Source organism: Haliotis asinina, chromosome 4, assembly GCF_037392515.1.
Source record: "Haliotis asinina isolate JCU_RB_2024 chromosome 4, JCU_Hal_asi_v2, whole genome shotgun sequence".
Lineage (NCBI taxonomy): Eukaryota > Metazoa > Mollusca > Gastropoda > Lepetellida > Haliotidae > Haliotis > Haliotis asinina.
Window position 1 is genome coordinate 40639168 of NC_090283.1, and position 72089 is coordinate 40711256.

At 40.9% G+C, this 72089-nt stretch overlaps 3 protein-coding genes and 2 pseudogenes across 3 annotated transcripts in view; 2 read left to right on the forward strand and 3 right to left on the reverse strand.

The window, feature by feature from the left end:
• LOC137281551 (CAP-Gly domain-containing linker protein 1-like) overlaps positions 1-3354 on the reverse strand; it is a 24733-nt gene extending 21379 nt beyond the window's left edge. The window contains exon 1 of the mRNA XM_067812855.1: positions 3313-3354. The gene's annotated coding sequence lies outside the window, so the exon portion shown is untranslated. The remainder of the gene's footprint in view (positions 1-3312) is intronic.
• Positions 3355-14734: 11380 nt separating this feature from the next.
• Positions 14735-51584, forward strand: LOC137281567 (uncharacterized). The gene is made up of 17 exons (XM_067812878.1): positions 14735-14762; positions 19353-19505; positions 20222-20321; positions 20998-22246; positions 22324-22401; positions 22860-23428; positions 23850-24012; positions 27408-27447; positions 29278-30314; positions 30861-30919; positions 31630-31713; positions 32326-32386; positions 33279-33337; positions 34047-34130; positions 34744-34804; positions 42925-42993; positions 49263-51584. Exons 4-17 carry the CDS (start codon positions 22087-22089, stop codon positions 49922-49924), a joined length of 3186 nt encoding a protein of 1061 aa, XP_067668979.1. The 5' UTR covers positions 14735-14762; positions 19353-19505; positions 20222-20321; positions 20998-22086; the 3' UTR covers positions 49925-51584.
• On the reverse strand, positions 50326-52580 carry LOC137280935 (putative nuclease HARBI1; annotated as a pseudogene).
• Positions 52581-54673: 2093 nt separating this feature from the next.
• On the reverse strand, positions 54674-57191 carry LOC137280936 (uncharacterized). The gene is made up of 5 exons (XM_067812119.1): positions 57025-57191; positions 55917-56238; positions 55416-55602; positions 54923-55180; positions 54674-54748 (listed from the first exon to the last, which is right to left on the reverse strand). The coding sequence occupies exons 1-4, from the start codon at positions 57189-57191 to the stop codon at positions 54945-54947; spliced, it is 912 nt and encodes a 303-aa protein (XP_067668220.1). The 3' UTR covers positions 54674-54748; positions 54923-54944.
• A 2674-nt stretch (positions 57192-59865) lies between these two features.
• Positions 59866-60382, forward strand: LOC137280937 (uncharacterized; annotated as a pseudogene).
• The last annotated feature ends 11707 nt before the right edge of the window (positions 60383-72089 follow it).

Consider the following 72089-nt stretch of genomic DNA (forward strand, 5'->3'; position numbering starts at 1 on the left):
AAAGGTATGGCAGCTGACAAAAGACAAAATGGTTTCTAAAAATTTATGCAGTAACATTTACGTGTACAGGGCTTAGCATGACCAGCCGATTGGTTGAACCGGGCCCATTCAACCTCCCGTCTAGGTGAAGTAAGGGTCGAAGGGGTGTGTTGAGCAAAGGGAACGCGGTCACAGGCCCCCAGTGCCCTCAACCCCCAGACTCCCGTCCTCCACCGACACAGGGCCGCAACCCACGGCAAACGGGTTGGTGGACCAAATATCCCCCGGGTCCACAACGGGGGTGCCGGCAAGCTCTTCGCGTTACCCTGCACCCACCACGAGGAGGTGGCTCGCCACGGGTGCCTGATACTCATAGACACCAACCATGTGGTAATATAGGCTACTGATACACACAGACACCCAACATGCCATAACCCGGGCCACTGATACACTTGGATACCTAACATATGTAATTTGTGACTATGAATAGTGATACTGTACAAGAATGGGAAAATGAATCCTGTTTACTGCGAAATGAAAGTTATTTACAGGGACATGTCTGGAAAAGTAGCGGATGTATTGATGATACTTAGTCACATGCCCAACACAATGGGAAGGATATATTTATCATAATGAATTACGTGAATATGTTGGTATAATCTAGTTCATTAAGCCATCGCCTTACTAGCGGACGTTAGTCAAGTAATCTCTGTCAAACACTTCCTTTGTGTGTGTGCGAGTGTGTGTGTGTGTGTGTGTGTGTTGGGGGGGGGGGGGTGTCTGTGTATCTTTGAGCGGAGCGGGGTTGGGGGTGGGGGATGGGGGAGGTTGGGGAGGAGGTGTGGGGGAGGGTGTGTGCAGTGGGGAGATGTTGACTCCCACGGTTTGATGCACCATTACAGATATCGTCAACCATGTAATGTATAAACAGATTTGTTTAACTGGAAACTTTATACATGTGTGTGTGTGCAGTATTCTACTTTCTACTTTTTTCACTTCACCATCCTTCCCTTGATATATCTGGTAAGTCAATCTCCCTCTCCTTGCATCAGTGCATCATCCACCCCTTGATATATCAGGTTAGTCAACCCTCTCTATACATCAGTTACCCTCCATCCCTTGATATATCTGGTTAGTCAACCCTTTCTATACATCAGTTACCCTCCACCCCTTGACACATCAGTTTAGTCAACCCTCTCTATACATCAGTTACCCTCCACCTACCATTTTACATTAAAAATACCCAATGTTTTACAGATATGTATATCTCTGCATATGCAGGTGAAACGATATCTCTGTGTTGGCGTTTTGCTGAACAATTACAAGCCGCACCAGCGAGGCGCCTCTCACTGGACACAGGTTCTTAGGGGTCGTTTACCCGGATCCTCCAGAACGTATGAACATGAGAGAATGTGACAGTTGTGTAACTGATACGCTTCGGAACATGTTTACAATGCGACTTGGTTTAGGTGGTATATACATAGTGACCTGTTATCTTGGACCGTACGGGCTTCTGACACTTCCCTGTCATAATTCAGGTTGTGGAAGTCATATTGATAACAAAGACGCCCATTCCCCTCCGTGTTGTTCATACATGCATACATAGGGGAAGGGCGTTCCGAAGAGACGAAGGGACATTTTCCTCATTTACACCGATGCACACTTTACCCAATGTAATCAACATTGTTAAAACGATATGCAATTTGATAGCGACTTGTATTGCTTTCTTATGAATCGCATATACAGGCCGAAATGGACACATATGAAATACTTCCCTTCATTCCCATATTTATAGGAACAGAGGCTACGGGGCAATGGCATCACAATGAGTGAAATATGAACTCCCTGCGTCCTTACAACCCCTTTTCTCGATAGACATCTGACTTCTACTGACATTCTATTCTAAACTGGACAATCGAGCTACCTCAAATCATGTTAACAATACCAATATGATTATGCCAAAAACGATTATCGGAACAAATCTACACCATCCAACGGAGTGAATAATTTATCGATTTTGAAGTTTGCGTTGTTGTCATAGAATTTAAAAGACAAGATCAAATGTCAGCATTATATGTCCGATACAATCTTGTTAGTTAAAACGAAATATCGTAGTGAAAAACAAAGAAAATCTGTAACACAAAACCTCATATTTATGCAGAAACTAAATAGAAGACAAACCGCATAGTACAAAGTTCGTGGTAAACCCATACCGCATAGCACAATATAAACATAATCATAATCATAATCGTAATCATAATCATAATCATATGATAGCAAAAAAATAATATCGTTAAACAGAAATCACATTATGAACCATAACCCTCAGCAAATCACAAACCCCAGGGTAAAGCGTAAATCTCACATTAAACCATTTAAATGGCAAAACATAAACGTCAAAGAGATACAGTGAAACAACATGTGAAGCAGAAATTCCGTGATTAAACATGAACCCCTACCGCTACCAGAAACCGCATGACAAAATACAAAACCTCATGATGACATAGAAAATTCAGGAGATGATAGTAGGGTAACATCTAGTCGCTGAAAAGAACATATTTTTTGGAGAAAAAATGCAAAAGATTACGTCAAGGAGTCTAGAATCTGTCTTTTGAAATCTGGACTTGCCATATCTTGGATATGTTTGTTTCTGGATCTATGACGGACTACTATAGATCAGTCGCAATGTGTGAATAAAACGATAAATAAACGTCATTGAAGCACAACAATGCTCTACGCATGACGATAATACCTTGCGCGCTGTAGGGATTCTTTCGCATTTTCCTTAAAGGATTTACTACGGTAATAACGTCGAGCCTTTCCACATTGTGGGTGTGTCCTTTCTGTGGATCAGATGTTAGAATGTAACACCACATTGCAGAAACACTGTTGAAAGCAGCCTACAACCCAGATCACTCACCCAAGAAGGCGATACAATAAATAGCATACGCAAGAAAAAACCCCAAAATATCAATGTAAACAAAATATCAATGACCTTGGAGTCCCTCAGACACCAGAAGACATATATACTAAATTAAATACTCTTTCACCTGTCATAGTCTGTGATAGACGGACAACAAATGTCAGACTTTGTTGTGTCACCATAGGTACAAAAACATCTTGCACCGCCTTCATGCATATCGCGGAACACGACACAAATATGGACTGTTACACTTCCTTGTCAAATATAATGTCTACAGCTTTACGTACGAATCTGTCATTTACTCGATCTGACACCATTGTCTAGTGTAGTAGGTTATAAAATCAGCTTCTTAAAACATAGACTATAGTTACAATGACTGTCGTGTGAATTTAAGGTGTATCAATGCTCACCTTGATAAGTGCACCTCTTAGTCCTGTCAGATATTTGTGGATATAAATAAACCAATGGAAACAGCGCATGCGTATAAGCAGGGCTTGTAAATTGTATGCTAATCGGTTTAATTAGATAAACGTTAATTAGCGTTTTTCTTTTCTGAAATTTGTCATTTTCCCATTACAAAAGACAAAAAAAGTGTTTATTTCTGGCCATTAACACATTCGTGTATATCTGGATAAGTACGTCGCAATTTCAATTCAAAGCAGGAAGTAAAAAGAGTGGCTGTAAATGTGACCTTATTTCAACTTGACGAAAATACTCTTCAGTAAATAGAGCAACAGGTACGCACGCACGCACGTACGCATGAACGTATGTACGTATGTATGCATGTATGGATGTATGGATGTATGTATGTATGTATGTATGTAGGTATGTATGTAGGTATGTATGTATAGATGGATTGATGAGAGATAGAGTGAGAGAGAGCGGGGGGGGGGGGGGGAAGGCGGAGGGGGGGTGAAAGTGGTTAGGTAAATAAGCAGTGGAACAGTTGAGTTGTGAACCAGAAAACTGACCGCTCGCAATTTAACTTACGCGTCTTTCAGAACCTACTTGTACAGTGAGAGGCGATTCATATGCGGTAGACTATACACGACCTACATGAAGTATATCGCTGTGTCATGTTTGTGTAAGCCAGCTGTAATACTATTTCGACACTGCTTGTACTGCTAAAGGGGCGGTTGGGTAGTCTATTTGTTAAAGCGCTCGCTCTCCTAGCTGAAGATCCCGGTTCGATTCCCCACATGGGTATCATGTGTGAAGTTTGTTTTATAGTACAAAGATTATACAAGGTGTAGACAAAGAACACTTGCAGAGTTGGGCCATCTCAGTCTATCACATTTAATGCTTGATTACACACAAGCAAGTTTAGATTTGATATCAGTGTGGAAGCACAAACCTAGTATACATAAGGATACAAAGGTAAAGGTCACGAGCAGTCAAATTTAGGCCACCATGTTAGTGACCACAGGGATTAACAGTCTACTTCCTGAATGTGAGCGAACTTGGATGGAGTCGCCTAGTGGTAAAGCGCTCGCTCGTCACGCCGAAGACCTGGGTTCGATTCCCCACATGGGTACAATGTGTGAAACCCATTTTCTGGTGTCCCCCGCCGTGATATTGCTGGAATATCGCAAAAACGGCGTAAAAGTAAAACTCACTCACTCACTCAAATGATCACAAGACTATGATTCATCCTTGGCACATCCGTTCCTTCAACGAAGAGCATGGAAATCAAATAGTCTCTGTTCAGAACACCACAGAAGATGAGAAAAAATGGACTACAACTCAGATCAAGAATGACTATTACTGATTGCACTTTAAAATTTATCATCTAAGATATGTTTGGTTGAGAAATATCCCTGTAAGAAAGCCAGTAGAGATCTTTTTTTGTCAATTTATGCATAATGTGCAGTACATCACTTCTTCATGAAATCCAGGAGGGTGGGGTAGTCTAATGGTTAAAGCGTTCCATCATCCGGTTCGATTTCTGGTGTCTCCGACTGTTAAGCTGCTATAATATCAATGTAAATCTAAAATCACTCCCCCAGTTTAGAATAGTTCTTCATCAACCCTTGCTTGCCGCAAATGACATGAGTATGCGTTTCGTAAGAGGCGACTAACGGGATCGGGTGGTCAGGTTGTCAGCTTGGTTGACACATGTCATCAGTTTCGATACACATGCTGCTGGTCACTGGATTGTCTCGTCGAAACACGATTATTTATAGACCGCTGCCATATAGCTGTAATACGTATAATTGGAGTGAAGCGTAAAACTAAATTAAATTGATTGCTTATACGTTCCATAGCAACATTAGTCAGTCACTTCTCATTGGAATTGGACACGAAATACTGCTTCGTTAATCGTGTACATACTATCATTTGCGCAAACAAATATCATATCGACTATCGACTGCAACGATTATCATGGCCCACCAGGTGTTCAGAGGAAATGAGGCAACGGTGGTTAGGCGTTTTCGTTGGTCAGACAGTTGGGCAAAGTTGGCAATGTCGTCGCCGGCAACGCGTTTATCTTTCCATATAAGCAGTTATTATCTGCTCAGGAGCGCTGGGAGATTACGGATCTATTAACATGGTGGAAATGCACAATATTTTATAAAGATTCTATGACAGAATATCTTATTGAAATATCGAAATGCTACACGTTCCACATCTTCAGTCTGCCAAGGGTCACACTGATAACGAAGGTCCAAGACCAATATCTTGTAAGTGTCAACAGAAAGAGATAGGCTAATCCAATTTATCGTGTACTGCACTCGTGGTCACGCTGATATCGAATGTCCAAGACCAATATCTTGTATGTGTCAGCAGATGCATCATGTCGTTCGCTTGTCAACGCCGTTGTGGTCAAATACGTTATGAAAATCTTTATGTAATTCTGACGGATAGACTAACTTAACTTCGCAGTAGGCACGTTATCGGTAATCGAATTAGACAATGGGATTTAGATACAACAACCTATCAGCAATATTATCAGTAAACCCGATTAGCTATGACAACTGGGAAAGGGTATAAAACAGGGACGATCACAGTCACAAATCATCCTGTGACTGTGGCATAAGAAACTCCTTGTTTATTCACTCAGGTAAGACCCTTTACTTTCTTCTACCTTGACAAATCGTTACCATTACTATTCAATGTTTTCTGCAATACATTTTTGCTATCATGACCACATGTTAAGATCCTTGGCAAGGTCGTTATGTTTAGGTGGAACGTGGTCGTTGATATATTTTAGACTGTATTACTCTCTATTGCTGTGTTCAGGAGCGGTACCCTAGGTACTCTAGTGGTTAGAGCGTTTGCTCATCACGCTGAAGGTCCGGGTTCGATTCCCCACGTGGGCACAATGTGTTAAGCCCATTTCTGGTGTCCCAAGCTATTGCTGAAATATTGTTGTGTAAAACCCAACTCGCTCCCTGTATTGCTGCTCATGTTTTGTCTATTTGATAATAGTGGTTTCGTGGCTGTCGCGGAGCGTGTCGTGTATTGTGTCAATTAATGTATTATGAGTGAATATCTTCCCGTGTTAAATGATACTGGTATAATGTACAGAGTGTGTTCGACACTGTGTATTTCATTATGTACTGCGTGATATTGTTTTGGATATGCTAGTATTATAAGATGTATGAAAGAAATTGGGTTGATGTTATGTGTTAGAAAATGTATCTTGATTTTTGTAGTATGTGTCGTGTACATCAACGTATGATGATTATGTACTTTGTATATCAGCATATAGTGATAATGTAGTTTGGCAACTGATTACTGATAGTCAATATGTTCTAATAATTATTTGTACCTAATCATGTAAAAATCATCCTGTGACTGTGGCATAAGAAACTCCTTGTTTATTCACTCAGGTTCTCTTGTTGTGTGTGGGTTGGTATAGTTACACCTCCTAGCTGCCAAGCGAGCTGATTCCCCAAACTCGCGAGTTAACAGAGCTGTTGACGCGTGAGAGAAAGAAAGACAAAAGAAGACTCTTTTGCGGTGTGATTGTTGGTTGGGATGCGTGATCGACAAGAAACGCAAAGGACAGGACTGGTTGCCACAAGTTTCTTGCCTTCTTGCCTAGTTTCTTGCCTTTAGGGAAGTCAGTATTCAGTTATGGTCAGCACTTTCGACATGCAACCGTCGCGCCCCAGACCTGTGTGAAGCGCATTCCATTTCTGGTGTACCCCGCCGTGATATTGCTGAAGTGTTCCTGTAAAAATAAACTCACACACTCTCTCAGAATTGTTATTAAACTATCAACAGTACATGTTTCCAACTATTATAACCTAGAATCAAAAGAAAGTATCCCACAGTGTTCAACCGTTTACTGGGTGGGTGTTGCTGTTCGTTTGATTTAACGAGGTATTGAGCAGGGTTCCTGTTACCGCGAAGTGCTACACACATGTTGGTTTCATTTTTTTCCGAAGCCCTGTGTTTCACTTAAGAGGAGTGCAAATCCACTTGCTGAATCTTGGTGAACAAAGGGTCATATCCACAGGATGTCCTGCATTCTTCACTGTCGCTGTCGCTGATGTATCGGCTGGCTCAATATTACGTCTGCATATTCTTCAAGGGGCACAACTCTATACACCTAATTGTGGATCTGTCGGAGATGTGTCGGCTGGCTCAATATTATTTCAGCATATTCTTCAAGGGGCACAACTCTATACACCTAATTGTGGATCTGTCGAAAATGTGTCGGCTGGCTCAATATTATTTCAGCATATTCTTCAAGGGGCACAACTCTATACACCTAATTGTGAATCTGTCGAAGATGTGTCGGCTGGCTCAATATTATTTCAGCATATTCTTCAAGGGGCACAACTCTATACACTTAATTGTGGATCAGTCGGAGATGTGTCGGCTGGCTCAATATTATTTCAGCATATTCTTCAAGGGGCACAACTCTATACACCTAATTGTGGATCTGTCGGAGATGTGTCGGCTGGCCCAGTAATTTTGTAAATTCGCCTTAAAACGTCGATCGACCCTGAGACTAGCAGAGTTCCTGTGTCTCGTGTCTTTCATAGACATCTGTTCTGTTTTTCTTTCACAAAATATTAAGCAAACCTTCCCACAGTGAAATTCACGAATGGGAGCCCGGCATGAAAGCCAAAGTCATTAGTCAGTGTTGCTTCGCGTTAATATTGTCTAACAACAGTCATATTATATGACCGTTCCACATTGTTGGGAGACATGTAGGTAAGCTCAGGTTCTACTGACCCATGCAAAACGCATTCGGAAACTTGACGTAATTTCCATGGACTAACGTGTTAATTTAGTGTAGCATAAATAATTTTCATGAATTTAATTTTCGTAAGACCCAAGACAAATTTTGCACATTAGTGGAAAATCATCTTAACTGCAATCACATTATTTCTGTGTATTTTTCCGTTGTTTATTTATCGAATGACAACAAGTTAATCAACATGTGTGCAGTGTTGTGAACTCCTGTAATATGGCGGCCTATGGGATTATGCAGTGTGGAACCATACGTAAGCTGATAAATGTGATGTCATTAGTTAAATAGTGGTCGGAAAATTGAACTGATATCATGTGCGAAGCGCAGAGATGATTTCCAACTTGCCAGTCAGATTTTACACTTTTTTACAAATTCTGAGTGCATACAAAGATCCACCCTAAACTCACTCCATGAAAATCATTCATTTAGGCTACACTGAAATAGCATCTAAGTCCATGGAAAGTGACAAGTGTCCGAATACTTTTTGCACGGATTTGTATCCTCGCTTGGTCCATCGAGGGATGCTTAGTCAAGGAGTGAGGGGGCGGATAACCGGGGCTCCTTGTACTGGCGCACATTCATACAATGATTAAATCAAGAACCAGTTCTGTACTTACGTAAGTATAATCACTCCCTCGTTTTATTACAATGTGACCATGAGCCACGGTACAATGTCATTTGCCACATGTCCAAATACAACACTGCTGATTCGTTTCGAGTTACATTATTTCATGGTTTCACGTCATACCTCGTGATCGGAAAATTACCGGTAACCGTTAACCGTTAACCGTTATATCAATTATCTAGTGTCTTAATAGTCTTTTGGATTCTTTCATTCCTAGTTGTTAAGTTCTACGTCTGATGGTTAATTATCAAGCAGCGATAGCATCATTCTTGCACGAAATAACAGCAAGTCTCAATAATGGGTTTGTTATACATTTCCTGTTTAGAAGATGTATTTTTAAAACTTTTTAGACAGTTTATGTGGAGTGTTGCTATCAACAGCTAAGAAATATAACCTACATGATTATGTATTTCACTATATCTGCTCAGTAGAATTCTTGGCGAAAAATAAGGGGAGAAAGATTATGGTAAATGAAATAAGTAAGCACGAAGAGGAAGTAAGGAAATACAAATAAATCATGTAGAGCTGAGAGATTCTCGATATTCTGAAATTCATACAGCACTTTCACCTCATGTTTAATACAATGACATCTTTATATCCAAAATCGCAAGAAGAATTGCAATATGTATAAGGATTAGATCCAAAAGCAAAATATCAAAAGAATGTAAAAACTGTCACCACGTTATCTTAAACTGTGTATATCTACTTTCAGGGACAGATGAATTCTTCTCAACCCTCATCGATAATCGTGATGCTGAAACGTCTGTCATAATAGACAGGATGAAGAGTATGACGTGCTGCCATTCTTTGTTGGGGGCCCTACACAATGATATTGATGAAATAACATGCGCCCTTATGATAATGTTGTTCTTCGTTCTCACTGGTTGTACCTCGTGTTGTATACTGAGTGCGTACAAGAGTGAATGTCGCTTCTCCGTAAGTCAAACGCATGCACTCTTCACTAAATGTAATGTTATCATCTGGATACTGTTTGTCGGATAGCTGTTGAAAGCCGCACCCAACAATATTCCAGTCTGTAAATAATCAAGTCTGAGCCAGACAATCCAGTGATCAAAAACATGAGCATGAATCTACGTAACCAAGTCAGTGAGTCTGACAACCCGATCCTTTTAGTAGCCTGTTACGACAAGCATGGGTTGTTGAAAGCCTGTTCTAATCATGGATACTCACGGGTTATCATTTGAATGCATTGGTGACAGAGGAGGTCAGCACTGATAACAATGCATGTGTCACACTATGAGCGTGAGTGTTCATGATGGAGAGCTATAGACCAGGAGATAGCGGCGAAATAGTCTGTGCACACTGGTCTATGGACTGGGTTAAAGGCTTAGCTTTTGACAACTGAGGGTGAAGATTTAAAGGCACTATTTACAAGCAGGTGAACATTAACATTGCCATCATCTTTATAGTCATCGTCTGTAATTATTATTTATGGATTGGTTTATATAAATGCAGGAAAGAGGGCTGACAGACTCATCGTGAACTAAAGGCCCTTGTCCCTGCACACGCTGTCTGGGCAGCGAATGAACCTTCAAACTAGTTGAACACAATAGGAACGTTTCTGGACAATGTGGGGTGGTGGGTTGGCGGAGGGGTTAAAGCGTTAGTTCGTCACACCGGAGGCCCAGGTTCGATTCTACACATGGGTACAATGTGTGAAGTTCCTTCCTGGTGTCCCCTGCATTGATTTCCTGGAATATTGCTAAAAGCGGCGCAAGACCAAACCTTACTCACTCACACTGGAAAATGTGTGAGTGGGTTAATATTTAATGTCACATTGGCAATATTTTGGCTATATCGTGAAGAGAACATGTTTGATATTGAAATGAAAACTGTATAGTATGACATTATAAAAGTCTGTTGTCAAAAGACAATTTTAAAGGAGTCTTGTCAAGAATGTCGATAACCACCCACCCACGGAGTATCAAAAGGACAATGCTAAGGGCAAGCAATGCTCCAGCTTGCAGCACAAAGAATACCCGAATGATATACTCCAGCATAAAAAATAAAGGGTTATTTATTCTACCAGACTGGCCCATGAGCCGCAGCTTTTTGGCATACGACTCTCGGCAAGAGCATGAGAATGAGTATTTGAAATTATGAAATTCTAAAAATTCGCCAAAACTTAAAAAGAGCATGTTACAATTTTCAAAATTTGAACGACATTACAGAATGTAATGCTCAGGGCTGGGCGTGACCAGCCGATTGGTTGAACCGGGCCCATTCAACCACCCGTCTAGGTGAAGTCAGGGCCACAACGGTGTGTTGAGCAATATGAGCACTGGCCTTTCTTCCATGCCCTCAACTACCAGGATCCCTTCCTCCAACGACACTGGGCCGCAACCCATGGCAAAAGGGTTGGTGGATCTAATGTGCCCCCGAGCCCACAGTGGGGCGTTGGCGAGCTCTTACCGTTACCCAGCACTCAACCACGAGGAGGTGGCTCGCCACGGGTGCCGACTTGCCGCGGGTACAGGTTCGCCGCGGGTGCCGGGCAATGTGTAGTGTCAGAAAAGCATTATCCCAATCTCTGTCAAAAGATGTATATATTCAAAACGTGCGGAGTCGCACAACAACGCGCGGGTGACATTTACCAAGTCTGCAAGTCCTGACTCGATTATGTACACCATATATCTGGAATATTATCGAGTGTGACGTAAACCTGAATTCACTTGCATTCACTCTTGTTCATTGCATACAGCGACGTTTCAGTGTTGATATCGTGATGATGGTGACTGCAGCCAAGTGATGACAGACAAGTATGTTGTGATAAGCAGCTGACTATTAACAACAGCAGGTGGCTGATTACACGTGGGACATAACTGGATGAGGCCAAGTAGTAAGTAAGAAACACAAATAGTGAGTGAGTTAATATTTAACGTCACATCGGCAACATTTCAGTCATATCGTGACGAGAACATGTTTGACATGGAGTGAGTTTAGTTGTATGCCGCACTCAGCAAAATTCCAGCTATATGGTGGCTGTTTGTAAATAATCGAATCTGGACCAGACAGTCCAATGATCCACATCATGAGCATCGATCTGCGCAACTGGGAACCGATGACATGTGTCGACCAAGTCAGCGAGCCTGACCACTCGATCACATTAGTCAACACATACCTGTCGACGAAGGATAGTAAAACAACTAGAATACCACAAATTGAATTAAACTAAAACTAGCATGAAAAGTTAAAACTAATAGCACTATTTGGACACTACGATATAAACACTGGCTATGGATCACCCACAATAAAAGGTAGATCACCGTAGGGACAGAAATAAAAATAGCAGAAGTCACACGAAGTCATTATATAGGAAGGATTAAGATGGCAAAACAAACCCCACTGATTGTTGAAACTTTGAATGATAGACTGTCTCTAAATTAATACTTCTAAGGTTGATGAAATAACGACACTTTTCAACAGATCCATTGCGTCACCATTTAATCCATTCTCTCCCCAGTCCTTACAGAGCTCAGGATGAATCAGTCCGTTTGTTGTAAGTATACAGATGGCATTTTTTGTCATGCTCAGAGAAGAGTTTGAACCCACTCCAACCTCAATGCTCAAGTTCACCATGGAGTGAGAAAATGTATTTCTTTTATAACATTTTTCTTGTCCCAGTTTTTTCCCCACTGTAAAATATTAAATCTTTTACCTCCATGATCAGTGAATCTAAAATTTCACGGTTTGAGTTCACTTGTTTTATATTCGACAAAAAAATGTATAACTGAAGTGGCAGCTTGACATCCTTGTATGATAATGAAATAGGTACTCATGTCAGCCCTAACGCAGCGTCTGGACATGATAGTCTACCTTTCGTCAGAGACATGTAACAATGGAAGTATGCGACACACTGGACTGCTGATATGGTGTACATTGATAACGACAGGCCCAGTTGGAATGCATCAACCCTACATGTATCTGCACGTATCGGCCGCACATCTAGTGCAGATGACTATCCTCCAGCTTCGCTGCTAAATTACTTTTTTTATAAAAAGGTCTCTTTTTGTTGTCCTTTTGCACATTCCTTAGAAGTATCCTTTTATGTGAGAGTGTGGTGTGCTTGGTCAGTTGGGTGACTTATATAAGTAATTTCCATTGGGTATGTATCTGGAGATATGTTAAGAAGCAAATTTCGTCATTACACGAGTACCTTTAACGGCAGATTCAGCTTCGTAAAAATAATCATGTATAACATATTTTTAGAAAAAAGCAAAAAAGAAACGTGACTCGTTGGTTTGGAGTTTTATCTCTGAGCGCATATAACTGAATCCAAACATGACATCATTGTTCAGTTACAGGACCCGCTTGCGTTCTTCAGGAATGCTGTGGTACCCTTGAGTGCAATGTCGTAGGTTTGGCGGATTGCGATCAAGAGTATCCCGTAGATGTTCGCGCGGGAGTTGGGGCATCGGGGGATCGAAAAGGTCACGGTAACACCTGAACATTGCTTAACTGGAGGAAGTCTTGTCAAACAAGTGCGACGAAATGTCCAGCGTTTTCACCATGAGAACCGTTGACGTTGATGGAGGGAATGCTGTTTCTACAGTGAATCCCATTCAGTGCACCTGCCAAGTGCTGCAGAGCTGTCTGGCCATTACGATGGATACCTGCCACCACCTAATCTGTCGCCCTAGTCTACTGTACACAGTTAACGTTCCTTCAGACGTTTGTTAGAACACACACACACACACACACACTTTCTGGTCAGAGATTAGGGTTGTTGTGGACGTCATGGTGCGTGCATGAAGATGTCTGAATCGGATGTAGCGATCCTGGGCGGTGGTGGTAACTCTGGGTCAGCATAACACTCCCAGTGCCTCTAAGATGTTAAGAATACGAAGGGACCAATTTTAACTTTGACACATCAAACTCATCAAAACGGTGTCCATGTGGGGATTTGCAAAAATACACAGCGATAAAGGAAAGAGTATATGTAGAGTCAGATTGAGTGGGTAAGCCATTTCACGTCATTTTGTGTAATAACAATCAATCAATATGCAATGTGCTTCAGTCATTTCATGCCATTTCATTTCATCTGTATGTGGTGGACAGGAGTTTGTGAGGTGCAGCTGCTCTGGAGACAGCAAGTGTCGAACAAACAGGTGCAAATGCTTCAAAGCCAAGCTAGAGTGCAATAGTCGCTGCCTCAAAAATTTGATACTTGATGTTGAAATTAAGAACCACTTTTGTAGACTAATTTAACAAGTGAAGATTCATTAAATAACTTAAGTATACTGATTGTTGTTACACAACATGACGCGAAATGGCTGACACTCATGAAATGACGTTTTTCTCAATCTGTCTGTAACATATAAATTCCAACAAGAGCCGCTTTGGCTTCAGAACCTTTGGAGCTACTAAAGGACTACTGGGTTTTGAAAAAGAATATTATTACAATATCTGTGCCTGCGTTCATAGATACACTTTGTAAACATGCGCACCCTTAATCGAAAAGGAAGGGGGATTCACTTTATTGACTTTTCGGGCGAAAATTTCATTTCACTTACACGACAAAACTTAAACGATAAATTTATATTCGTGCGACAAAGCCATAAGGCAACACATTTCGACCTTGAAAACAGTTGTCGCATTGTCACCCTTTTGCAGAACATAAAATTCAATTCAAAGGCCGACACTGCGAACAAATCCGACAATGTCCCAACGAGGAATCCATATGAAATTGCATGGTTATATCTGTGCTGTGCAAACCGCTTAAACAACTTCACACGTCCTTTGTGAATTACACGTGACATTGTTATCTAATCAGAGTTTGACTGCAGCCTATGTTCCTCGCTGGACTGGGTTTTCGTTTTGTTGGTGTGTAGCTGCAATATCAATCTCGACTTGCTCAATATCACCATGCGATGCAGTGTTAGCCAATGAGAAGTCGTACACCATATCTACAAGGGGGCGTAGACTGAATATGCACCTGACTGCATCTGCGAAAATGCGGGTCCCTTTGGACTAGCAGTGTTCGGGACTGGGCTTAAAAGACAAGGGTAAGTGTGAGAAAACAAACATAAGAGAGTTGTGGAAGAGGGTGTGTCTCTCCATTGATCAGTTGTTGAAAGACTTGGGAGAAGAACGTTACAGTTATTTTTATCATGCATATATCAGAAGTATTTAGACTTTTCGTATGTTACAGAAAAATGGAGAAGCAGAACGTGTAAAATAATTGTTGTATTTGCGCTGTATTCCGATAATAACCTGTCGCGAATATTTTGGGGGCATAATTTCAAAGATTGTCTTTGAACTCTTTGTGGTTTGAAGACCCAATGGAATCACATTAATTTCTCACTCATTAGTATTTTCTTTCATCGTGGCACCTGGATATATCCTTTCCTCACATACAAAGTATGAACACGATTACCTGACTGTGTTAGCAGACAAAGTGTCATCAGTTTGATAGGATGGAAAAATACATTAACGTATGAAACAACATCTTCTGTCATCCAACATCCAACCTATCTGATTTTTTTCAAATGAAAGGGCTGTAGACAAGGAAACCGTTTATCCCCATATCTTTTCCTCTTTGTAGAGATTCGTGGTTGCATGATAAGACATAATGAAAACATCAAAGGTATAGTTATTAATGACAATGAATATAAACTGAATCAATATGCTGATGATACTGAACTATTTCTGAATGCGACTGAAGAGAGTTTGTACTCTGCAATAGACACAGTTAATACTTTTTACAAAATGTCAGGTTTGAAAATTAATTTGGAGAAATCAAAAGCAATATGGATTGGATGAAAAGCTAAATCTATTGATATGATATGTAATGAATAAGAGTTGAATGGGTAGTTGGTGAATTTGATGTACTAGGTATCAAATTTACACCAGATCTTGAGGATCTATGGGTAATTACCACTAGAAAAAGACTGGAAGAAATTAAGAGACTCCTACCATCTTGGAGAAATAGAAATTTAACACTTGTTGGTAAAATAACAGTAATAAAAACTCTAGCCATCTCCAAATTTGTTCATATTTTCAATTCCCTTCCCAACCCACCAGCAGAGTTTATTACTCCTGTAGAAAAACATGTTTTGTAAATTTGTTTGGAATGATAAGAATGACGAAATAAAGAGGAACATAATAAAAATAACTATGAAGAAGATGGTTTGAGAATGATCGATATTAAAACATTTATAGGCGCTTTGAAATTATCTACATTACGACGACATTTCGGAAAAGGTGAAAAGGAAAATGCATGCAACATACCTTTCAAAGACACATTTAATTTAGGAGCTAATTCTGAGGCCTACATTAAGATTGAAAACACGTTTTGGCAGGATGTACTAAAAGCATGGCAAATATTTCACCTAAAACATTATATTGACCCAAATAACATCAATGAAATTCTATCACAACCATTATGGTTTAATCACAATTTCAAAAATTCATTAAACTATATAAAGAATTGGGCAGATGAAGGGATTATCAATATTAGGGATATATGTTACAAAAATGGATTATTGTCATTGGAATCTTTAAAAGAAATATATGATATCCAAAGTACTTTTTTAGATTATAAATATTCACAACATATATTTCCAGACTCTTGGAAAAATACCCTAAACCAATGTCATTAAATACCAGTTTGAGATCTAAATATTAACTTATTGCCAGATTTGTCTCATAAAAACATCTAAAGGAAGCAGAAATTTTTATGATGAGCTTATTTCCGATGATATATACCAAAATGTTTGTAAAAAGTGGCAGTTAATATTTTTCCTGGAAACAGACTTTGACTGGGAAAAAATATTTAGAGGATACAGAAAAGGTTTGCAAGACACAAAACTCATAGATTTTCAATATAGATTTCTACAAGGTGCTATTTATACTAAAAGAGAATTGCTTAAAATGAAGAGAGTTGATAGTAATATATGCTGTTTCTGCAAGGATCTAAATGAGAGTGTTTGTCATGTGTACTGGGAATGCCAAGTGACACAAACGTTTTGGAGAAAATGACAAATTTGGCTTAACAATTCATTCCCTCATCCATTTCACTTTACAAAACATATGGTCTGGTTTGGTACTCTACACCAGAATAAATTACTAAATCACATCATCATTGCAGCCAAAACACACTCGTATGTATGTAGTATTAAGAATATACATCCTAACATAACTTCATTTACAAAAACGTTAAAAGAAATTTTTTTTTTAGTCGAGAAACATATATGCCAAAGAAATAACAGGATAGACCATTTCAGTCATAAATGGGGCCCTCTTTTCCCAGTACTTGGATAAGTTGGAACGTTTCTATATATCTATCATACATCACCTATATCAACCTGTACATGCCTATTATCATAATGTCGATATAATTTCTGTATATCATCCATCGATATGTACCTCTCCTTTGTACATGACACTATATGTAATCACGTGAACCATTAAAAAACAAAGAAAAAAGTGTCATCAGTTTTTGGATGGGAAAACGGCATCGACGACAAGTGGCTGCACATTTCCACTGCCACAGGAACACCTGCAATGGCAAGACACCACCAGAACACAAATGACGTCATCGATCGGCCACGTTCTGGACGTCCACGTGTAACGCCAAGACATGACAGATCGATAAGGGTGACCCATCTTCGCCACAGGTTTCAGATTGCAGTGATGACTACTCGGATCATCCCAGGACTGCGCTGTATTCACTCCAACACAGTTCGACAACGTTTACGTCATCACGGGATCAGACCAAGACGTCTCGCCATACGACCTCTCGTGGCACAATGTCATCGACAATCTTGCCAAATGTGGTGCCGAAATGTTGGTTGTACAGACGAGTGCAGGATGATTATTTCCCACAGTGATGAACGTCAACGTGCCTGACAGACATGTGATAGACAGACAGACGTGTGTGGGAGAACGTTATGCACAGGCCCGCGTCTTGGAGAGGAATCGCTTTGGTGGTGGTGGTGGTGGTGGTTCCATGATGATTTGGGGTGGAAAGACATCACTCCAAAGAACTCCTTGGGTGATTTGTTCAGGGTAGCTGGTGTGGGGCACAGGAATCAGATTCTTCGACCTGTGGCAGTTCCTTTTCTACAACGTTATGGCCCTGTGTTGACAGGACAATGCACGCCCTCATACAGCAAGGGTTTCTTGCAACTCCTCGACGTTGACTTACGACCTTGGCCTGCAAATTCACCGGATCTCTCCCCGATACAGCATGTTTCGGACGAGATGGATCAACGTCTACTCTGTTTTCCTCATCCGACAGATAACGTCCTTGACCTTGCAACAGAACCAGAGAGAATCTGGTGTGACATCCCACAAGCCTTCCATGCACGTTTGATAGGCTCTATGCGTCGTCGATACACTGTTGTTCTCAATGTCAGTGGTTATTGAGCTTGTGAAATGGTCATATAACCCCTGCCCCCCTTGAGGACTCGTGACGTCATTGTGACTGACCTTTCAATCGAAATTTTTGCCGACTTGTTATGGTCTTATGATCTCTCCATTAACGTTTATATGTACCTTTGACATAGCGTATTTATCAACTGGGATAATATTTTGACAAGCCACAGTTTCTTTGTGTGGCTAGTATATTTATCCCCTGTGATGAATGATGATCAATGTCAATGTATGTCAAGCATCACAAGGGTTCAGCTTCAATAACTGTTGAGGGCTGTGTGGTAGCCTAGTGGTTAAAGCGTTCGCTCGTCACGCCGTAGACACGGGTCCGATTCCCCACTTGGGTACAATGTGTGAAGCCTATTGTCTGTTTTTTTCCTCGGTGATAATGATGGAATATTGCTAAAAGCGGCGTTAAACTGAACTCACTCCCTCACTCAACTATTCGTGTGTGTATTTGCTCACCTTAAATTACCTTGTCAAATCTCGACTGGCAGCACAAGTAGGTGCAGCGAATAACAGGGTTGGTTTTGCCCAAGTAATTTATTGATTCATGCTTGAGTGTCCCACATCTTTTTAAAAAGATCACAGATATGAATTTTATTCACAGGCGTATAGTCACTGTAGGATATTAGAGGCGGTATCCCAGATTTGCTGAGAGGACGTTCTCTAACTGACCAGTAGCAGGATCATGATGAATTTCAAGAATTGCAGTTAAAATTAAATGTTTATCTGACAGGCTCTTAATTGTCAGTAGCCAAGTGAGAGGTTCTCAAAATATACATGCTGATTATATGTAGACTGTTTGTTGATATGAGAAGATAAAATAGTGCCAGCTGTAAAGCTAAAGCTGTTGTTTGGCTATATAGAAAAAATGATTTTGGATCCAATAACGTTGACTCAAGCAACTGCGGCACCATCCTTGGATCTATTAGTAAAGATGCACACATATGTATCATAATATATTTTTAATTCATTATATTCTTTTTGGAAAATACGTTTGATAGTTTACGATTTTTATAGATTTCTTAGTGGTCTCACAAATTGCCATGAAAGCAGTTGGAACGAGATATGTTTTCAAGTTTGATATTAGCAGTTGAAATGAAAGATCTAGTTCGTATTCCAACAGGTGGAGTAAAAGTAGACTTTTCATTACATTGATCCCATGAGGTAATAGACACAGTTGAATGCTGGATTGGATTTATTGCATTTTTTTTCAGAAGCACGAAGGACAGATAAATGAAAGTTGATACGACAATAATAAAAAGAAGAATCTGCAGCTGCTTGAACGTCAAAAGGGGAAGTTCGAAGAGATCCAAGAAGAGGTGTTCGACCCAGATGGGATGATAGTGGATAGAATCAAGAAGTTCAAGGTTTGCTTTCTCAGGCTTAACCAGATTATCAAGTCATTCTTTAATTATGAAGTAATCTTTCCACTATGACCTATCTCATGCGAAAATATCAGTTTCAGGGAACTTCTTTGGCGCTGAAAATATCCTTGTAACACTCACGAAACGTTAGTGAGTGAGATTTGCTTCACGTGCCTTCACTAAGTCTCCAGTGCCGTTGATTTTGAATGGAGCTGAGTCTGGGGATTTTGGGACATATCAGAAATATCTTCATGGGGCATGTTGTATAGGTATATCATGTAACGTATATCATATTTGGAATTACACTTTGTTTGTAAAGTACAAATTCTATTACTGTTTTTGGCTGACTCCCACCTGGGATTCAAACCCGTACCCACAGAGTCAAGCACCTAATCGCTAGCACACAAAGTCAGCCGCCTAAAACGCTTAGACACCGCGACTTCACAAAATGAAAGTCGGACAACTTTCTTGATAAAGAAAGTGTTATTCCGAATAATATGTTACATTTGACCACTTTCTAAATGGTATTGTGTAATCATGGGTATATCGTGTCAAAGTATTGGACCACACATCTGATTTCAACTTCATTATTAAAAATAGGATAACAATCCTCCATACGTTAATAGTTATAATAGTGGATATTTGTTAAGTGCCAGTGTCCACCCACTATGTTACTTGTCATGTCACTCAGACAATGCATATTTTCATGATTTAAAAAGATTGACTGGTCCATGCTGCTGATGTCCATCTAGGCCTACTATCGCTATGGTCATCCTGACATGTCATCCCTGGGTCCGGACACAGCGGAGAGATATACAGGTCATGTTTTTTTCTTACTATTACACAGTTACATTTGATTTAAATACATGTAATAATGTCTGGGTAAGAATACAAAATAGATTTGACGCATGTTGTGTGGGTTTCCTGTGGCATTCACCTTACGCACACGTGTTTAAGATGAGCCTTCATGACACGTTTTGGTCTGTCCAGATTTTAAAGAAACATCAAGCGAGTGCTGTGTTAAACTGTGGGTCATACGTGAACTAGTAAGGGAATGTTGAATTATATTAAACCTTACCTGTGCTTACCTGTATGTAGCATGGTATAGAGTAATCCCATATATCACTTCCTTGCATTGTCAGCATGCAGACAGGGTTAATTACAACCTCTTTGATCATGTGGACAAGACGTTCGACTTCGGATCAGAACCCCACCTCCAGGCGGGACATTTTATGTACCAACCAAGTCTAGACCAACCAAATCACTGAATACTGCAAGAGGAAGGTTCAATGAATACGAGAATATGACTTTAGCAATGCAATAGACAATGGTTACCAAGTCCCTGTGCGCGTGTTTGTGTGTGTGCGTGTGCGTGTGCGTGTGCGTGTGCGTGTGCGTGTGCGTGTGTGTGTACATGCATGCGTGTGTATGTCAAATAATGCATGTTTAAAGTTGTGCGTTGGGGTTTCAAATATGTTTATGTGTCTGTTTACAGATGGGTGTTCAAAATGTGAGACAGTAGGCAATTCTTTCAAATCTGAAAACCACGGTGGTAATTTCATCATTATCCACACAACCAGGTCTATCATTTGTGCTGGAAAGAAATCAGGGCCATTGTTACAAAAGAAAAAGAAAACTCTTGACAGACTCGGGAAGATAGTCTCAGCTTGGAGGAACAGCGGAGGAGGCCAAATCCTAATTCATGTAAAGGGTCAACTACCCGAGGACAAGTGCCTGGAACCATTTGATGAGTTCATAACCAGGACTCTCTCTGACCTCCTTGATGACGAAGAGTTATACGTGGACACTTATAAGCGTCGATGGCTCTCTGGGATAGATGGTTTTCAAGGCAATGCCGACTTTATTCTAGTGAGTGTGAAGGAAACGAGCGGGGTAGCTACTGCGGATTTCAACACAAAAGTAAGAAACGATATTGAAAACGTGCCATTAACCTCGGCCAGTTTGTTTACATGTATGATCAGTAGACAGACAAACACAAAGAAACAGCTGAAAGGTTTGTGTGAAAATGTTCAAGATCTTCATGAAAGCAGAAATATTGAGGTCAAAAGTCTCCATGCTGACAAATTAAAGAATCAAATAGCAAAGCAAATTTCGGAAAGTCCATCAGTATTCGCTGATTTTATATGGCATCATCTCAAACTGAAAGAAAACGTCACCTCTTTATCCAAAGTTGAGGGAGGCGGTTCATACTTTGTTGGAATAAGTGAAGATACTCTTGAAATTGAGAGGTACAGAACCAAACTTATTAACATTGATGGGTTTTGCCTGAAATTTGAAGAATCTGAAATAATTCAAGCCATTAAAGCTAAACTTCAAAGTGACACAACAGCTTTATCTAATGGAACTTTCCATAGTGTTCCTGAGGACCTAATTGAAGTCAGGTTACATGGAATTCCTGGAACAGAGAAACGTGTTCTGGAGGTAGCTGTTGGCTGTTTTGACGGCATCATCTTCAGTGACAAGGACGGTCCAAGAGCTTATGAAGTAAAAAACAATGCTATACATCGGATGAACAAAGAGGCCTGGTTAGAGCGATTTCAGGCCAAACGAACAGACATTCACCATGGAAACGTATTTAGAGTTTACCAGAAGGACGAGTGATAGTGACGAGAGCGACGACTCCACTATTTCCAGCAGGTACAGCTCGGAAGGAGAAGTTCCATTACCGAAGTATGATGACCGTTTTGACCCTGATGATCCAGAACCAGGATTCCAGACTTCTGGTGAGACTTTGTTGATTTGCAATATTTACGCTATCATTGTCTCTCTATGACTTATACATTTGATGAACCTGTTTCAGGTGATGCCCTTCTATCAAGCATTGTCTCCACAACGGAACAAACTCAGATACTGAGAAAACTGTCAGCGACCGAATCATGTACGTATTAGAAGATGTTTGGTTTGTGCAATTTTGAGTAAATGATTTTTTTATGTTTAAATATATATAGAAAATACTGATATCATATTACACTTTTGTCTGTGATTGTGTGATGTGTGTATGAGTGTTTTGTATGTGAGTTGCTTACGTACATCAAACAATGCAAGACCTGTCTGTACTATTGAGTACTAGTCCAAAATCAAGCTATGCTATCTATACTTCAAGGCATACTGAAGCCAGGTCTATTTTAACATTCATCTCCGAGTCATCGAGCACATCTTGTGGACATCTCGTTCAGCTGAAACAAAAGTAAATTACTTGTAGAAACACAAGTACGCTATCGTTTGATCACATTTTTGTCTCCAATCAGTTGTAAAGTTCTAGCTTACAATGATGATTAGAGGACAACAGGTATGTGTAATTTCACTGGTTATACTTCTTTGTGGTTATTGTGTCAGCCTTCAGCATTTACCCGACCCATATTGCCGCCACACTCAACGCAGAGTATGCCCATATTGTACATAGACTGAGAGATCTACCAGATAGAGACTGTACAGCCGTCATCGCAGGAGGCAGCCTGCTGAAGCTGATAGACCCATCTTGGGAGGGGCGAGTACCTGCGTCTGTCCTGTGTGATATGTGTGTGTTCTCCCCGACAAGCCCTGTCATGGTGCTGACTTTCACGACTGGAGATGGAGACAACCGCAAGACTGTTCAATACAACACCAGGTTTGCGACGTTGATTGTTAGCCATGTGAAGAAGGATACTAATCTCGATTTCAGTGTTGTCCACGTCACTGTAGACAACATTGTAAGCCAGGAGAAACACAGTTTCCTGACAAGGATAAACAAACGTGAAGATTCAGCCAAATCCATCCGTTTTCCTAGCGAACTGCACATGGATAAGGACAAGTGTACGACTGTTATGAAGTCCTTCCTGAAACGTCTATCCAAGGACACTGAGACGGAAAAGGTGTCCCCACCTTTGGAGGAAAAAGCATATGTGACAACGATATCAAAACAAGACGTATGTACACATACTATGTTTTCAATGAAAATTCTCCAGTGCCATGACTTAATTCAATAAAATTGGTTGTCCTTATAAGTCGTTTGAAAGGGAGGGTTTATCAACTGAGTGCTCTATAATGCACATGTTCTAAGAACAGGAAAGGTATTACAATCATCAGCGATATCGGTATTCTACAATGTCACTTTTAATTTCTTCAATGCAAAAGAGTCTCTCTCACACTGGGCATACGTTCCTTTCCTTTTGTCCATGTTTCTTCGCAAGCTTTGTATCGTATATCTTGTGAATAAACCTTATAAAAATAAGGGAACACATGTGCTTTCGTGTGATCCCTTATACTTTTCTCTCAGTATTTTGTTTGTCTTTCACAACAACATTTTGTTTTCTTCCTTCTATGTGCATGCTTGTTTTCTATTTTAAGGCATTACAGCAGCAAATACGTGCAATGGAGGCCGATCATAAGGGTGTATATCAACATCATAAAGTTCAAGCAACTGTTCTGAAATATCTGGTTGACCAGGAGGAAAAACTAGAAGAAGAATTATCCATAGAGAGTCAAAATCTCAGCCGAGAAAAGCTATCCGGTAAGTGTTTTGACACATCGACATAAATATATACTAGGCACATAAAGAAACTGTGCATTGAAAAATTTAAAATCTGAATTTATCAAACATGTGTAGACACACAAGGAATTAAACTCAGAGATTAGTAGCATGTATCCAACATGCATGCACGTGCCATGTTTCGTCATGTCAGTGGTTTCGTCCTTGAAACGTGCAATACGTTGTTGCACGTAAAGTTAGGAAAGAGAAACACAGCAAATGAATGCCACACTGTCACTTTGGAAAGCCCACGACGTCCAGTCATACGACCTATCCTGACACAACGCCATTGACAAGTTCGCCGAATGTGGTGCAGAAATCCTGTCCGCAGACCCTTGTTTGGTGGAGAAATGTTGTATTCACAGATGAGTCCAGGTTTAAACGTGCCTATAAACGTGTCGGAGAACGTTATGCACAGGCCTGTGTCTTTGAGAGGAATCGCTTTGGTGGTGGTTCTATGATGAGTTTGGGTGGAATGGAATCACACCAAAGAACTCCTCTGGTGATTGTTCAGGCCAGCTTAACTGGTGTGGGCTAACAGGGATCCGATTCTTCGACCTGTGGCAGTTTCTTTTCTGCAACGTCATGGCGTTGACATCCTAACAGGACAATGCCCGCCTTCATACGGCAAGGGTTGCTATGGATTTCTTGCAACACCACAACGTTGACTTACTGCCTTGACCTGCAAATTCACCGGATGGAGCATGTTTGGGACGAGATAGATTGACGTCTACGCCGTCTTCCTCATCCGCCAGGTAACGTCCTTGACCTTGCAACAGATCCTGAGAGAATCTAGCGTGACATCCCACAAGCCTTCCTTGCACGTTTGATAGGCTCTCTGTTCTCAATACCGATGGTGGACATACCCGGCCCGTTATTGAGCTTGGTCATAGTCGTTTGACCCCTGTCCCGCTTGTAGACTCGTGACTTTATTGTGGTTGACTTTTCAACTGAAATTCTCCCGACATCTCGTAGTCTCGTGATCTCTCAATTAAAGTTTATATATACCTTTGACATTGTTAGCGTACTTATCAACTGGGATAATATTTTGACAATGCACAGTTTCTTTATGTGGCTAGTATATATGGCTCTGAAAGGCTGTGACGTCATACAACATATGATGTTTTTGCGAAAAACGTTTTAGTGCTCTTTGGACTCTTACTGTATTTAGTATGAATATGTAACTGTTCCCGTTATGGCTGAAATACTGCTGATGTGACCATAAAAGTAAGCTTTCTCACAAATGTTCTTTCTGATATGATGTCGGTTTAATATAGAACACAATAATGAAACTCGCCTCTTATTGTCTCTTGATACCAAACGAAAGAGCAGAAACGATGGCAGTTGCAGTGCCATCTGTTTGATAAAAGTGTACGTAAACGATTTACAACAAGTCCTAGCAGATAATGATCAGGGGTTTCTCATTCGAGGGCACATAGTTTGTCACCAGTTGTCTTTGAACGGTCGGTTATCTTCATTCCAGAAAAGATAAGCGCTGTAAGGGAAATGTTCATGTTATGAAAACTAATGCCTCGAGTGTGTTCGGCACCATTTTCACCATGGAGTATGTTAAGTTATGTGTCATATGATTATGGCATAGGGAGACGTAATAACATAAAACCGCGGTGATCTGTTTATTTCCATGTTGTTTGGCACTACAGAGGATCTGAGTGAGTGAGTGAGTTAATATTTAACGTCACTTCCGGAATATTTCTGCCATATTGTTACCGACGCTGACTGAAAAACAGAGAGCATTTGACTCGTAACAACATAACTTTATACACTATTCACAAACTCTAGATTATTACAGTTGTTTTAAAAAAAACCAGATTGAACCAAAATAATAGGTTATCAAGTCCTTTCTCCTTCTATGACACGTGTAATAACTTCGTTTTTTCTTGCATCAAGGCACAGTCGCTATAGCAATATGTTAAATTAACCTTTTACATGAAAATGTTTCCATATGGGAACCCTTCTTTTATAAAAGGCTTTGTAGTTTTTTTATGCGCGAAGAAAATTGATGCTTTTGGACTACCTTGATGTTAACATAATGCCCTACCATTTCAAAATCATACGTGTCCTTTGAAGTTGCTTATAGGATTGACGAGGGTTAAAAAATGCCACCCAAACCGCTTTTTTAATCGAACACGTTCAATTACAAATTACAAATTCAATTTCAATATTTTAAAATAAACAATTTAGTGTGAGTGTGGAATCAAACTTGACACCAAGATTACTCACCTCCTGGGTAGGTTCGACAGCACAGATTGGAAACAGGTCTACAGTGTTTGGGGGTTTTTTTTGTGGATTTTGTTGTTGTTGTTTTATAATCTGTGCCTTCAGTTGTTATTTTGTCTTGTTTAGCAAAAGTGACATACAAAAACACTGAAGCCTTTTTAAAGTCTGCAGGAACAGGCAATTCCGGAAAGGATTGATTTACAATGTTAGTCATCACAGGGACAACATCATCCAAACAGTCCGTGGAGAACCGTGTCTGTAACTAGTCCAGGGAGCAAATGTCCTGTTGACACAGACGGAACAGTTTCCTGGTTTCGTTCTCATAAATCGGGGAAAATGAGGACAGTGACGCATGACTATCAGGAACGTCAATGGTGGGGACGGTAGTAACAGATTTCAACGTTCTATTTTCCACACTTGAAGGAAGAATTTTACTCTTTCTGATTCACACGAACGTTCTGAAAAACTGTTCATATATCTTCATTTATGATGATACTAACAGAATGGCCAAAGGTGTTTACAATACAAATGTGGAGAGAACATTTCACGAATAAGACAAATTAGAAATTATTATGGGGGGAATTTTCAATGATTTAACATTTTGTTACCAATTTGACATGCCCCAAATTATGAGATTCATTGATGGGAACACAAATTTGCCTGCAACTTCATTTAAGACCATATAGTGACGAGCATACCACATTTTAGGGCGAGTAGTATCAAAAGGAAAGTAAAACATAAAACATTTGAAAAGAGTGATTTCCGTAGAAGGATTAATAATATCAGAAGGAAATCACAGAACAGAAATTTTGAACAAGAAAACTTAGTCCATGTCCCTCTCAAGTATGTCCCTGAATCAATGAGTGTATGCGCATGCTTTAAAACATTAATATACTCATCGCCAAAAGAAACGCGAAATTCATCAGTATGTACTGTAAGGGAAACATGACGTCACACATCACTAAAATGTGAACTCATTGGTTAGTAGAAAATGCCATGTTTTCACTCATTGTCAGTATAATCATTTCACATTATTCACCTTTCTTTTGGCGGTGATTATATATTATGCAATAAAAATACCGGAACTTTGATCAAATTTATTCATATTTATTTATGCTCTAATGTGTTTTTTTTCACAGGTCTGCAACATTTGGATGCTGGTGAGAAAACACCCAGCACGTAAGACACGTTTGACTCTTTCTTATTGTTATTCAGAAATTAAAGCCATATATACAGGAAATCTAAGGATAAGGGGAGCACACATACATACACCTTTATACACAAATAGAAGAGAGACACATCAGAGAAGTTATAAGAAGGGCTTAAACCAGTAACTAAATCTGGGACACGTCACAAGGAGCATACAGTAACTTGTGAAAAAAACAGCTCGGAACAACACCACTCTGAGCGCTGCACCAGCAAAATTACCTTAGATAATGCCTGTCTATTTCTCAGTGTACCTGCATAACTGGTGTTACATCTAACTACTCAGTCCCTCACTAGAATGCAACGGTTGTGTATGCAAGGAAGCGAATCCCATAGCACGTTCATGGGCAATATAACATCTCCGGTACCAAAAGTCACCACCTTGTACATGAAATGTATCGAATTCATTTAAACATTTGGCAAATGTGGTTCACAATTGGTAAACAATGTCACACCTGACACGTGTTTCGAATATTTTAAGGATCTTCTCAGTCCTGTTGTATTCAGTAATTTCGCGTTTGACCCTGAAGTAAAATCGTTTTAACCAACCACATGTAAAACTTGTGGTAACTGCGATGACGTTCTAGGAAGTGAGACAACACTGGATAAAGTCATTGGTGCACTTAACTTAAAACAAATAAATCTCCAGGCATAGATGGGACACCTCCTAGTGCTATTAAAATCGTATCGGACGTCTTAATGCCTTATTTGACATTATTGTTTAACAACAGTTTGGAGACTGGCAAATTCCAGGATGATTGAAAAACTAGTATATTTGTTCGAGTGTAAACGAAAGGAATCGTCGATTTATAACTAAAAATATTCTGCAGCAGATAATATGTTCATTCCCTACACTTTAGTCAATAAATATTTGGGAATTCTACTGTATGTTTAGAAAAAGAAAAACTTTCGACGTGATCAGTACTAAAAACGGAGACTCTCAAAATACAAGCGATGTTCATTAAATGGGGAAGACATTGACGTCTTCTTGGCATAGTATTTTCATGTAGCAGCACTTTTTATAAGGCATGCTTTTATGAGCAAAACAGGCAGGTAAACCCCTCGTTAAGACCCTCGTTTTCCTGATTTATGAATTGGTACTTTTTTCATGATGTTTGACTGTAAAATCTTTACTTTACGGTACGGAAATGTGGGAAGTGTTGAATGGGTCCACATCAAGTTTTTCAAATATAAGTTAACTGCAGAACTTCAAATGCAGCTTTCCCGAGAGAGGCTATCGAATGCACTCATTCATATGCGTATCATTACATACTGGTTTAAAAGTACCCTGAATGCTTTGGGACTTACGTACCTTGTCAGGAGGACAATTTTACAGTAACTTTAACAGTACTTCACCACCCACCAAACCCATGATACACCCACTAACAATCCAATTGAAACTTCCAATCATTAAATATTTATCCCTTCACAAATCAGTTAACAAATTTTATTCTTTAACAATGCGATACTTAAATGAGAACTAATTTTATTAAAAAGATCCTCCAGGTTCGGGATTTATAATAGTTATCCCGTGTGATTGATATAACATTAGAGGACTTGATCTTCCTTGTCGATATGACGCACACTTTAAATGGCTGCAAGGCGGCGACACATTTTTTGAATGGGTGTTTGTGACTAGTCGGACTTAAACTATTCAGAAATTAGATTTTGGACATGTTTGAATTATATTCATATAAAGCACCGTGGGGATATACTCTCGGTGAGGTGGATTGTGTGCGTCGGTTCTTGTAACTGCATTCAGTGATGTAATTTTCTCATTTACGCTTTCTTTCTGTCTTTCAGAAGGCACGTCTTCCCGACGTGCTCTCTTTGTCAACAGCAGTTTACCCTGAAAGGTCCCGCCCCCTACCTACTACCCTGCCTACACGCTGTGTGTGAGACGTGTGTGACATCTGCAGCTGGTGGTGTAACGACATGCTCTACGTGTCAGAGGCAGGTCAACCTCAATGACAGAACCCTCCAGAAGGATGCAGTCAGACAGAAGGAAATATTCCACTTGACGGCCAGACATCGCCCCGGAGAACTTCTCTGTACACACGAAGATGACGGGAACCAGGCTGTGTGCTGGTGTCAGCAGTGTGAAGAGTTTCTCTGTGAATACTGCCAGACTATGCACAGTAGCATTAAAGTTTCCAGAGAGCATGTACTTCAAGACATCATTGACTTGGTACCGACTGTCTCCAACATTCCAACATTTTGCAGCACACATGAACACGACTCTCTTTATCTCTTTGATAAAAGCTGCCAGAAGTTAATCTGTGCGAGATGTAGACTTAGCGATCACGCAAACCATGATGTTGAAGAGCTGGATGTGGTTGCCGATGCTATAACAAAACAGTTGCGCCTTTATAAGGATGCTCTATCAACGCTACAGAATCGCCAGCAGTTAAATATAAAGAGCGTCAAGAAAGGAAGGGAATTTACTCAGAGAATGCACACCTTTTGGAAAGAAACGATCAGCCATACATTCCAGACACTGAGATCACAACTTGGTCACAGTGAGAAGGAATTTCTTTTCGATCTTGAACGTCAGTCAGAGGAAGCTAATGCAACACAACATGCTCTTCTCAACACTTTTGAAAACGATGGGAAGACTTGCACAGGAGTTTTAGACTACATCGACAAAATCCTTCTCTATGGCTCAAAGTTAGATATCCTGGCCATGGAGGGTCCTGTTAGGGACATGACTCAGACATTCCAAGACACTGCTAGATCGGAAATACATGACAGTCCTCCGGCTCTCTGCAGCAACAGCATGTCGAAACTCAAGTCCATCACATCAGGATTTGCCACCCTTTTCACACGTCAGTCTGTTAAAGGTATGCAAGTTGGCAAAAACGTAATTGTTTGTTTAAATACAGAATGTGTACAGTTAGTATATAATGTGGTGATGGTTTGAGTGCATTGCATTAAGACTTATTTTTATATGAGTATTTATATAGCGCTACACTCCATCTCAAGTACATGTACATGTATGCTCAAAGCGCCTTCTTCTCCCTTCGATTACTGAACATCAATTCCAAAGGCCAATCTCAACTCCCCAGTGATTATACAGCTAGTGCAGCGAGTTAATGTGGCTTTCCCTTCCTTTCCAGGCATCAATTCAATTTTTTTCCTGCATGTTGCTGTACCCCGCATTGGACGGTTCTTTTAAGTGCACAGGATACCCGATGGGGGGATGACAAGAGTGAACGTGGGTCCTTACACAAAGTTTTTACACTTGGTCACAGGTGACCTCAATCCCCTCACTTCAAGCTCGCTGGATCCCCAGTCTGGCGCCTTAGACACTTCGCCCACTAAGCCTCCATAGAGACTTCCATTACATGTTTTTTAACACCGACTTTGTCTTATTCGTATATTTGTAGACGCAGATGCTCAAACTGATCATGTTTACAAGGCCGACATGGAAATGAAACACAAAATTGTGAGTATTATCAATGAGGGTACATCATGAGTCTTACCTGCAAATTTGAGTAAATAGTCGTGATTTGTTTTTAACAAGAAGCAATCTAAAATATATAGTATTTGTTGCATTATGAATTATTCAAGTTGATGAATCCTTCATACAAAACTTCATTGTGAAATAAGTACAAGGCCACACAAGATCAAAGAATTTAAGTAGCAATGTGACAAATATCACATCACCCAGTCTAAGTATTAGAAGGGAGACCATGCAATGGTACACTAACAACTAGTCTCTGAAATTAAGATATTTCATGTAAAAATGCTTATAGTACAAAACATACAACACAATGAAAAGGAGCCCTGTGACCTTAATTTCTAGACTTGCCATATTTCCAAGACTTGTGTGGGCTTTCTCGGATATATCTGCTTCAAGGTCTGTACAACAGACGAATGCAATGGGTGATATTAGAAGCAGGTCATACAACATTTGTCAGTTTATTTCCTCCCAAAACAACAGGTAATAAAGGTTTCGCCTGAAATTCATGTTGTTTCATTAACAAGGATACAGACACCCTACTGGTCACATTATTGATCACCCTTGAGACTTGTTTTGTTTGTCTACAACGAAACTTCTAACTCAGTAGCATACTCGACATTTCCGAATCATGATCACGAAAACCATGTATGTACTACCTCACAACAATGAGTAGTTGAAGACATTTGTTGCAGGTCATTGCAGAACTGAGGACGAAAATGGATTCCGATGAGAAACATATTGAAATGCTCAACGCTCAAATCAGAAACTTGCAAATGGTTTGTAGCATGTACTCTCAATTTGAAGAATACTTTGATGCAGAAGCTCATTAAAACTTTTTTCTGCCTGTGATATTCTTTCCTTTAGTTTCTGTTCAACTTCTCCGTTTATGTCTAAGCACAGGCATTAACTACATTTACGAAAGTCAGAGACAAACGAATTATAAATATGCATTAATTAAGAAATAGACCAAACACATAAGTGTTCTTCACTTGAAATAATAAATCAAACCATTTGCTTTTGCCTCTGTCACTGGTTTCAGAACAATATTTATATATACTAGATAACCAGATGACAAAATTCGTGGTTTCTTTTTAATGCACAAGGTTGTGTACTGTACACTAGAGGTTGTGACAACATTGAAAGAGTCTGCACACAATGTTGACACCAAGGTTTTTACACCCGGTCACAGGTGGGCTCGATCCCGAAACCTCAACCTCGCTGGATCCTCTGGATCACTTAGCCAGCGTTAATTATTAAGTGAATCACTCTTTGTGACACAGATGTAAATGTTCCTTACCGTAGTGTAAAAGCACACATGCAAACATATTATGAATAGACTGTCTTTGTGGAATAATCCATAATGTGTAAATGGTTCGGTATGTTTTCAGCGCATTGAAGAGAAAGAGGCCATAGAGGATAGAACTGTAACAACCACTGACTTCTTGCTCGGTAAGTTAGCCTTCTCCCTTGATGATTCCCGATCTCATAACTAAACCTCAGCCAGACTACTTCACAATTCTATCAACAAGTTCGTGTCTGTCATCGTCGTGAGTGAGTGAGTGAGTTTAGTTTTACGTCGCACTTAGCAATATTCCAGCTATATGGCGAAGGTCTGTCTAAATAATCGAGTCTGGACCAGACAATCCAGTGATCAACAACATGAGCATCGATCTGCGCAATTGGGAACCGATGACATGTGTCAACCAAGTCAGCTAGTCTGACCACCCGATCCCGTTAGTCGCCTTTTACGACAAGCATGGTCACCTTTTATGGCAAGCATGGGTTGTTGTATCATAATGGTAAAGACATGCGAATTTTGTTTTTCTTCGAAACTGAAATCACCATTACTGACATAACATGAAATGTGGTGTACTTACTGATGCTACATGATTGGACACACAATAAAAAACATTGATCAATACACTTATTCTTAAACTAACATGACCTCTGTTGCGTGGTGCGTCGTAGCCACAGTTCAAAAACTGAAAACGAGACAAGAAAATTACACGAAATGCTCGCTCGTCCAGTCTGTACTTTTCTTCCAAGTGGTTAATGTGGACTGATGAAGGGTCAGCTGGATTTGTCAGATACTAAATTGTTGCTGTACCCCGCATTGGACGGTTCTTTTAAGTGCACAGGATACCCGATGGGGGGATGACAAGAGTGAAAGTGGGTCCTTACACAAAGTTTTTACACTTGGTCACAGGTGACCTCAATCCCCTCACTTCAAGCTCGCTGGATCCCCAGTCTGGCGCCTTAGACACTTCGCCCACTAAGCCTCCATAGAGACTTCCATTACATGCTTTTTAACACCGACTTTGTCTTATTCGTATATTTGTAGACGCAGATGCTCAAACTGATGATGTTTACAAGGCCGACATGGAAATGAAACACAAAATTGTGAGTATTATCAATGAGGGTACATCATGAGTCTTACCTGCTAATTTGTGTAAATAGTCGTGATTTGTTTTTAACAAGAAGCAATCTAAAATATATAGTATTTGTTTCATTATGAATTATTCAAGTTGATGAATCCTTCATACAAAACTTCATTGTGAAATAAGTACAAGGCCACACAAGATCAAAGAATTTAAGTAGCAATGTGACAAATATCACATCACCCAGTCTAAGTATTAGAAGGGAGTCCATGCAACGGTAGACTAACAACTAGTCTCTGAAATTAAGATATTTCATGTAAAAATGCTTATAGTACAAAACATACAATACAATGAAAAGGAGCCCTGTGACCTTAAGTTCTAACTTTCCACATTTCCAAGACTTGTGTGGGCTTTCTCGGATATATCTGCTTCAAGGTCTGTACAACAGACGAATGCAATGGGTGATATTAGAAGCAGGTCATACAACATTTGTCAGTTTATTTCCTCCCAAAACAACAGGTAATAAAGGTCTCGCCTGAAATTCATGTTGTTTCATTAACAAGGATACAGACACCCTACTGGTCACATTATTGATCACCCTTGAGATTTGTTTTGTTTGTCTACAACGAAACTTCTAACTCAGTAGCATACTCGACATTTCCGAATCATGATCACGAAAACCATGTATGTACTACCTCACAACAATGAGTAGTTGAAGACATTTGTTGCAGGTCATTGCAGAACTGAGGACGAAAATGGATTCCGATGAGAAACATATTGAAATGCTCAACGCTCAAATCAGAAGCTTGCAAATGGTTTGTAGCATGTACTCTCAATTTGAAGAATACTTTGATGCAGAAGCTCATTAAAACTTTTTTTCTCCCTGTGATATTCTTTCCTTTAGTTTCTGTTCAACTTCTCCTTTTATGTCTAAGCACAAGCATTAACTACATTTACGAAAGTCAGAAACAAACGAATTATAAATATGCATTAATTAAGAAATAGACCAAACACATAAGTGTTCTTCACTTGAAATAATAAATCAAACCATTTGCTTTTGCCTCTGTCACTGGTTTCAGAACAATATTTATATATACTAGATAACCAGATGACACAATTCGTGGTTTCTTTTTAATGCACAGGGTTGTGTACTGTACACTAGAGGTTGTGACAACATTGAAAGAGTCTGCACACAATGTTGACACCAAGGTTTTTACACCCGGTCACAGGTGGGCTCGATCCCGAAACCTCAACCTCGCTGGATCCTCTGGATCCCTTAGCCAGCGTTAATTACTAAGTGAATCACTCTTTGTGACACAGATGTAAATGTTCCTTACCGTAGTGTAAAAGCACACATGCAAACATATTATGAATAGACTGTCTTTGTGGAATAATCCATAATGTGTAAATGGTTCGGTATGTTTTCAGCGCATTGAAGAGAAAGATGCCATAGAGGATAGAACTGTAACAACCATTGACTTCTTGCTCGGTAAGTTAGCCTTCTCCCTTGATGATTCCCGATCTCATAACTAAACCTCAGCCAGACTACTTCACAATTCTATCAACAAGTTCGTGTCTGTCATCGTCGTGAGTGAGTGAGTGAGTTTAGTTTTACGTCGCACTTAGCAATATTCCAGCTATATGGCGAAGGTCTGTCTAAATAATCGAGTCTGGACCAGACAATCCAGTGATCAACAACATGAGCATCGATCTGCGCAATTGGGAACCGATGACATGTGTCAACCAAGTCAGCTAGTCTGACCACCCGATCCCGTTAGTCGCCTTTTACGACAAGCATGGTCACCTTTTATGGCAAGCATGGGTTGTTGTATCATAATGGTAAAGACATGCGAATTTTGTTTTTCTTCGAAACTGAAATCACCATTACTGACATAACATGAAATGTGGTGTACTTACTGATGCTACATGATTGGACACACAATAAAAAACATTAATCAATACACTTATTCTTAAACTAACATGACCTCTGTTGCGTGGTGCGTCGTAGCCACAGTTCAAAAACTGAAAACGAGACAAGAAAATTACACGAAATGCTCGCTCGTCCAGTCTGTACTTTTCTTCCAAGTGGTTAATGTGGACTGATGAAGGGTCAGCTGAATTTGTCAGATACTAAATCCTACCGGTACCGTGTGTCACCATGACCTACTGTAACCAAGAGGCCCCTTGTGTCACATACCAAAGTAACCACAACAGAAGAATAGTTTGTTTTGCAAAACTTTATTCCTCCCCTTAAGATATAAGTAACCCCAATACCTATACTAAACTAATTCTACAGGTGCAAATACAACTAACTAATCTAATTACCTAACCTAGCTACATATACAGTTCTGTCTACCACTTAAATTGCTAAAGTTCTAATAATACTACTACTACTACTAACTACACTAAAATCCTAATACCCTCACTAATATAGATAATGATTACATATAATCCCAATCAGAAACTAAACAATTGAACTAAATAACAATAAAGGAATTTGCCACTCAGAGAGAACACTTTCTCTTTACAATGTAATCAGAATGTCAGTGCACTTTGGTTCCACTTGGTGACGTCATGGTATTTGTGTGGTATCCCTCACACCCAGGCGATGGTTTCCCTCACGGAGTTTAAGGGGCCTGTGTAATGGTTGATGGCTGTGCCATCCACATCTCACATTACTAGGAGATACATGCTCCTTGTACAACAGGGAAGACTCTTGTCTGTCTCCTTACAGGCGGAGATAATACCCCTCTCCTTACTTTAAGGATAACCGGCCAGTTCCGGGACACTACAATACAATATAAGTAACTACAGTTACTCAGTAAGACATGTGTCAATGTCTTATACTTTATGCATGTACTTTACTCCGATTTACATATTTGAAAGTGGAACAGGTTTTGTGGAACGATAACATTCAAATTTTGAATGGCTTTGTGGCTATATAGTGTTACAATATGCACATATATCTAGAAATACTACATCAGTAAAACAATTTCTTGCTACATCTACTCAATCAATAAATACAAAAGTAATAATGATAATAAAAACTTACGCCAGCCAGCGTGAGATGCAATCCCATACAAAAGTTGAACCCATACAGGTGAACACAGTGGTGATTCTGGCTGACTGTGCAGATTACTACCCTTCCTCACTATTTATATTGACCTCCCATACCCAAGCTACTCAACACCTCTCTATTGTTTACAAATTAACACCCCAGCTCTCTGGCCATACCTGGTCACGCTTCCCTGAACATAACCCTGTTCCCATAGTATTACCGAACATAATCTAACAACAACTCCCAACAATATATAACACACTCTAACAATACCATACTACATCTATTTACAGTACCATAAACTAATTATATAAACGAAATCATCTGTGATCTTGACATCACTCCCCTCTTCAAGTAATTGTACACAAGTACAATTATATATTACACTCAAGATCACATTTAAGTTTGTTTTAATGCATAAATATCATAAAACACAATTGTCTAAATGTACAATAGCACAGTAATACATAAGAAATAACTGCTGACAAATAATCTGGATATGCAGAGAGTACATTATTTACACACTACCATACACATAGTATGACTAGGGTGAACACCGGCTCAAGAGATCAGCCCCAACATTCTCACTTCCTTTGATTGCACGAATTAGAAATTTGTAGGGTTGCAAAGTCAGGGCCCACCTCATCACTCGTCCATTGGTCATTTTTGCCTTGGTCATCCATATTAAGGGCTGATGGTCAGTCTCCAAAATAAATTCTCTCCCATACAGATATCTTTCTAACTTCTGTATTGCCCACACAATAGCCAAACACTCTTTTTCTATTGTAGAATACGCTCTCTCACGATCTACTAACTTCCGACTCACAACCAATATTGGAAATCGCTCACCTTCCTGTTCTTGTAGCAGTACAGCTCCGATTCCAACGTCAGAAGCGTCTGTTCTTACCAAGAATGGTTTCTTCAAGTCGGGTAGTTTCAAGATAGGAAAACTTGACATATGGGTTCTTAACGTAGTGAAAGCTAATTCCTGGCTTTCTGTCCATATTACCTTGTTTGGCTTTCCTTTCTTTGTGAGATCAGTTAACGGAACTGCTATGGCTGCATAGTTTGGGATAAATTTCCGGTAGTACCCGGTCAGTCCCAACAACGCTCTCACTTGTTTCTTGGTTTGAGGTCGCTCCACATTTAGGATCTTTTCTACATTCTTACCTTCTGGTCGAATTAGACCACTACCCACCTTGTGCCCTAAAAAGTCCAGATGTTTATATCCCACTTTTACCTTTGAAGGTCGAGCTGTAAGATGGAATTGTCTTAACCTCGTAAATATTGCTCTCAGACTTACCATGTGGTGTGACCAGTTCTCAGTTCCTTCTATGATGTCGTCTATGAAGTTGTCTGTATTTGGTATGTTGTGCAATACTTGTCTCATCAGTCGGGAAAATACTGCAGGTGCATTAACTACTCCAAATGGCATCACCTTCCATTGGTATAATCCATCAGGAGTTATAAATGCTGTCAGTTCTTTGCTACTCTCTTCCATTGGAATCTGCCAATATGCTTTGCTTACATCAATTTTGGTAAGATATTTACAGTTCCGTAACCGTGCAAAGATGGAATCAGCTAATGGAATTGGTTCGGCATCAAATACGGTCACCTGATTCAGTTTGCGAAAATCGGTACAAAATCTGTAAGTCGAGTCAGGCTTCTTCACAAGTACAATGGGGGATGCATATGGTGACTGAGAAGGTTCTATCACCCCCATGTCTAACATTAGCTGTATCTCCTTAGCTACAACATCTCTCATATGATGAGGAAGTGGATAGGGCTTGGATCGTATAGGCTCATTACATGTCAGCTTGATCTTATATTCCATACAATCTACCTTCCCTGGTAAATCACTCAGTACATCTTTGAATTCACTTATGAGCTCCTTCACCTCATTTTGTTGCTCCTCTGTCAAATCTTCAGAAATGTCTACATCCTGATACGTTTCCTTAGAAACTAAAGAAGGTGAAGCTATGTCTAACATACTCACCTCTTCAGCCTTGACATCCACCAGACCAGCACTGACATACAGCTGTGTCCTTGACCTCCTCTCTCTTAATGTACCTTTTCAGTAGATTGGCATGATAGGTTTTAATCTTGTTACCAACCTGTATTCTGTAATTGCCAATGCCAAAGGTATCCAGTATTTCATATGGCCCTTTCCACTGCAGCAACAGTTTGTTTGAATCAGTGGGCAACAGAATTAATACTTTATCACCAACCTTCATTTTTCTTGGCTTGGACTTCACATCAAAGAACTTTTTGTATTTACATGCTTTCTTTTGAAGTTCTTGCTGTGCTACGTGAATAGTCTCCTCAAGACGGTTTTGAAGATCTAGCACATACTCATATGTGGTTCTTACCTCTGGATTTGGTATATCTCTTGTCCAGATTTCCCTCAGAATCTGTACTGGTCCTCTCACAGTGCGTCCATATAAGAGTTCAAATGGGGCAAAACCCAAACTCTCTTGAGGTACCTCTCGGTAAGCAAATAACAAAGCAGGTACATACCTGTCCCAGTCATTTGGTCGTTCTGCACACATCCGTTTCAGCATCGTCTTCAAGGTTCCATTGAACTTCTCTACTAGGCCATTGCACATTGGATGATAAGGGGAAGTAGTAAGCTGATGTATGGACAATAGTCTACTTACCTCCTTCATCACGCCTGACGTGAACTGGGCTCCCATGTCTGTTAATATCTCCTTGGGGATACCAACCCTACTGAATATCTCGAACAGAGCTTCGGCAACATATTCCGTCTCTACTCTGGGTAAAGCTACTGCTTCTGGGTATCGTGTTGCATAATCAACCACCGTCAGTATATACCTATTACCCTTGTCTGTGACAGGATACAATGGACCAATCAAATCAACAGCTACCCTCTCAAATGGCACTTCAATTAATGGCATTTGTCCCAGTGGTATTTTCCTTACCTTTCCCTTCGGCATGGTACGTTGACAAATATCACAAGACTGAACATGTCTTCTGACATCACCAATTACTCCTGGCCAATAAAACTGTGAGATTACCCTATCTAGAGTCTTCTTGATTCCAAGATGTCCACCCATCAGTGCTTCATGACATACCTTCATTACCTGTGTGCGCAATCCAACCGGTACTACTGCCTGTACAACTTGTTTACCATTGTCCATTTTATTGGAAGTATGCTTCCTATACAGCATATCATTCTCCACAAAGTAAGAGGAAGTACTATGTCGGGTCTCCCTAATCTTACCTTCTTCCACTAATTTTCTTATTTTGTTCAGACTTGAATCCTGATGTTGTAGGGATACGAACTCACCTCGACTCAGTCTCAACCCAACAGGTTCCAATGTCTTCAAGGGTTCCATGCCTACTTGGCGTACTCTTCTCTGGCTCCTTGTCTCTACAGCACCTACTGTTTTAATGTCCTGCTTATCCCACATCAAGTCTGGATCTCCTGGCTCTCTAACTCCGGGAATATTGCCTAATATTAAGTCACAGATTGGTGTGTCCATACATGCTGCTCTCACCATACCCGTGTAAAAGGGCGTATTTACAGTAATCCATGCTACCGGAAGTGTCAAGATCCTGCTATCTGCTAATTTACAAGATTGTGTTTCTGAAGTCAAACATGCATCTTTTACCATTGACCTCCTCACTATTACACCGTTACATCCCGTGTCTCTAAGCACATCTACTGGAGTGTCGTTTACCTTTCCCTGATAAAATGGCATGCGGTGATCTTTGGTAAGCACACTCCCTGAGGCTACATCTGCTTTAGTAACCTCCTCTGAAGTTGCTGCATCACCATCTAGAACTTCATGTATGCAGGGCTCTACTTTTGTGTTATCTGGATGTATTAGAGACATGTTTGTGTTGTCTTCACTCACCTGGATACTTGCCACTTTAAACTTGGGTTTCTTGCACTGTGCTGCCAAATGCCCAGTTTGATTGCAGTTGTAACATGTCCTTTCCTTAATAGGAACAAATTGTTTGGAACAAGTACCATGTTTACCTGATGCGCTACCCTCGACTATTTTCCCTTTGGAAACCTGCTTGTCAGTTTGACCTGGAATAACTGGTCTATTGTATCTTCCATGACTCGTACCTCTAGCTTCTATAAATTGCTCTGCTAGTCTAGCCATTTCCATCGCGTCTTTTGGCTTTCTCTCTCTCAAGAATATACCCAGATCCCTTCCAGTCACATTCAAAATCTGTTCACGCAGCAGCAAATCTCTCACACCTTCGAACGTCTTTTGTGTACCACTTAGTTCAATCCATCTGTTGAAATAGTTCTCAATTCTAACTACAAATTGTGTGAAAATCTCACCTGTTTCAGTTTTAGCAGTCCTAAATTTCTGATGGAATCCATCCTCAGTCATTTCATAGCGTTTAAGTAATGCAGTTTTAACTGCATTGTAATTTTCAGCCTCAAAGGCATTTAACCGGGAGTATACTTCTAAAGCCTTACCTTTCAGCAGAGTACACAGGTAAGCTGCCCAATGGGACGGGTCCCAGCCTTGCGCTGTAACTACACGTTCAAACCTTTGCAGATATGCATCAATATTGTCATTGTGGTCGTCAAATGGAGGCATTTTAGGCATCTTGGGAATGGCTGCCGATCTATTCTCTCCTACCTGCCCTTCTTGATTTCCTGCCGCACTCTTTTCTAACTTGGCTAGTTCTATTCTTTCATTTGACTGTATTTTACACTTTTCTTTCTCCAATTCTAATCGTTCTCTCTCTCGTTCCCATTCTAACCTTTCTTTCTCCTTTCTTTCCTCCAGTTCTAACTTTTTAATCTCCCGCTCCCTAGCTCTTTCCTCCCGTTCGAGCCTGTCCTTTTCTTTCTCATTCTCCAACTCCATTTGCTCTTTCACAAACACTCTCAAATCATCTTTCTCATACCCTAAACTCTGACCCAGTTTGATAAGTTTGTCAATGTCCATAATTGTCTGTATGAGGGCAAAGCAGGGTACACAAAAAGTCAAACTGTCTGGAATAAATAGGGATCCTACCAAGAATAAAACCGGAGGTGATTTCCCATATATCCCAATGTTCAAAATGTTCACGACGAACCAATGGCCTTAACTGACCAATAACCACAATACACCCTCCACCCTTGAATTCCAAATCATACACTCAAGGACGCAAAAGTGGTGCCGTATGTTCTAACCCTTCTTTATGGACACAAAGATTCTGCAGCGATATACAATCAACAACGCTACATCAAATGCGCTACAGAACACAACTAGGGTTCCCTTTGATAGTGACAAATAATCTAATTATCCCACCGCTGCCACCAAAATGTCACATACCAAAGTAACCACAACAGAAGAATAGTTTGTTTTGCAAAACTTTATTCCTCCCCTTAAGATATAAGTAACCCCAATACCTATACTAAACTAATTCTACAGGTGCAAATACAACTAACTAATCTAATTACCTAACCTAGCTACATATACAGTTCTGTCTACCACTTAAATTGCTAAAGTTCTAATAATACTACTACTACTACTAACTACACTAAAATCCTAATACCCTCACTAATATAGATAATGATTACATATAATCCCAATCAGAAACTAAACAATTGAACTAAATAACAATAAAGGAATTTGCCACTCAGAGAGAACACTTTCTCTTTACAATGTAATCAGAATGTCAGTGCACTTTGGTTCCACTTGGTGACGTCATGGTATTTGTGTGGTATCCCTCACACCCAGGCGATGGTTTCCCTCACGGAGTTTAAGGGGCCTGTGTAATGGTTGATGGCTGTGCCATCCACATCTCACATTACTAGGAGATACATGCTCCTTGTACAACAGGGAAGACTCTTGTCTGTCTCCTTACAGGCGGAGATAATACCCCTCTCCTTACTTTAAGGATAACCGGCCAGTTCCGGGACACTACAATACAATATAAGTAACTACAGTTACTCAGTAAGACATGTGTCAATGTCTTATACTTTATGCATGTACTTTACTCCGATTTACATATTTGAAAGTGGAACAGGTTTTGTGGAACGATAACATTCAAATTTTGAATGGCTTTGTGGCTATATAGTGTTACAATATGCACATATATCTAGAAATACTACATCAGTAAAACAATTTCTTGCTACATCTACTCAATCAATAAATACAAAAGTAATAATGATAATAAAAACTTACGCCAGCCAGCGTGAGATGCAATCCCATACAAAAGTTGAACCCATACAGGTGAACACAGTGGTGATTCTGGCTGACTGTGCAGATTACTACCCTTCCTCACTATTTATATTGACCTCCCATACCCAAGCTACTCAACACCTCTCTATTGTTTACAAATTAACACCCCAGCTCTCTGGCCATACCTGGTCACGCTTCCCTGAACATAACCCTGTTCCCATAGTATTACCGAACATAATCTAACAACAACTCCCAACAATATATAACACACTCTAACAATACCATACTACATCTATTTACAGTACCATAAACTAATTATATAAACGAAATCATCTGTGATCTTGACACCTTGTCTAACCTCGCAATAATTAGATGTACATATTTATGTCACAGGTGTGGCCAGAGAAGGTGTGGTTCATAAGCTGAACACAGGACCTGTAGACAGATCCATGTTGCTGAAGTGTGAGTACATTTATTCTCTACCTTATACCTTACATTATATACCTTATTGTCATTTGTCAGATTCCGTATGTGAACGGTTGAGTTCGTTCGGAAGAATCATTGGTCCACTCATTCCTTTTGGACACGTATAAATCGTGTCCTGGGAATACTGAAACTAATCAGCGTAATGAACGGATATAACAAGGACACCATGTATGGATGGCACACGTCCATTAGTATGAATACAAAATGATACAAAAGTAGACGAACAATACGACAGCACGAACTCACCAGGGGTTGTTGTTTTACCCAGCTTAATGCAGCGGTAAGGAGCAATCAGGCACTTGTTGGACAGACAAAGAACGGAAAGAACACAGTTGATCACGCCCACAAAAGACAAGTACTTGGGTACATGAAAGATCTTTTTTCAATCGTTTCCACAAAGGGACATCACCACCAGCTGATTTCATGTAGTCTGGAAACAATGTTTAGCAAGGATATTGTGAATATCTGTACCAGGGGTACACACGGGAAACGTCACAGATTGAGATAGACGTTATAACACTGGCAAAGGTCTAGACAGCAGAGAGTCACCATAGCTGGTGCAGACAGCTTCTTATATACAGAAGATCCACAACGTATCAACGTGTATTGTCGAAGAGGCGAACACACAGCAACATCCGTGTGTGTGTTGAGCGGGCTCGGGGTGGGGGTAGGGACGGAGGGGACGCCGATGAACCTGATGACCTCAGGGAGCAGCTTTCTAACTTTCAGACACATTTCTTACCATAAATACGGTACAGGTTTCATGGTCTGCTCCGAAACGATGCCTCTGCCTACATGGACGGCGTCGCTAGAATAATGGGATCTAGGGCAGTCCCGGTGTTCATTCCCATTATGACCACTCACAGTTAAAGTGAGTGAGTTAACGTTTAACATCACATTTGCAATATTGCAGTCAAATCGTCACGAGAACACGTTTGATATTGAAATGATAATGAAAGATGTGTATATTATAAAAGCCTGTCGTCAAAGGACAGTAAAACAACTAAGATATCACAATTACTATTAAACTTAGTATGGAGAGTTAAAACTAATAGCTATATTAGGACAAAAAATATATATAACAGGGGCTATATATATATATTAGGACTCAAAATATATATAACAGGGGCTATATATAGCCAACAACTGGATGTAGATCACCGTACTAGGGACCATGAGGGCATTACTTATGCTACCTGCATGGACCCTAGCTGGATTTACATCGTCCATTCAGCCGCTGACAACGGTAGGAAGATGTAGCCAGAATTTAAGGTAACAAAAATGGTATGGTTGAGCACAATTGACTTTGAGTGCTTTCGACACATATGTACACACTCACAAAGACAATAATTTTACGCTTCTTCAACCCCCTTTGAGGGTACAACCACTAACAATCGCAATTTCTAATTTATACCACCCTATGTTTAAAATACAAATTATCCTTTTACAAAACGCGTAACAAAATTACGTAATAATTCTATTCCCTTTAAAGGTCACATGCGACCAAAAATCAAACATAATAAAAACACATTTATCACTTATTCGTGACATATAATATACATTACTGCTTCTAAAAAACAAATAAACAAAATTAGAAGTGTACAATCGCGATTCAAAAGTGCAATCACCTCAGCAGAGATGGTAAACTACCACGTGGCTGGAATCTGTCATTGATCCAAGTACAAAGCAGGACTTGAAACTGACGGGTTTGCACCAATTTCCATCAGATACAATCATCCCAAAAAAATGAATGTAGTTTGTTTGCAACCCACAGACATACAGACATGTCATGTGTATCACACCTACCTAATTACATAATGTGTCTGAGACGGGACTCGGGTGCACGTGTCATAAATCAATTTATTTTCTCTATGTCATATAGTCTGATATGTGTTCAGTTCAAATTGCATGTGGTCAATGATTGAAGCTGTGTGCTGCATGTTGTCTTTAGCAGACAGGCAGACAGACATATAGGTGTGAATAAACCAGACACTGAGCTTTCTCTGTGACAGACTGCTTACCACAATCAATAAGTTTTTGTGCGTAACGAGTAGATTATTTACTTATTTGTGTACCCAACCAAGATTAGAGATTACTGCTCACGACCTCATACTCTGGGCATGCGTACTGTTTCAAGCTGCCCGAACGTATTCACTGCGCATGCGTTATGGACGCAGAGTAGGACAGCTGCTGAAACCAGTTTTTCCCCCAGCGCTGGGGGAAATTTAGTGAAATGTCTGAACTCCGATTTCGCGGGCTTTTTTTTCATCGCGTTTTTTTCAACTTTATACATTGAATTGGCATTGTTGCTGATTTCTTTCGGTAAGTGCATACCGAAAGGTACCAGAAAGGTACAAAGTTGTGTTTTACTTTGCTTGTGATCTTTAAAAATTCAATTATTTAATGATGGCTGACAGTATTAACAAGTCCTTAACAGCTGTCACAATGAAATATTTATCCATTAGCAAAATCAATGCAATCAAGCTAAAAAGCCAATCTCAAAATTTAAATCAAAGTAATTTTGAGATTGTTTGTGGTTTAAACTGATTCAGGAAAATAGCGTTAACAGTTTTATCGGGCAATAACTTCAAAGACATAATTGCGCTTGGTGAAAATGACTGAGAAGATCTTTATCCTCGTCAGTTTATAGTTTGAATGGAACTTGGAAGGATTGTGTCCAATTTTCAAAACAAACAACCTGCATTATAAGCTCACAAAGTTTTGTTACCTCCAAATATCTAAACAAACAATCACAAGATCTCTGATTCATTTAGTTTCTAATCACTGATGTGCAATAGACAACATTAAACTGAGCTGTCAGAGAAGACAAAACGTGAACTTTACTGAAATTGCCCCTGGACAAAAAACACTCACGTGGAACAGTGCAACCCTGCAGTATGACAAAGAACATCACAGAAAGGCTGAGATTTTGACGAGCCGAACGGGAGAAAAAATGTATGGAAAAAATGGGAACTTCATAACGAGAGAGTTCTGTTTGCAGACTAGAATCGATTCAACACGTTCCGAGTGAGTGAGTCAATATTTAACATAGGCAATATTTCAGCCATATCGTGACGAGAATATTAGCAATGAAAAGGAATATATGTACATTGTAAAACCTGTCAACGAAGGACAGTAAAACAACTACTGGTAAACACATATAAGATGATCCACGACCTGACAAATGACCCCAATTTGCATACTTGGGAACGCCCCACAGAACGATCCACTTGAAATAAGAGGGAGACAGGTTGTCTGATAAATATCCAGATGTTCATTTTCCCCGTGCGTTTCACGCATGAATTGTTATAGCACACTCGATTTGGGAACGGGTACAATCCCAACGAATTGAATCAACACAATATACTGAGCAAATATGTTTATTTATGTTTATGTTTATGTCAAGCTACCTGTAGCAGCCAAGTGTACTCGCCCAATTCGTTGTCCCGCCTCTCTTGTCACAAATGCGTTTAGTGCGCTGGATCATCTAATATGTGTCTAGCAGTAGAATATCACAATCTGAATTGAAACTAGCGTGTAAAGTTAAAACTGATATCACTATTCGGATAACACAATATAAAAACAGGCTATAGATCACCAACAGCTGAAGGTAGATCACACGTTCCGAAATGATAGGCGAGTTCGTGTATACAGATGTAGGGGTGAGTGACTGGCACCAAAGTGTGTCCAAGCGGTGCACCATTTTGGTGAAAACCGTATGGGACGGGATTTATGGTCAGCAGAGGACACGACTTGTAATCCTTCATGGAACTTTGACTGCTCAAAGGTCGCACCAGTTGCGTTACCATATTGATCTTGCAACAGGACAATGCATGTCCGCATACTGCCAGGAGTGAACGTCAAAGTATTGCCCTGGCCAGATCGAATATGAATCCGATAGAACATCTCTTGGATCATCTTTATAGACAGCTGAAACGGCGTCAACCTCCACCAGCAAATCGACAGCAGCTGGAACACGTTCTCTGTGGCACAGAATTTGTATACTATGGCCGGAAAGTATTGGCAATAAATTGTTCAGTTTGAATGTCTAGTATAAACATCCTTGACAAGCTATCAAGTGCTTGGCTTCTTTCAAGAGACGACTGCGTTAATCCTTTTTCATTAGTTTGTGAAGAGTTATCCCCCTTGCTTACTTGCTGGCAGACGATATTTTTAGTGATCCTCGCTATGGGCGATTTAGAGAAGAGTTAGTTGATTTTAGAATATTATAACTAGGATATCAGATCAGCTAAAGCGATTTCAAGTAGAACAGGCATCTCTTTGTCCACTGTTTATCGTGTTGTGAAACCAAATGCTAATGGATATGGCACTGAGCACCAGGGGGCGTAGGTAGGCCTGTCGGTGACAGGAAGCGGCTTGGAATTCTAAAAACAAGCGAAGGAGTTCAGAAATGATAAGGCTCGATACGACTGGTAGATGAACTGTGGTTGTCTGTAAGGTGGCCACTAGAACTGAACTGCATGCAGTGGGTTGGCAGAAAAGTCAGGGCAATAACCCAAAACATCGTTCAAAGCATTCACAGGCCTGGTTTCGGACAGAAATATGACATTATTACGTTGGCTAACCTATAGCCCTGACCTAAATCCAATAGAAATTGTTTGGGGGCTTATGAAGGAAAGTGTCAATAAGAACAATCTGACAAATATTGCTGAAATGAAAGAAGGGGTGGCCCGATATTGGGACAGCACTGACCACGAATTCCATGTGACCAAAGACGGTTGCGATAACTATCTGTCATATCCAGGAATTTCATGTTCACTGGTGGGTGGTTAAAAACATTCTCGTAAACTTCTCCATGCAGGAAACTCGACATTACATTTAACTTGTAAATCAGAACAACCCAGAAGAAACTCACAGACATTGGGGCAACCGTGGATTTTATCAAAGAAAGTATCTCGCTATGCAATACCACCTCAGCCTTATTTCCACGTGTTGCACGGAGTTTCTTTTCACAACTAGGCGCGTGTCGTTGTTTTGTGATCAGTGATACAAGGTCTACTTTTTTCACGGATAGCTTCACAGTTTCCCGAGTGGTCAAATTAAGTCACGTGACACTCCGACTTGGGTCTGACATGCATTCAACAGGTTCCTCATATGTCACATTTATGCGTTTTCTCATTAAATGACAGTGTATAGGAGCAGAAACTCTGTCGTTTGCTCTCGGTGGGTTTACTCACTCACCAGCATCTATCTGTGTGGGTAACCTAGAATTTCATTTTCAAATATATCGGACAAGATAGCGTTATTATCGTGTGTGGATATATTGCTGCAGATTGTTTCTACCTCTTCGAAACACTCACTTTCGAGAAATAGTCGCCTAACCATAGCTCGCTGAATCGCTGTACTTCACCCTACAGCCCGGATAAATATTATCAGATAATGGATTGCAAATTATAGATATATATGTATGTGTGTGTGTGTGTGTGTGTGTGTGTGTGTGTGTGTGTATATGTGTGTGTGTGTGTGTGTGTGTGTGTGTATGTGTAACGATTTGTAATCGATTATATTGTAGTTATTCAAACAACACTTCGTATACTTATCACTTTATAAATTTAGCATTTAGCAACTTGTCATGTTTTGTTCACAATCCAACTATGTGTCTTATTTTGTAGGTATACCACTGAACATGGGCTATTGATATATACCTTAAATGTGCTTCTCACAATATATTAAGTCATCTCTTGTTTTCCCAGAACAAACGCATTTGAGGTTTTTGTTTGGGAGGGACAGGTTTTACTTTTCGTTAGTAAGACGGTCACCGCTTCTCAGGTTTTACTTTTCCAAACTTTAAAATGAACACCAACAATCAAAATGATACAAGAGTGTTTGAAAACAATTGAAAAATATCGTTCAAGATTAAACTAAGCAGGATTGCAACCACATATCTCAGTTCCGTAGTCAGACGCTCCACCGCACGACCATGGGGCTGACAAAGGTGGTGGGTATTGCCATTAAATTGATTTTACGCGCGCTTCTGTTATCGTTATGTATCTCATTAAATGATCATCTACATTGTAATTACCCATCATTGAAGGTATATATGTTAGAGAAAACACTTCACCTCGGTTTTGGTAGAAAATGTAAAACCATCGGAGTCGGGGTTTACATACCAAAACCGCGGAGGCGTGTTTTCTCATATACATCACCAACAGGTGAAGGTAGCATATATCAGTATGGAACTTAACTGTTTATGTCTTATTTGCGTCTAAATCCATATGTTGTAGGTACACCACTGAAGTATGACAAAGACAGAGCCAATCTCGACTACGTCCACATCAACACAGAAGGGGACCTGGTCAACAGGAAGTCTCGCACCAGATCTGCAAGGGTGAGGCGACTGAAGAGGTACATGGGCACATGCAGTTCATTCCCCCTCCCACAGGATGGTTGTCCCCAGTACTGGGAGGTGGAGAACAGGGTCAGTCTGGACAAACCACTCCCAGAGAACGGGCTCATCCTGGAGATTGGAGTATGTAGAGAGGAGGAGAGGGAGAGGGACGTGCATTATTGTATTAGTGAACGTCCTTACTCCTACAGTATGGTCGCCATTCGATGTACTAGACACGACGGGATATGCATTTATATATGTAAGGAGGGGAAGTGTGTGCTGCATCTGCCTGACACTCTCTCCAACACAGCAGGAGCATCACACACATCACATTACGGTGTTGTCTATGATGACGCCAGGAAGAAGATTGTCTTCATTGATGTGAAGGAGAAGAAAGTCATGTCGACCTTAGACAATGTAGACTCTACTGAAGCACTGTGGCCGATGTTCGCAGTGTATAACCCAAGTGTCCTCGCTGTCAGCATGAGACTTGTAGTGAGCAGCGACATCAACATGACGGGTGAGAAGAAAGCAATGATTGTCAAGGCACTTTCATGATGCCATGGTGTGAGAAAGATGTTCGTGTACTCTACTCAATCACGCACGCACGCGTGAAAAGGCGGTATGAGTTATTTGACTGCATGTATACAGTAACATAATCAATTCTACTGACTGTCATTTGACGATCACACACACTTCACTACACAAGAATGGAATGAATGAACCATTCGTATAATCACATGGATTAACAGGCTTAACCAATATATAGTGAACATTGTTTTACTGGCTTGGCTTTACTTCACACATTTGATTCGCGAACGTGGACAAGACAAGTTCGAATTCAAGTTTGATAGTGACAAGAATTATGTATTTGATCAATACTGTAGTTGAGCATAGGCATGATCATATATAACACATACACAGATTAAAACGAGCAGATGCAATTTATTGCAGCATATTCATTGCGGGTAATTCTGGGTTTCATCAGAAGTAATTAACTCCGCGTTTACTTCTCTACTTGGTGTTCTTGGCAATTTCTGGCGACGCACATGTTTCGATGCTACGACGTCCCGAAACCTGAAGACACATTTGTTGAATGCGAGGTTATGATGTGCCCTGAGCTGTCCAGGTTGAGCGATGCCTCCACATGGAGCTGGCATTGGGACATTCCTGTCCTTGCTGATGTTGTGCAGCACAGCACAGGCAATTATTACCTAGGTGAATATTGGAAAAAAATGGTATGTAGTGAGGACACAACAAATGGTCAAGATACTTCTGTCAATTTAATTTATATGTAGGATGTAGATGACGTATTGTTGCATGCATTTGACCAAGAAACGTGTAATTTTAAATGTTTGAATGTTTGTGAGAAAATCATCCATGGAAATTATTGTATTTGAATACCCAACTCCTGTTATTCATCAATCATCGTGGCATTCATCTATAAAAATTATTTGTTCAAAACTAATTGTTTTGGCATCATTATCTTTAAAAGGGTGCACTTCACATATAATAAAGTGTTGGTAAAATCCCAAACCTTACTAATCTCACACTTATAGTATTTCATCCTGTGGCAATCGTTTACTTTAATTTAGTAGCTGTACAGAAAATGCCACCATTCAGATAGATAGATAGATAGATAGATAGATAGTACAGTTACAGTCATATTTGTTTGTCTAAACTTCTTACTTGATTCTTCTTAAACAGGATTACTGAGATATGAAATCTTTATTACAGTTCAACTTTAGATAAAAATAATTATTTGTCTGTATTGAGTGAGGTCCTATTGACAGTAAGATCACATATTTCTAACTTGTCCACTCTCTTTATGTTACTGTTGACTGTAGAAAGTATTAGACATTTTTACATTCTTGTTTGATTATTGTTATTGTCTTCATTAAGTAAATGTTGTTGTTTGTCTTAATAATTGTTTTAGCTTTTTTTTATTTATCCGATGCATATGAACACCTTAAGGTATTATTGGGGAAATTATAGGTGTCTTTAAATTTCATTCAAATTATGATTTTTGTTACCTCAATAGAGTCCTGGGAAGAACATTTTGTAATGCTATACCTTGCAAGCCTTCTGTGGGGAGAGTCTGATGTCTCCATGTAGTACATGAAACCATCGCTTCAGTTGTCCAGTACCTCTTTCCATGCAATTTCTGGTCTTTTATGAGATCTGAGAATGTGCAATAAATATAGCTGGAATCATCAAATGATCTTATGATGTTTATGGGTGGTATTATGTCAAAATGGTTATATCATGACTCACGTTTGTTTAACAAACGTATGATGTCATTGATAAATCACTGAGGATGCATTTACGACTGAGGAAGTGCACAAGGTACGACATATTATCCGAAAAATGCACTTAGCAGATATGTAACTCTTCCGTTTCGTTTTTATGTTGGATGTTGAATTTCATATAACCAAGTGAAATCACTCTATGTTGGTTAGCACTCGAAATTGACTAGAAGAAATGACCAAAATACCTGTTGTAGTTTGCCTGTGGTCCAGGAAGAGGACGTAAAAATGGTGTTAAAATCCACCTCCGACATGGGTAGCCACTGTCGCCAAGCAAATGACATCTTACGGGAACATGGTTCCCCTCAAACAGCCGACATAACCCGCTTGTTGTCAAGATGCGGGAGTCATGTGTTGAGCCAGGCCAACGTGCTACGATATCGATGATCTGGTCGTCGCTGTCAATCACTACCTGTGTATTAATACTGTGATAGTGGTGCCTGTTAATGAATTCATTCTCATTAACTGATGGGGCCTGAATTTGAACGTGCGTGCCATCAACGACACCAACTACACCGGGGAAGTTAGCGGTCTGATAGAATCGACGCTGGTGTCGTCTTATTTCTTGGGCATGCGTGGGAAAGGTGACAAATCTTCTGACCATACGCTGGCTTGTGAGTGAATTAAGCGTTTGTTCGACGACTCTTGAAATGGAGTCCATGGTCATCGCCATTGCACATTTGAAATTTGCCAGTGGCAAGAAAACGTAAAGTAACGAGAACTTTTGTAACGCAGGACACTGCACAACTCCGATGCGTTACGGGACTTAAATCGTGTTCAAGTAGATCACAGATGTAAACAATACTGTTTCTGTCAAATCTGTACCTTTGGAGCAGCTCAGTATCATCTAATGTATGCAGAACGTCTGTTCTTTCATTAAATGCTCTTGGATTACGCGTGGCAGCCATATTTCTTTTACATGACTTAAGTCAAAACAAGTTGATTTAAGCCTAGCAAGGGGAGTCTTAAACAGTTAAAGGTCACATGCAACCAAAAAATCAAACATAATTAAAACACATTTATCACTTATTCATGACATATAATATACATTGCTGCTTTAAAAATACTAATGAACAAAATTATAAGTGTACAATCGCGATTCAAAAGTGCAATATTTTGTACTTGGGCTTACTTTCCCCGAAACGAAGCCCTCGGGAGACCGAACCCAGTCATAGCGGGTGGATATGCACTCAAGTGTAACGACGGCTTCCGATTGGCTGGTTCATTTGCTGATATGCTGAGGGTTCATTGTGTGTACGGAAAGATGATCTGTTTGATGGGCATTTTAGAAGTATAGCCAGTCACAAGAAAGTAAGATTCTTTATGGATAACAACTTCTTTTTGTATACTTGATGCGTCGTTTCAGTATTGATTCATATACTGTTGTCAAACAAAATCATATAAACTAAAAGAAGTCGTTATCCATGAAGAATGTACATAGAGATGCTGGGTTTTGAAAATACATGTTCTCCGAATTTCGCTCGATCCAATCAAAAATCACGTCAGTAGAGATGGTAAACTAACGCGTGGCTGAAATCTGTCATTCGTCCAAGTACAAAGCAGGACTTGAAACTGACAAGAGTTTGCACCAGTTTCCGTCAGATCCAGTCATCCGAAAAAATGAATGTAGTTTGTTTGTAACCCACTGAAATAAAAACGTCATGTGTATCACACGTGCCTGATTACATAATGTGGCAGACACGGGACTCGGGTGCACGAGTCATAAATCAACTTATTTTCTTTATGTCGTATAGTCTGATAGGTGTTAAGTTCAAATTGCACGTGGTCAATGATTGAAGCTGTGCATTGCATATTGTCTTTAGCAGACAGGCAGCCATACACATAGGTGTCAATAAACCAGACATTAAGCTTTCTCTGTGATAGAGGCTGCTTCTTACAATCAACATGTTTTTTACGTAACGAGTAGATTATTTACTTGTTTGTGTATACAACCAAGATTAGCCTACTCCATTTCACGATCCTATAATCCGGGCACACATCCTCTTTCGAGCTCCGCCAACCTATTCACTGCGCATGCGTTATTGGCGCAGCGCAGCATTGCAGCTGAAACCAGTTTTCCCCCCAGCGCAGGGGGGAATTTAGTGAATCGTTTGAACTTCGATTTCGCGGGCTTTTTTTCATCGCGTTTTTTTTCAACGTTGTAGGTTGAATTGTCATTTTTGATGATTTATTTCGGTATGTGGATACCAAAAGGTATCAGAATCTGCAAAGTTGTATTCTATTGACCACTGTGACAAGAATGATTGTACTTTTAATGTGTTTGCCTTTATTTACATCGGTTATTCAGCAAAAAAATGTACATTTTCAGAACCTTGTGCAACTGTAACAATATGCAGTTCAGTCAGGAATGGTATTTGATGACTGGAGCTTTATTTCAGAATTATATGCACTGATGCTTTAAATATTTAGGAGCAAGTGTACTGCACACCCAACTGCAGACGAGTGTAGCTGCTGTCAGGAAAACCCTACAGTTGTGGCAAAGATGGAAGAAGTGGAGAGGGAAGGCTTGCCACCAGTAACTTGCATCACTTTACACCCAGGCTTTGGTGGGATGTGCTGCAACAGATGGGTGCTACAGACCGCTTACTTCCAGTACAGACAGCAGTATGGCGAGGGAGATGTAACTGGTCAAGCTGTCAACAGGTACTATGAATAAACCTGTTTTCGAATTATTCAGAAGGTTATATCTCCTTTTGACTGGATTCTGATTTATATAAGTTTTAATTTAGTGTTGGAGGCCTCGTGGACACCAATTTTGAATTCTAAATCTGCACCTCGCTGTTTAAACAATCTTAGAAAATATTTCATATCTCCACAACCTAAGGCAATATGGATATATGAGAATCAAGTTTTTAAAAGTAGCATTCTGATTTGTGATATTTATAATTACAATATTTTTTGCTTTCAGGCAGTACAGGTACACAGCCTACTGTTATTGACCACACTGTGATAGGCTTCAATTTTGGATGTCTGGTAGCGTGGGAGAGTTTCTGAGCATCACGAAGAAGACGAGGCTGCTCAAGGAGTTCACAGAGCTTTTCACAGGCCTTGGTTCCTGTGAAATACAAATTTGTCTATCCATTAACAACATTGATAACATAATAGAATACAACAGAATGGAAGATCCATTGTAAATGACAACTCTTCCCAACTGAATATCAATGTTATTTAGTGGACTATTAATTGTCAAAATGAGATTGTCATGAGCACATATATCTTTCTACCATACCTGACTTCAACCATTTCCTCTTCTAGTCATCTTGGCCTAGATCTGGATGCAGGCAGCTGGGGAAGTGTTTCCCATGGCCATAATGAGTATTCTGTATGTGGTTCACTACTGACAACCATTTGTCTCTGATGACGTCCCCATTGCCATCAGGAGTGGATGCTGCGGCCCAATAGAGGTGATTGCAGATACTGCGGATCCATCTGCCAACTATGCTGCAGTCTTTTTCTTTCACCAAGGCCTCCATCTTCTTTCGCAAACCTATATTTTTTATAAAAAACTGGCTCATAAGTTAAGTGATTATTGAAGATTAAAGAAATACCAGTACATTCTTTGCAAGAAACATGAAAGTAAAGTGCAGATACATTTATATCTGTAGCTGTGTCCAAATGGTAAATAATTATTGCAAATTACAAAGAAACTGGTGAATAATGATCCACGAAAATCATAATCCAAAAGCTAACTGCAGTTTGTATTGTTAATAATTTCAAAGTACCTTTAGCCACATGCCAGACATCATAGTGGTGTACAGTGTCAGGCATCTCTTCTCGTATCCACTTCTGAATTTGGAGATGTCGGTCAGTCACAATGGTGGGGATGTGCATCTCCTCTTCTCTGAGGAAGTGAACACTACGAGTCAGGCCCTCTTTTTCCATGGCGTTGGAATTTTTCACCTCATTGCTCTGAAGAAAGAATTTAAGATCTTGTATAGATATTACATACATGATACATCACATCTTAAACCGTTGTCGCACTACTCTACTGAACGTTGTAAATGAATGTCCTCATTGTTCGTCACTTTTTATATTCATCTTTAGACTGATAGCTTACTCTTGGCAGGGTATAAATCCATTTCATTCTATTCCCACCACAAAATTATTTCGTGACCCAGTGTGTAAGCATGTATCTTTCACTAAAGATTAAATTCCCAATGATACATATTTGTAATTACTATTTTTGTGCAAGAACAATAACAAAGAAACGACATAAGATATACCTGCACTAGTTCTACATGAACAACTTTACTGGTACTCAATTCCATCAGGGTGTAAGAGCCAAATTTAGCATTGTGGCCTGGAGTGTCTGCCCTTCCATCTCCACCCAGGATGAGAGGTTCCTCTGTAAATCGAATTTCGTCCAGGAGCATCCTCTGTTCTTCTTTCCATACACGCTCAATTACTGGGTGTAACAGGGTCCTCTGATGGTTGAAGAAAGTCCTGAGACTATTTGAACACATACCGAGGTACTGCAGCACTAGAAGTGTTTTCTTGGCAGGGATCCAGAAAACAGAATCGAGGAAGATAGCAGAATGTTCCCAGCTGGAATGCTCTTTATGTAGGGATGACTATCCCAACAACGAGAGAAAGAACAATACTGACTGACCTGTTGAATGGATAAAAAGGTTCCAACACAGGTCTTTTTCACAGATGTAGGCAGATTACATGCAGGACATGAGGTGAACAGTTCCAATAAGCAGCTCTCAAAGACAAGGAACTTCTCCTCTTTTTCGTGTGAAGACGACTTGAGACTGGAAGAGTGTTTCAAATTGTCAGGAATGAAATAATCACAATAAACATGTCACGCATGAAAGAATTCTCATGTTCATTATTGCATTAGTCATTATTAGGATCTTCTTTTCATAACAATAACTATAAATATTGTCCTTGTGTGAATATTTGAAATATGTTATGCACCTGTTGAGCGCCTGGCATCCATTGTGCACAACCAGTTATTGCATCATTCTATGCTTAGATGAGACCAATTTTATGTCTTGTTTAACAAAAATCTCCAACGTTGCCTCATCCAGTTGAAATAAAAAAGACTGATTATCACCCTGCACCCAAAACAAAACAACACATTATGTGTTCCTACAACTTGTGATCTGAAGATTTCTTATTTTCAGTAATATTTCATTGTTTTAGTTTCCATTGATATTAGACACAGTTTACAGCTTATAAGACATCAGTGTCTACGTTTTTGAGTTCTGGACCAGAAAATTGATAAACTGGACCTTTCTACACCCTCCAGTCAACAATGGTGGGCGGGGATGAAAATAAATCTAAAATGTACCTGAACTCAGTTTAAAAAAATTGTCACAAATGTACCGGTCACACTTGCTGTCAAAGTCCTCTTCAGCACTGTCCTGTGTTGGTGCTAGAGGAGGTTGCCAGGTTGGGTCCATCTGATCGTGGGCTGATCCGGGCTTGACCGTGTTGTCATAATCATGCAGTGGTGGTTGTAGAAGTGAAGACTGAATTCCAACAGATGTCATCTTCACGGCACACACGGTGGAAGTCCTTGTAATACAGAATATTTATATTGATACAACAATTGCACTCCACATCTACCTTTAGGCTTATAAAGTATCAAAAATCAAATTGACATGCAACCTTTCATGTAGCAGATCGTAATACTAGCTGCTACTAGGTCTAGGTTGGTAGACCAGAAAATGAGTACAAAAACAATTAAACTATTTTGGAGGCCATTACTCAACATATCTGGAGTAGGTAGGACAAATACCTTTAAAACAGTCAATAACAAAATACACAGTTTCCATACTTTTCCCGATTATTTTTCACATATTGCTTTTGCAGGGTTGGCAGAATTGCAAACCATGTTTTCATGGTTTTCTGTGTAGCATTAGATATACTAATTTCATTGTTACAAAATGCTCAGCTTGAAAACTGAAATATTTTAATGGTTGATTGTCACAGACAAATTCAGTGTATGTTTTACTGACACCTGTGTGTCTGCCTGCCTGTCTGACAATATACAATACACAGTTAACACCTTTCAGGCTACACACCATAACCAAAGTACATTGATTTATGGCTTGGGCACCTGTTGTCTACCTCTGTTGCATTATGTAATTACATGGACAGGCAGATGTGCAACATGACATGTCATGATTTCTGTTGATTACAAAATGTGCACCTGTTGTCTACTTACACCTTTCAGGTTACACACCACAAAAAAAAGCAATTTGATTTATGGCTTGTGCACCTGTGTCTGTCTCTGTCACATTACGTAATTACATGGGCAGGCAGATGTGTTACTTGTACACATGACATGTTATGATGCCTGTTGATTACAAAATGTTATACACACTGGTACCTTTGCACTCAGATTTCACAGATGCCTGGGTTGCAGCCGACCTCTCGCAGACATGTCCTCTCTTCGAAGTCTGAGCTGATTACTCTTTCAGAATTTTATTCAATAATGGCAGACTAGCTGCTGACTCCTATTAAACAAAAGTAAAAGTCAACATTAAAATAGGAAAATTGGCGAGAATAAACTATATACAAGTAATTTTGATAAATTATTGCCTTTAAATTACAAACACACAAATGTCAAAAGCAATATGTCATTATTAGACATTTGCTCCTTTGATACTTGATTTACTTGCATTATGCCACATGACTGCCATGCATACAGATATATTGTTGTGCACGCAATTATATTGTAGTGTTTCTGGAGTAGTTGTACTTACTGCTGGTAGTACGGAGATTGAGCCTACATCTGGAATTGCTTCCTCCACTGTGGCAGCTGGTTGTGGAGTAGAGTCTTGATTACACGATCCACTGTGATCTTCTAAGAGAAGGTCTAATGTAGACGTGGTTGTCAGGTGGGAAGATCTTCTTGAACATCTGCTAGCAGTTGTGCAATTATCTGTACAAAGTAAACAAACCAACATTACAGACGGAATTTATTATAAAATATTGCTAATATGTAGCATAATATTTAACATATTTTTTCAACTTTCATACAATACCAATATCAGACAATTATAGTCATAACTGAACAAAGAAAATGTATTCACAATATGACACGACAGTAAGTAGTATTAATTTGAATCTTGTTTTTTCTCATATTTCTTAAATGTTGAAATATTTTTTTCCAAATGAATTTTCACAGTTATGCTTCAGTTATGACCATATGTGGAGTAACAACATTTGGACAGAGGTGGTTTTGTGGTAACTATATAGAGCAAAATCCTTGAAAATGTCAACGTATTTCAAGAGCAGATTCATACACAAAATTACTGAGTGAACAGTAGTCATAAATAGTAACGGGGCATGTACAGATTACACATTCTATTTTGCTTCATAATTTACTATTCATGATGTGCACATCTAAATATTTGAGTCTACTATTTACCCTGTCCTTGCTTGACTCTTTTCTCTTTCGCTTTGTTGGATGTCCGAACATGTCAACAAGAGGTAGAGGCCCGGTGTTTGGTGTCAGTTTCTTCTGGATCGAAGGTATAGCTTTCGGCGACAGCAGTCTCTTATTCAACGTCTTCTTCCAGCAGTCATTACTAAAATGATCTGAGCATAATCTCGAATGCTTGTTGTATTGTCACCACGAACGCTTCTCTCGAACAAACTGAATCCATTTTTCTCGGATCACTGGATCGGACGGAAACCGGTGCAAACTAACAGTGTCAGTTTCATGTGATGCTTTGTACTTAGACGAACGACAGTTCGCAGCCATGCAGTGGTTCACCATCTCAGTATATGTTGACTGAATCGAACGCAAATGCAGAAAAAATGAGCATGTGTTTACAAAATCCATCTTCTATATATATGCACACAGCTGGGTGAATCAGCAAAATGAGTCAGCCAATGAAAACTCCCCGTTACACTTGAGTGCATATCCACTCGGTCTGACTGGGTTCGGTATCGCGGCCGCTTCGTTTCGAGAGCGGTAGACTCGAGTACAAAATATTGCACTTTTGATTCGCAATTACACCCTTATAATGTTGTTTATTTGTTTTGTTCTTAATCGGTTTTGCATTTTATGTATCACGAATAAGTGAAAACTGTGTTTTAATTATGTTTGATTTTTTGGTTGCATGTGACCTTTAAGTTGTTTGATAAATACGGCCCCCGGTCAACGGGGAGTCGGACACCAGACCTGCAGGGGAGGGGCAGGGGCGACTGAAGATGTACTGGGGCACATGCAGTACTGTCCCCATTCTACAGGGTGGCTGTCCCCAGTACTGGGAGGTGGAGAACAGGGTCAATCTGGACAAACCACTCTCAGAGAACTGTCTCATCCTGGAGATTGGAGTGTGTAGGGAGGAGCAGGGGGGTGTGCATCATTGTATAGTTGGACGTCCTTACTCCTACTGTATGAACGTCTCCTACTGTGCTGTACACGGGGGGATATGCAGGTGGATATGGAAGGAGGGGGGGTGGTGTGTACTGCATCTACCTGACGCGCTCCCCAACACAGCAGGGGCATCACACACACTACATTATTGTTGTCTATGATGACGCCAGGAACAGGATTGCCTTCATTGATGTGAAGGAGGAGAAAGTCATGTCGATACTGGACAATGTAGACTCTAGTGAACCCCAATGGCCGGTCACTGTCAGCATGAGACTTGTAGCTGGCAGCGACATCAACATGACAGAGGAGAAGAAAGCAATGATTGTCAAGGCACTGGAATTGGAATAACGGCACCACGAGTGATCCTCGTTTGTCTATGCATTAAATTATTGACGAGTAGTAGTAGTAGTAGTAGTAGTAATAGTAGTAGTGGTGGTGGTGGTGGTGGTGGTGGTGGTGGTGGTAGTAGTATTACTGTTGTGAACAGCGTGGAGTTCTGCCGGGTACAGCAAGTCGACTTCGAGTATGCAGCTGATGTTCGAATGTGGCGCAATGCTCATTATATCGATTTCATCGTCACACAATTCACAACTTCCTGTAGCTACCCATCCATAGCCCATCTATAGACATTCTTGGTATCGAGATAGAGGATGTGGTTGGAGGGTTGATTCGGATTAAAGTCCGCCTCTCGTCTTCAAAGTCAAGCAATCTCTCCTTGACGCAAAGTCTGCTGATCTCGTCTTCTGCTTGTTCGAGGGTTCTTTCATCGAAAGCAATGTGCTCATCGATATCCTTGAGTTAACTCATGTTGTTAGCGGTTTTCAATGCTTCGTCTCGGCCATAAATGTCCCTGTTGGGAAACTGGAAACCGTGCGGTTTTTCTCGTGCGGGTGTTCATGAGATAGATCTTCATATTCTCTTTCAAAGGACTGCGTGCCGTTGCTGTTGATTAAGAACTTGGAATAGTCTCGGTACGGACTCTCGACGTAATTACTGTCTAACTTTAAAGCAGTGTAATATTTCATGATCAGCTTCAAGAATTCGTGGCTCAAGGTGTCTCTCATGAACAAGGTCTCACAGTCATCAGGCAAGAGAGTTTATCACCACCCAAATCGTCCATTGGAATATCGTCACTACCTTCACTGATGGTTATCATCAGTATTATTATGGATCGCATTACATTGGAGCTATCTAAACCGGCACGCATTGGGACTGAATAAATAATCCGCTTTAAGCAATGTGCCGGATTGTACAGCTGAAGAGAAACGTACAAGCCACGAACGGGAGTGAGATTTTACGCCAATGTTGACAACTTGCCGGATTGGACAGGTGCCTGTTTTCACAGCTTTCACTGTATTTCGCTTTACAACTGAGACATACATTACGTCAAATAGATCAGTACAGTTACGCATAACACTAATCTCAGTACATTGATCATATCTGCATTTTTCCACGTGAGCAGTGGAGCTATCACCACCTCAAGGTTGCATCACAGATATGTTTATTCCAGAACGGCTGATGTTTTTATTGGAACTAATACTCCTGAGGATTTAATTCCCTGAAGTCCTTTAGCATATTGTACACAAACGTTGTCCCTGATCATGATTACCTTCCATAAGAAACGAATTCTGTCAAGTAATTATTCTCCTGCCTGCACTATTTATATTTTACATAATGTTTCAGATGTTGATTTGCAACTGGCTTGAAATACACATACACATTTGCAATGTTACATGTATTTCCTCAGACCCGGCGCTTATTAAAGACCCGGCGTTTATTAAAATACCGCTAACCTACACCTTGAAATGTTGATGATAGGATGTCCTCATGTAAGGGACTTTTCCTTAATATATGTATTTTTAGACCAAGGAAGAATGCATTTGCAAAACGATGCTTAGGTCTATACCCGGCGCTTATTTCTTAAATCACTGCATTATCTTAGGGGCGTAAAAGAGGAAATACGGTATATGTTGTCTTCTGTGTAACCGGCCTAGCACTCTAATGATATGTTTACTAGGGTAGCCTCCCACGTACACACTTGAGGTCACAACTGTCTCTTTGAAATATCTTTCAGATATTGTTTGACCTACACGTATATACAGTCAAAACAGGCAGTCATTGGCACTGAAGAATTATTCTGGTTTAGACACTGTGCCAGATTGTAGAGCTGATGATAAATGTACAAGCCGTGGGTGGGAACTGAGATTTTGTGTCGGTTTTGACAACTTGCCGGATTGGACAGATGCCGGTTTTTACAGCTTCCACTGTGTCTGTATCACCCGTATATCGCCCTTTCTTAGTTGGCCGCTTAAGATCCGAGTTACAATCGGTCTTCAGTAACCCATGTTTGTGGTAAAAGGCGACTAACGGGATCAAGTGCTCAGGATCACCGATTGGTTGACACTTGTCTTCGTATCCCGTCTTCATGAGGCTGATTGTTGATCACTGGGTTGTCTGGCCCAGACTCGATTATTTACAGACCGACAGCTTATAACTGAGTGCGGCGTTAAACAACAACCAAAAAAACAACCCTTGTTCCTGTGATGCAGGATTTCCACTGGCAGTTTCACGTTGGCTTAATAGTGTCCTTGATACTTAAACCTTAGCACCTACATGCACTGATCAAAATAATATGAGCTGAAAGAACAAGCGGTCGTACGGATTCAGTGTACTGGATCGAGTGGACCTGTCCATGTTTAACTTCAGCATGGTATCTGGCCCCATCAGTCTAAATAAGTCCCTAGTGTGGTGATCTTCTTTCATGTGTTGGCAATCTATAGCCCATTTTTCTATGGTATTGTCCTTTATAGTTAAACTGTTTTAGATCTAATTACTAGTTTCACATTTTTCTCTGTGATATTCTAGTTCGTTTTACTGTCCTTCGTTGACAGGCTTTTAAAATGTGCAATTAATTAATATGTATTTTTGTAATAAATCGTTCTCGTCACGACATGGCTGAACATGACAAATAGTGCAGATTTGACGATAAGATTTTACTCACTCACTCAGTGAACTTAGCCCCAGTGTTATTCTATACACTCCTACACTGGGTCTAACAAAACCTAGTGGGAGGTCGAGTAGTATAGGGAATGGGGGTTTTAAAACACTTTCAAGAAATGTCTCTACAAAGCCTTATTTACTAAATAAGGCTTTGGTTGGGTCATTAGCTCTTGCTACTATTACCCCTACTACAAAAAAGTTGGCGGTAATTACTGTGCCTTAGTAGGAGGTAATACTGTGCCGTACGGTACGATCAATAATTCTTCTCTTACAAATCCCCTACCCGGCCCATCCCTCAAGTAGTACAAGTTAGGTTCGTCGGATTTCATATCCACTTTATCTATGTTGTAAGTTTTGACTGACCATATAGGATCGGTGGCTCGCTTACGGCTATCGCCCTCGTGTTCCCCTATGTCATGTTTATATCGATGAAACAGTTTAACGTGAACCGCCTACGATCTCTTTGGTGTTCATAATAAAGGCTTGCTGGGCTTTTTGTATTCCCTGTGCTATGTACTTTTTTTTCTCGTCCTCGCTGATAGCAGACTTACGAGACTTGGACCGAATATCTTGTTTCATTCCGTTATATTTTGTGAGTTCAGAGAGGATTGAACGAAACTCCTCTTCTGAGATCTTACTATCAGAGAGTGCCGTGGAAATACGCTCACTCACTGTGTTGAGTTTTGCTTCGGCCAGAACCCTGATCTCGTCGTGTTTCAATGCCTTACGATTAAGCCTGCGTGATACTAACTTAAGCGCCAACCCTGCCAACCCTACCACCCCTGCCGTTATTTCAAAACCTAGCACTATAGGTGCAGCCACGATGGTGGTTAACAACCCAACGCCTGCCGCCCCTAGTCCCATGCTGGTTGTCATAAGGGCAGTGTCAGCCCCGTCCACGATATTGAAAGCTCTATTGTACTTTTTACATAATGCTTTTCGCGTGTCACGGTCTTGTTCTAGTTGACGTTTCACATCACATAACTGCCTCAAGCGGAACCCATCTACGGTTTCCAACGTCTTCGCTACTTCCTCTACGACTGGGTACAGACCCATCCTATAATATATATTTTGAAAGATATTTTAATTGGGGTTCAGTTAAAAATCTATCAATGTATTTGAAGTCTACAAGTTCTAGACTTCTACTCAGGGTAATCGGTGAGAGGCTAATAGACTTTCCTGTTGTAATAAAAACCCCACTGAGGCTTATTAAGCGGTTTATAGGACCCGTGGGGGTATCCTGTTGTATAACAATACGACAATATTGGTCTAGGTGTTCGTCAAACCAGTGTATTGACACCCCGGGTAACAATTGGTGTACTCTTGAGGAGTTTTCCTGGTCAAAATACGTAAACATGACTTCTATGATGAGTGTGAAAGGGGAGGATATCTCAAGCTGCCTTTCGTGTAAATACATACTGCTAAATGTTAATTTACTTTCTATTCCAGAACCTAATCCAATTTTTCCTTCATAAAAATATACCGTGTCTGTTGCTTCATTCCCCGTAATGAAACCCCCGGGCCAGATACCGTTATTCGTAATCTTAGAGATAAACCTCCACCCCTCTTTTGTTGTGATATAAGGTGAGGTGAATATTAAATTGATCAGCCATTTGGGTTCTTTTAAATCTGATAACGACACCCGTCTGTACACGTTGTCTTTGAAGTGCAGGATGTAAAATTCATCTTCCTCACCAGGCTGATCGAATCCCTCTGTATCTCCCAGGTCGTTAAGTGTAGTGTTGGGATGATGACTGGTCATTATTATACTATTACGATATAATTTCCAACTGGTTTTCTGATAATAATTCAGGGGTTAACTTCATACCCATGAAGTGTATGTTGTCAGGCAGGAAGATATTGATTAGTGATATCTTGTTTTCCACGATCACGTTGACCCCCTGCAGACTGGTCTTGGAGTCGACACCCACCCGCACGTAAACGTTGCAAACTTGAAACTGGTGTTGTTTCACCCACCCGAGTTTGATCCCCTTCACGATCTCGACATCATTCACCGATGGTTCCCCTAGGTAGACTTTGATGATCAGTGTTGAGTTTGCCGGCAGACTCTCTAGTATCTTGACCACGCCTTCGAATTCAGACACCAACTGCAATTTCACGTTTTGTATGGTTGGTTTACTCGATAGCATGTGGGCTGCTATAGTGTTGACTGGGCTGACGACTATGCTACGTCTCTGAGTTGGGACGTAAGCCACGAGCAGGGTTCCATTGTTCACGACTTTGTTTAGGTGGTTGTCTTTGTTATCAGTGAACACGTAGGGGGAGACGAGTCTAATATTGATAAACCAGTCGTTCTCGGGTAACAACACCCACTTGTCATCTTCGGTGAAGACGAGCATATATGGTTTGTTTTTGACGACGGTAGTGCTCTCAACATCGTCTAAGTCGAACAGTTTACCACCGAACGATGGGTATATTACCCAATTATTATCACCGGTGTTGACAAGGGTGTACTTAGTGTTGACTATTGCTCTTGTGGTATCTATCATATCACTTAGGGCTCCACCGGAGGGGATTTCAACGCGTTTGTAAATGTTGTTTTTCAGTTGCAAGGCGTACGCTTTACCATCTACTCCGGGAGCGTCGAAACCGCGCGTGTCTCCGAGGTCGGAGATCCCGATATTGACGCATTTTTTCACTCCGGGCCCTTGTGCGCTGGTCATGTTACGTGAAGCGTTAAGCTGAGGTATCCTATATTTACAGGATTATGATTTATATCTAACACCGATATTGTCAGCTCAGGTATGTTGCCCTGGGTTAATCTCTTATACTGCCGTGGTGAAAACGACTCGGTTCTACCGTCGTTGAATTTCTCAGTTTTCACCGGCACTGCTCTCAGTATAGTGGAAGGGTGACCTCCTTGAATGTTATACGTTGTGCTCACCTGACCGAGATGAATGTACAGCTCTCGGTACGGTACTAGGTCGGGTAACTTCGTGCCTGTGACGGTTGTTGTTGGTTTTATCTCGTCAGGAGACATACCGAGTATCCTCGCTAATGGTCGGCCTAGCCTCAATGAGGTTCTTCCGTTGTTGATTAACACCACTGTGCCGTTTGAGTCGTTCATCTTGAGTTCGGCTCCCAGGGGTTTGAAGACCTCGTCGTTTAGAGAGCACACGCTGTAGTAGCCGTCAGTTATTTGACTGCGAGTTCCACTGACGAACAGCTTATTGTTGCTGATATTAATGTTAGTCCATTGCGGTAGGTAGGTGATATCGCAGAGTGCGACTTCGAGTTGACCTGACGTGTTATCGATCGCGTGCGTTAGCTGAACGGCTTCACCGCTCGTTATTCCTGGAAGTGTTATGTACATATTACATATATATTTATTTATATAATAGTTTTAAAATGTATTCCCCTGGTGTGTTTTACCCTAAACTGGATGTAGATTTCTCCCCCATGAAGATCGTGGTTGCTCCTGGGTTGTATTTCAATGCCCAGCTTTTAGATGTGTTCGATAAGTATAAGCTTTCGGTGACTAACATTGAGGCAGTCCACGCTTGGTTCAACAACCCTATGCAGTTCTGGCAGAATCAATTCAACTTTGCCGTGTGGTGCGCTACAACGGGGTGTGGTGTGGCATTGGCCGACTCTCAGCGTGGACCGCTGAGTCAGTCTGTGTTCAAGTTCCACGTGTACTACCAGGTCAGACGTATCCTTAAAGAGATCAGTGCCCCCATCCCACAGGACAAAGCATGGGATGTAACAAACAACCCGTACGATAGACGGGCCTACGAACGTATTTGCAATGAATTCGAAATAAACCCGAAGACGGATTGGCGTTTGCCGGGGCCGAACCACGGGTTGGGTATTCCTTCTGATGGCGTGCGATCAGTGAAAGAACTCAGTGATCTTGTACTGAAACAAGATAAACTACGCCCGGACTTTGCTTTGTCGAGTAATGAATGGAGGGATGATCGTATGAACTTTAAAGGTGGTGTTGCTTTCACAGTCCAGAAAGTGGAGCAGTCAACCGCAGACGGGTGGAAAATGTTCATGCTGGACACATCGAAAGGATTCACTCGTGCTGGTACAATACGCTTGAACGACTCGATTCGAACGTACGTGTGGGCGCTGTTGGGTGCGCAGTCGCAAACGCGTTCCAACATCATCGGTAAGGGAACTGCTTTCGAAGCTCAGGAACAGTTCGTTGACAACGTTGAGGATGCTATTAATTCTCCAGTTGATCTCCCGCGGGCCATCGAACGCTACCAAAACGTGTTAGAACACGCCAGATCGAAAGTCAATTACGTGTTCGCCGTGGGGTTGTACATGGCTCCGAGTGATATGCAACTGAGAGTAAAAAAAGTGGTGGGTTATAACAACAAAATAGTCGTAGCCACGAAGGATCAAAAATTGGGTATCAACCCCGATATTAACACCCCCCCTAGCCCACACACCCAACCACGTGAAACGGGTATAGTGGCGCCACCCCCGGAGCCTAAAGTTCATGTGCCCCCCACACACCCCTATATTCATGTGGGGGTACCCCCCTATCAGCAGCATATTGATAATAAAACAGCCCTAGTGGTTGGTGGGGTAGCTTTGGGACTTATTTGGTTAAAGATTTCTTAGCCGCTACGTACACCAGACCCGCCACGGCGACGATGGCTGCCCACAGGTTTTGACTGAGCCACATGGCAGTTTTAGACAGAGCGCTCAACAACCACGAGACGATGCTACCCAGGATGCCGGGAAGGGCTTCGGCGGCTTTACCAGCCAGTTTAGCTAGGCCTTCCCCGAGTTTTTTAATCCAGTCTTTAACACCCCCACCACCACTTGGAGTTCCCCCGCCGGCAGGCCCCACAGGGGTTCCCCCCGTCAGTGACACCACCAGGGTTGATATAATGAAACCCAATGCAGTCAGAATGCTGGCGATGGTGATCCCTTGCTCCCGGAACAATATCCGAATCCTGTCTGCTAACGTGGTGTCTCGGTAGAGGACTTGATTGATGGTTTCCCGTATACGGTTGACCTGGGATCGAAGCTTTTCTTTGAAGGAGGATGCTGTCTCCAGCCAGGTCTGCCTTTCCTCTTCCAAATTACGTATTTGTTTCTCGATGTGGGCTTTCAGAGCCTCGTTATCAGTTTCACCGAGTTTTTTCTTTTCATAGGCGATGTTGTCGTCTATCTCACTCATTTTGGCCGTGCTTTTCGCGAGATGTCCGCGAATGGTTTGCATCGTCAGATCCAACCCCCGCAGTTCCCGAACGGTAAATTCGAGCCCCGGGAAGGGTTTGTTCTCGTAGTCGGCCAACACCTTTTTAATATCATAAGTCATGTTTTGATCTGATATGGCGTCCCTGATACCTTCCAGACCTTGAACTAACTTCGGAGGATACTGCTTAGGTCGCGCGCCACCGTAATCTGTGAAGCCTAGTTCATCTTGGACCAACTGACTTCCATGTTTACCGGCCAATGTTGATAAAGCAAGCGGTTCTCTAGTGCGTTTATTCATGAGATCGATCTCCGGGCGAGACTTCAAACGCAGCGTGCCATTGCTGAGGGTAAAATCGGAATAGTTCCTTCCCAACGGTTTGAGTTTGGATTTATTTTCAACTGCGTTGTAATAATCGTCGACGGCGCCCTTAAGGAGCTCGTCACTTTGCGAGAATGAGGTCTCCTGGTCATCATCGAATGCCTGGGCACTATCGTCCCACATATCATCCATAGGTATGTCTTCATCCATTAGTATTAAAAATATATTTCTTTTATATAACAATGTACGGCAGAAAATTAGATCCTTTCAGAAGATTGAGAGAGCCATTAGGTGCCAGAGCCGTGCGCCAGTCGGTGACCATCACCAACAATCCCAGCAAGATAGACCAGAATCAAACTCTGCTGGTTAGATTTCCAAACCTTGGTGAGAATGACCTCATTGTACCAGGCACTGTTCGACTGGCGTTCAATATCACGTTGACCTCCGACAACGACAAACGCGAGCTAGTGCGGAACGTGGGTCGAGCTATCATCAAGAAAACGACCGTCAAGATCAGCGGTAACGAGGTGCTGAGTATCGACGACAGCGACGTGTTTCACTGCTACGGGGATCTCTGGAAAAGCGAGGGAGAACGAGTCAATGATGTGTACCAGGGCATCAGTAAATCAACCCGGGCGCGCATAGGGTATGTCTTCACGACAGGCCAGCAAGACAAGCTATCGGACGGTGAAAAGGCCATCGCTCGAGCATACGGGAATCGATTCTGCGTGCCGCTCGACTTCGAGTTGCTCACGGGACACGCGCCGTTTTACCAGGCCGCGCTGGGTGATAGGCTCGAATACGAGCTTACGTTTAACGACTATAGCAAAGTAGTGCGTACGCCGAACGGTGATGAGGCTAGTTATGCCATAGACAACATCTCTCTGGAGTTCGACATGGTCACTAGCCCTGAGCTGGCCAGGCAGGTTCGAAGCCAGTACTCTGGGAAGATGGCTATCCTGTACGATCGCGTACTGAGGCATAGATCAGTCGTGCGAGATAAGAGCGACACTGTGTGGAATATCAACCTGAACGTGCCGGCGCGATCGATGAAAGGTATCCTGGTCGTCCCCGTGGAGGATTACGATCCATTCCGGAGGGACAGCGAGAAGTTTTTCAACCCCGAGATTGAAAAGGTGCAAGTGACCATCGAGGGCGTGCCCAACCAGCTGTTCAGTCATGGTATGAGACCACACCAGCAGTGGGATGAGATAAAAAAGCTACCAGTGGGGGATTATATAACAAAGGACCTGGACCTCGGCTCCGTGCAGATCGGTGAATACCTGACCACCAAGTACGCCCTATGGTTGGACATGCGATCCACGGATGATGATAAACTGCACGGTAGCGGGCGCCGTATAGATAACGGCAGCGAAGGGATAACCATCCAGATTACTAAGAAGGCTCAAACCGCTGGTAAGTTGAAATTATATCTGTACGTTATTATGGACGCGCAACTTAATATAGACAATGGGAGATTCGTGCAAGCCATCTACTGATGGGGGGGTACCCCCCACACCCCCCAACAATAAACTGCCACAACTACCCACTGACCCACACTGCGCCATAGTGTGCGGGCAGACTGGCTGTGGGAAGACCGTTTTCGTGTTGGATATGTTGGAGGGTTACTACAAGGATGTGTTCGATAACATCGTTATCATGTGCCCTACTCTGAGCATGAATAAAACGTACGCGCGACCTTGGGTGATGACGGACCCGGACGTACACAAAATCGACCCTGGAACACGCCTGCAGGACTGGTTGAAAGCTCTTCACGAGAAATTTAAAGGGGAACCGACGCTGTTCATACTGGACGACTGCAGCGCTAATCGCGAGATAACAAAAAAGAGAGACATGCTATCGTACCTGGCCTTCTCCGGCCGGCATGCAAATCACAGCGTCTGGGTGCTAACGCAGAAGTTCAACTCGGTGTTGAAAGACCTCAGGGAGCAGACGCGATGGGTGGCCTTATTTCACTGCAAGGACAGGGATTCGTTTGAGGAGTGTTTGAGAGAGAACGATGTGATGAGTAAATTAGAACGGGAACGGGTGAAGAAACAGCTCGCTGAAACTAAACACGCTAAACTCGTTCTAAAAACCGACCAACCAGTAGCATATATAGTATGCTAAGCAAAGCTAAGCTAAAGCTAAGCAAAGCTAAGCAAAGCTAAGTATATAGCTATGATATTTGAAGTATTTGTCGTGTGCAACTTAACCTTCATTTCTCTGTGTTTTGTCTGCATCGGGTATTATATAGTTAAAACTAAATCTTACTTGCTATATTATAAGATGGAGTGTGAGGAATTGCTCGAACAATTGTCGTTGGAGGGTCCGCCCGCAGGCCCCACTGATGACAAGCGAGAGAAACTGGTGGCGGTGGCTGTTGGCGGCAAAGCCAAACATTACTTTGGAGACTACACTCCGGATAAAATTCACAAAATGTCAGCCGAAGAAATCGATAAGCTGTACGCTAGATACGAGTCCCGGCTCGGAGCAGAAATGACAAAAACAATAGGATCGGCTATGACCCAGATATACACCGGTATTGTGTCATACTTCTTTCCCATTCCACCAGAGCGCCGACTTTACCTGTGGGAGGACCTCGAGAAAGACCCTTTTATCGAACACGCCGTGAGCTCTATCAGCTGCGGGCTGTACCACAAATATGGTATGTTGTTGGCTCCAGTGACGGCGGCGATTATCACGGCAAAACATTGTCAATTTGAGAGAAAGAATAATAATAATAGTATAGATGTCCGAGGTGACGGAAGTGACACAGGAACCAGTGAGTCCCGAGGTGACGGTGGAGACCCCTTCACAGGAACCAGTGACCCCAGTGGGGGTACCCCCAACAGTAACCAGACAGAAGAATCCTAAGAGAGTAGCTGCCGGTAAAAAACGGTGGTGTAACCAACATAAAGTGACCAACCCCCGACTGTTGTTGGCTGTAGGTGTAACTGCTGCCTTGGCTATCTCGTGGTTATACGTGGGGGTACCCTCCCACAGTGAGCCACCACCCAACAGTGAGGTAACCCCCAACAGTGGGGGTGTGGGGGTATCCCCCACTATTGACCCGCATATCATGTTATAATTTTAATATTTTATATCATATACATAATGTCTGAGGGGAAAACGTTCGTCAACGATGCATACCACGCCACAGTGGTAGCCAGTCTAGCTGTAGGGTACGCTCGGTTGACTAAAATGGTGCTTAAACAACCAACTATCAAGCTAGATTTCAACCTGCAGGATATGGGTATGCTCATAATGAACCTTGGTATGGCGATGGCCACAAAAGATATCCTAGTAAAACAAGGAATAATACCTGATAATATAATGAAATAAATATAGGGATGGCCACGATAGCTATGATGGTCGGTGGGGCGTTAGTGAATGCCCTGGCATTTTCCGGGAGTAATTTCCTCTTCTCGAAACTACGAGATGATCACGCGGCTGAAATACAGGAAGAAAGGAAGCGGCACGATCTCGCTACTGAGAAATTACAAAGGGCACAGGCCGAGTACGCTAAAAAACGCCTCCAGAGGATCGACTTTA

Excerpts from the sequence above, each read along its gene's own strand:
- LOC137281567 (XM_067812878.1), top strand. The coding sequence starts at position 22,087 with ATGGAAACGTATTTAGAGTTTACCAGAAGGACGAGTGATAGTGACGAG. Across the intron at positions 23,429-23,849 it reads CAACGATATCAAAACAAGAC|GCATTACAGCAGCAAATACG; the intron begins GTATGTACACAT and ends TTCTATTTTAAG. Across the intron at positions 30,315-30,860 it reads CACACGTCAGTCTGTTAAAG|ACGCAGATGCTCAAACTGAT; the intron begins GTATGCAAGTTG and ends GTATATTTGTAG.
- LOC137280936 (XM_067812119.1), bottom strand. The coding sequence starts at position 57,191 with ATGACATCTGTTGGAATTCAGTCTTCACTTCTACAACCACCACTGCAT. Across the intron at positions 56,239-57,024 it reads TTTGACAGCAAGTGTGACCG|CTGGGAACATTCTGCTATCT; the intron begins GTACATTTGTGA and ends AGAGCATTCCAG. Across the intron at positions 55,181-55,415 it reads TGTCTGGCATGTGGCTAAAG|GTTTGCGAAAGAAGATGGAG; the intron begins GTACTTTGAAAT and ends TAAAAAATATAG.